General features: G+C 37.0%; 1 protein-coding gene and 2 long non-coding RNA genes across 3 annotated transcripts; 2 read left to right on the forward strand and 1 right to left on the reverse strand.

Annotated features, from left to right (window-relative positions):
- The first annotated feature begins 15,042 nt into the window (after nt 1–15,042).
- On the forward strand, nt 15,043–26,948 carry LOC120460749 (uncharacterized). Its single transcript, XR_016169799.1, has 5 exons — nt 15,043–15,384; nt 20,073–20,116; nt 24,061–24,172; nt 26,475–26,651; nt 26,813–26,948. It is a non-coding gene; the product is annotated as an uncharacterized LOC120460749 (long non-coding RNA).
- A 6,593-nt stretch (nt 26,949–33,541) lies between these two features.
- smu1a (SMU1 DNA replication regulator and spliceosomal factor a) lies at nt 33,542–41,900 on the forward strand. The gene is made up of 12 exons (XM_039649196.2): nt 33,542–33,698; nt 34,225–34,435; nt 34,554–34,706; nt 36,184–36,294; nt 36,390–36,518; nt 36,596–36,715; nt 36,810–36,926; nt 37,402–37,529; nt 37,605–37,731; nt 40,208–40,375; nt 40,498–40,650; nt 41,532–41,900. The coding sequence occupies exons 1-12, from the start codon at nt 33,673–33,675 to the stop codon at nt 41,628–41,630; spliced, it is 1,542 nt and encodes a 513-aa protein (XP_039505130.1). The 5' UTR covers nt 33,542–33,672; the 3' UTR covers nt 41,631–41,900.
- Nucleotides 41,901–42,406: 506 nt separating this feature from the next.
- LOC120461085 (uncharacterized) lies at nt 42,407–43,146 on the reverse strand. Its single transcript, XR_005618085.2, has 3 exons — nt 43,006–43,146; nt 42,612–42,687; nt 42,407–42,534 (listed from the first exon to the last, which is right to left on the reverse strand). It is a non-coding gene; the product is annotated as an uncharacterized LOC120461085 (long non-coding RNA).
- Nucleotides 43,147–58,879: the final 15,733 nt, after the last annotated feature.

The raw sequence follows: 58,879 nt of genomic DNA on the forward strand, positions 1-58,879 counted from the left end.
TTAAGTTCCATACACATAGAGGATATAGAATCAACATATGTGAAGCCATCTGTAAAAAAAAAATATTTTCATGATTTGTTATCACAACATTTTTTCTTTTGTCAAATCAAATTAATTAATTTATATAGTTCAAATAACATTTTGAGTTTCTGATGATTAAATCAATCTCCTTCATTGTATTAACTCAAATTTTCCATTTCAGTGAACTTAAAATTTTAAGGCAGCCAGGTTACTTAATTTTTTAAGTTAAACCAACAATATTTTTTAAAGTGGGAACAGATTCTGGATTCTGTTCTACCCATGTTTCTCATAGGAGGTTCTATTAGTATTTATCAAAGTTAAATATAAGTTTCACACCATTGAAATTCTCAAAAGGACATTATGCATATAAGATCCTGTCCTTGATTGATCTTAACTTTAATTGCATCACTCGTGTGTCACTTGACTTAAGAGATACATTTTTTTTTTCTGTTGAGCTCCACATCTAACAGCTCTCAGATCAAAGAGCCCAGCTTGTAAGCTCAGCTTGTATTTCATCTCAGCGCAGCATTGGCTACTCACCTTTTTACTCACGAGGTCCCCATAGGACTATCTCCTTTGCTGCTGGCTCTCAGAGTGTAACAAAAAAAAAAATGCCATGCAAGTCGGAAAACCAATTGACTTCCACTGATCATATGTTGGAAACTACTCCATGCTGCCAATGTTCCATATAACAAACCAGACTAATTCAGTATAGTTGTTTCTTGAATAATGATAAAGAATTTTAAAACAAAAAGAAAGAAAAACCAATGTAAAAAGAAATGCATGTTCATTGCCAAATGATGAGATAATTCCAATAAAAAAAGTGTTTAGCCTACATACTGTAGACTTACATGGACATTTCACAGTCTTACGGCAGCACAAATGCAATCCAATTGGCCTAACACATTAAACAAGAATAAAAGTTCATAGTATTGTTCAACAAGTCGTGATTCCCGAAAACATAGTTCTACCGAACATTCGCAAACAGCATCGCAAAGTTGTGTGGTTGGAACGACGGCTTTTAACCTGTGGTAAGAAGCATCGTTTCCTGTTTGCATGACGTGTGGACTTAATAAATTCTTGTCTTGAGCAAAATAAGCAAGCTAACATTCAGTACAATCTATGTCTTGTTTGGTATGTGGTTGAACAACCAATTTGTGACCATACGGTTTTGGGAAACAGTCGTGACTGGCTTGATTTCTTCAATCATACTATGGTAAACCAGCGAGTTACGTTATATAGGAAACGCACCCCACTATAGCTGGTTTCACTACTTGTTTTTGAACATAAGAGCTCATTCGTATGGGAATTAGACTATGCTGGAAGAGGCGACTGGAAAAATTATTTTGTTAGGGAATCGGACTACACTGATCACGATGTATGTTTTGATTCAATAAAAGAACCGATTCTTTAAAATCATTTGTTTGGGAAACAGTCATTGGTTATGCTAGTTTTGCGCTGTAGATTCCGTTGTTTTGCGTTGAATATAGTCATTGCAGAAAAGTATTTGTGGCAATTTGTTCCTAAATGCACGTGTAAGATTATTAGGTCTAAGCGAACATTATTTGGCTCTATTTTTTGTGGTTTTCGATTTCCAAACTCATCCTTGACTAATCTTTACAGTTTATTGTTACCCACCCGCAACAGCACAACCTCCTTAGTGCACTACAAATACTTCTGTTGAATCGGCAGAACTTGATTAAAACCTGTCATTAGGTTTTCCTCCAGTGCAACAGGTTAAGCATGACGTGGTTTCCTTAATTCTCTCAACAATGTTTAGTAGCTTATTCAGGCTTGCATAGTCTCTGTTTCATTGAAAATGAAACATTTTTATTGACACTATAAGTCTTTGTAGAAATCATTTGTAGGATACTGCTGCCTACTGTAATGTTGAAGAGGACGAAATGTTCCTCTAGGGGACTTTAAAAGAAACGAAACAAATTACAGCAATTTAAAATAAATTTAGGATGAATAAATTGTTGTTGGTGTAGAATTTCCTAGAGCGGTCGCTGTGTTCACTCTTATGAATACAAATCTATGCTTAGATGAAAAAACAATATGAGGATCATAAATGTAAAATGCAAGATCCTCTCAACCCATTTCAAACATTATAGGTCTGCTTAAAATTGCTTGTCTTGTAACTGCCAAAATCACATTCGTCACATTTAGCATGATGCCATCGATCAACACCACAGTCCTGAGATCAGGTTTGAACTGACTTTACAATCAACAGTTTGACTTTATCATGCTTGATTTGAAGAAGCCTTTCTTGAGATAAAATATCAGTAACAATAATATTCAGAATAGATAGCTTGGTATTGTACAATATCTCAGAGTGGTCATTCTACACATGAGCAGCCGCAGGGCATCAGACAGAAAATCTAATATACGGATCATGTCGAAGGAAAACAAGGCCTCCGATGAGAGGCGAGATAACGGAACAGAATAAAGAAAAACTCCAAAGCTCAGTTTATTTTTCTTCATAGTTGTGGCCCGTGGCGTCTGGTGAGCAGTGGCTTGTGTATCTGCATTGGCAGCATTAGAGTTTACAGTTCAGTTAATGGCAGCCAGAGGCAGTTCCAGGGTCAGTGCATATTCAGCTCAAACATCTGTGGGCCATCCTTTGAAATAATACTAGAATATGATACACTTTAAAATAAATGGTAAAGTGTTTTATCAACGAGGAATTGATTTTTATGAAGGAAATCTTTTGGTATTACTAAATCTACAACAACAACAAAAATCTCACTAAAGTTATGCACGTTTTTTTATTGTATATAGTCCTCTATTATTTAGAGGGCTCAAATAATTCTGTGAAATAGACTTGTGTTTTCCCTATGAGTTCTATGGGATATCTGAATAGACACCTGCATCCTTATTTAAATGAGCTTTCAACTTGCAGAATAAGCTACAATATGCAGAAGATTTCAGAAGAAACACAGGAGATACAATGAACACAACCACGTTTTGGAATACTAACAACGCTTTTTTCTTGATTTACCCTGAAAGAATGAAAGTGAAATGTGACAACATGCCCCTATGGGTACATTGTAACATCACCATATGACAGCTTAAAATGCTATCTGATCTAATCAAAAAAATATACAAGTCAAACCAAAATATGTTCTTAATAAAATAGTTTTCTCAATAGAATTCATAAAAGTAGCATATTTCTAATAGGGGCGCATTGTAACGCAGTGTTATGGCCCAACTGCACAACTGGGGTTTAAACCCTGCTAGTGTCTTCTGTTAGTTAGCGAAGCATTAAAGAACTATATCAACTGTTAAACAACACATTAGAGATTAAAATAATATCAGATTTGTCTAACTTTAAATAAACACAAAACATAGAGATGAAAAATTAACTTAAGTAAGAAATGTACTTTTGCTATGGTTAAATAAATGTTCAGTGATATCTTACAAAGATTTCAAAATTGTGGCACATTTTTTTCTCTATAAAGTGTTGAAATGGCAACTAGTAAAGACACAAAGTTTGGTCATGCTAGCCTGTAAAAAAAAATAAATCTGTTCAATTTACGGTAAAATATCGGCAGCTGTGGTTGCCAGAAATTTACTGTATAGCAAGACTTTACGGTAGCAAGGTTTTACAAACTTAACTTAAAATTTACAGAAGTAGACCGTATTTCATTATTCAAAGCCGTTATAACTTTTTAATGACAATGAGGTCACGAAAAATATTAATGACACAGTTATAATGGCCTCATGACAGCCAATGTCAAAGCCAACCACATGACAGTTTAACTTAATTTTATGTCAAGTTGTCATGACAAAGACACTGTTATGATGTATTGGTTTACGTCAAGATGTCATAACAAGAAATCTTAAACAATGTCATATTTGCATTCAAAATGTCTTAGACATTGTGAAAGACACTTCATATTCAAGACATATGTCATGTCATGATTATGAATGTGTCATGCCAGTCTTATGCACACCCCTTCAAGTAAAGTGTTACCAAAATAATATTGTAGGAGACCTCCAAATCAAAATTAGGAATCTTTAATTTAGCATGATAGGGGAACTTTAAAGAATAATTCAGCCAAAATGTAAAACATGCTATTGTTAAAGAACATACTCAGCTCTTCTGGATGTGATAACAATTTAACATTCACATTAACAACGTCAAAAGTTAAGATCTCTGTGAATATGAGGTCATTTTCTTCGGTTCTATTAGTGGGTTACATAAAAAGGTGAAACCTTTTATCCCTTTAACAATATGTGACATAAAGCTGTTCATAGCCATTACGCATAACATGATATTCCATACAAGCATGGAACCCATAATTACCTAAATGTGGTGTTCCATTCCAGATATTAATATAGTCTCTCAGCCACAAAATCCCATTGACAGCCTGTCATTATGCAAAGTCTTTTTTAGAGATCCTGACAAACCTTTAAGCAGAAGTTATACTATCTGGAGAGCATTTGAGGTCTCTGAGTTCTTGTATGACTTTCCATGCCAGACTTCCGTAGAATATTCTGATACCATTTTTAAAAATGAATAAGGTTGAACAGAGGACAAAATCTATACCTGATGCAACAGTATTAATCATTTTATTTTTCTGGTTCAGCTCTTGAGAAACCAACCATAAATGTTACATCATGGATTCATATCTTTCCTCAGCTTCCCTATGCAAGTGCTAGTGCTCGTTTGATGCTGTGCCTTTTCTTTATCAGTGTCAGTGTTCTGTGGTCAGTCAGACAACACCGCCTTCACATGCAGAGGTTTTCAGATGAAAACGAGCCTGGAACTGTTCATTCTGCTCTGCTGAAGATAAGGAGGAGGGATTGAATCTCATGGGGAGACCTCGGCTTTGTTTGAGAAACATCAACATTCAACTCCTACTCTCCCCTCACACACAAACACACACACAGTGCTGATGATGACTGAGATCCTTGTGTGGATGTGTTGGATAACTTGGATTTAGAAAGTTGCCTCTTCTATTTCCCACATACAATATTTATTCTGATCAGTCTGGTGAATCTGAATCATTCTACTGTAGTTGTTTCAGAGAACTGATTACTGCGTTCATGTTTCTTGAATCAGTTCGGAATCTCTTTCTTTCTCTCTAATACTATAATCTCAATTTAAAACCATTTTTCATGTCTATTTTATTGGGTAAGTAATATAATATGTCGAGAAATATAGTATAAAAAAAATCAGAATCTCTTTCTTTTTACATAATCTAATCTAAATTTAAAACCATATTTCATGTCCATTTTTTATTGGGTAATAATGTAATATGTTGGGAAATATATATATATATGAAGAGTTCAGATGCAAAAGCCTCTAAATGCCATTTGAAATTTTCTTCTTTAATGATGATTTTTATCAAACTTGTATATTTAAGTTCAGTAATTTCACTTAAATAACAATTAATAGGTAATTATCATTGCCATTTAAGTGAAATTACTGAACTTAAATATACAAGCTTGATAAAAATCATCATTAAAGAAGAAAATTTCAAATGGCATTTAGAGGCTTTTGCATCTGAACTCTTCATATATATATATATATATATATATATATATATATATATATATATATATATATATATATATATATATATATATATATATATATATATATATATATATATATATATATATATATATATATATATATATATATATATATATATATATATATATGAAGAGTTCAGATGCAAAAGCCTCTATGTGCCATTTGAAATTTTCTTCTAGAATGATCATTTTTATCAAACTTGTATATTTAAGTTCAGTGATTTCACTTAAATGGCAATGATAATTACTTATTAATTGTTATTTAAGTTTCATATAAGTCATGCCATTACGGAAATATTCATTTTGATTGGTTTACAGGTTCAAAAGTGTTGATTTATTTTCCATAATTGCATTGTCATGAAGTCTTTAGATATGTTGAGTGCATTTCCATATCATTTAATTATTCAAAATTAAGCTAATTAATGTCCTATTGCATGATCTACATGAAAGAGCAAAGAAAGGTCTTTGAAGACGACTACACGTCTACTCAGATGCTGGTAATTCTGATGTATGTCTATGTGAATGCATTAGGAAGAAAAACATCAATAAGCTCTGTTGAAATGACTCCAGGGAAAAGCAGTCAATGAATAGATGAATGCACAGTATATATTAAAGTGATAAAGGGTGCAGTTCTATTTCGAGCCAGGAGATATCTACCACGGTGAGCCTGAGAGGGAGTGCTTTTGTACTCTGGATAACTGAGTCTGACAGAGCAAGGGAAGACAGCCACCAGCAATCATTGACGCATTTGCATGCACAGATTTTCTCAGGTGCTTTCACAAGCTCCACAAAAGGGTGGACCTCTGTCCATTTGATGACAGACTTCAGTTTAGTATGGTTAACATTTTTTGATCAAACATCATTTATCATTACACCATCAAATCATTTATAATGAATGCTGCGATATTCCAATTAAACTAGTCAATTCATGTTGCCTTAAAGGGATACTCCACCATTTTTTTTTTTCAAATTAAACTATGTTATTCCCTTAACAAAGACGAGTTGATACATACCTCTCTCGTCTCAGTGCGTGCACTCAATCGCTCTGTCTTGCGGCAAAACTTTGATAGCACTTAGCTTAGCCCAGTTCATTCATTAGGATCCAAGCAGAGAAGCGACCACAAATACCTCCACGTTTTCCCAATTTAAATACAGTCACACAAGCAGAGTAACTCGACCAAGAATGGTGACACAAAATAAAACGTTGTACTTGTACTTCACAAGTTTAAAAATTGTAAAAATTTAATTTAATGACTAAAGTGTCAACTTTAATCGGGTACGTGTGACAAGCTGAAAGCTGTATATTGATATTGATAATGAAAAGCAACACAACTTAGTGGCACTGTGACAACCACAGTAGGTAGTCCACAGGCATAATGACAATATGATATTATTAAATACCATTCACCATTTATAACTTAAATGGACTTCGTCAACGACGATGCCTATCAGGTTGGTATTATACAACTGTGTGGCTAACATGTCTTGCCACTTTGCGCTCATCCAGGCCTCGGCCCCGAACAGACGTTGGTATCGACAATTCTTTATCACATTTTCTTTCTCAGGACACAGCTGAGCGTAGATATTCCAAGGTTGACCGCCTCCTGTGACGTTGGTCCTCCATTAGGGCGATTAACGGCGAGACAACAATAACGACTGGGGTCTCGCGAAGTTTAACGCCAAAAGCTGCTCTTTTTTCAAAGTAAACTTTCATTCTAAACTACTTAGAACACTATCTAAGGCTCCATCAAAAGGTAGCTTCGCGTCTGCTGCCATGTTGAAGATGCAAACAAACTGCTTCGGTGTGTTGCTTATGTCGTCATTGTCTTGCTGCTCCCTCCCCGTTCTGTGATTGGTTCCCTAAATGAGGTGAAAATCTGGACCAGGGTATCCAGACTGCCCTTCAGCGTGAATAAAATCCCACAGCGGGAAGGCAGCTTGGGGAAAACCAGACTAGCTTGTTATGTGAACACATCTAAGGGTCACAGATGGTTTGAATGCAATCGGTCATCAATTCGTGATGGTACAATGACAAAAAACAGTTAAAACCATAGATATCTATATAAAGGCTAGATGTCTCACGGCGGAGTATTTATCGTCATCACCGGCGGCCATCTTGTCACAGACAGGCTTTCTGGCGGGCTCTGTGGTATCTGATGTAAGAAATACTCTTGTCTCGTTGAAATCTTGACGGATTTACAAACGGCTTGGTTTCTTAAAAAAACGTTATTAACGTGGCTATAATTCTGGATGATAATTTATTTATACACTTATTATTCATAAGTATGCAGTATCATAACTACATCTCTGCCGTTAATAACAAACCAGACCGTTTGAAAATCGGTAGAAAATTGAGCAAGTTACAGTGATTTAAAAAGTACATGCACCATTAAAACAATGTTAGCAGTGAGCGAACTGCCTGTGACAAGATGGCCGCCAGGTGCTGATGTCGACCTCCATTGGCCAGCAGCGCAGACGAGATATCTAGCCTTTATATGAAGAGTTCAGATGCAAAAGCCTCTAAGTGCCATTTGAAATTTTCTTCTAGAATGATCATTTTTATCAAGCTTGTATATTTAAGTTCAGTAATTTCACTTAAATGGCAATAAGAATTACCTATTAATTGTTATTTAAGTGAAATTACTGAACTTAAATACACAAGTTTGATAAAAATCATAATTAAAGAAGAAAATTTCAAATGGCATTTAGAGGCTTTTGCATCTGAACTCTTCATATAGATATCTATGGTTAAAACCCTATAAGTAGGCTACGTTATGATACCAGCAGTGTAATTAAACTAAAATTCAGAGTCAGAAAAAGCAACAGAACTACAGATATGTAAAAGCGTAAATGAGGTAAAACTTTCTTCACCCCACTGCCACAGCTATAAACCCGAGGATTTGCTGTGTGTGTATGTGATGTGTTTAGAGGAGGTTGTGCCTGTTGTAGGTGTGTTTGTAAGAACTATATTGTGTTTAAAGTGGGCTCTGGTGGTTCATGTGTGGGTGGTGGCACTCCCTGCGGTGGTTGTGTGGCGAGGTGAACGGCGCCGTTAGGCTTTTGTGTCTCTGTTTCTGCAGGTTGAAGGAAAGAAAAGCTGAAAAGATTCTTGTTATATCAGTACCAGGCTGCTCTTATGGGATTCAATTGTTTTTTTACTACTTTGTGACTGACTTGATGTTTGAGCGCTGGAGATGTTTAGCTGTCAGGTTCGAAATAAGAGGTAGTTTTAGGACGACGTAGCCTACTATTTTTTTCATTGTGACGCTTCATGATAATGTTATCTCAACTCAAATCCATATTTCATGACAACATATTGAGTTATTTTGGTAACTGCCATGATACAAGCAAGGCGGTGTCGATGTGCATAATTTATGGCAGCAATTTTCAATATGGGAACTCATACAAATCAAGTTTCAGTATCTCCTGTAATTTTGCTGCAGCGTATTTTTATCCTTCCAGTGTATAGCAGGCCTAACCAATTTCCTTCACTTTTATTTTCCATCGTACATTTGATATTAATAATGTAAAGTCTGATCATGGTGCTTCATCCATTTGTGAGCGGAATCTGAAGTGGCATCTCAAGACACAGCTGAAAGAAAAGCAGCTTGGATCATGTATTGATTTCTACCCCGCTCCTGTAATGAAGATGGTGAGCGCATTGACAAACCTGCTAATGGCCGGGCAGATATTCCACAGCTGCTGCCACTCTCTGGCTTTTGTTTTATTCCATACATGGGAAGACGCACAGCCTGTATTGCAGCCATGAGAGCCAAAATCATTTAAAAGATCTGTTTTCAACTCTTTCCAGCAATGGTGGCCCATTATGTGCAGCCTGTAATTAGCCACTGATTGATGGAGATAGAGGTGCCATTTCCTTCCCAAATAAATGTAATACAGCCTCTGCAAACCATGTGATCTGCTCACAGACAGGACATTATCCAGAAGGCTGTGTGCATCGAAATGTATAGTTGGAGTCTTTAGAAACACATCAGGCTTCACGGAGAATGAATAATCCTTGTATTTTTGTAGTACTCTAAAGTATCACTCTTGATTTCATGGCTTTTTCATTCTCTTAACTGAGGATGTGCTGCTGTGCAATTAAGTCATTGGGGTGGATAATACATACAGGGTTACTTGACAATCTCTACAGTGTCAAGGGCCTTTTTTTCATGTCATCTCCATTACAGGAGAAGGTATGATGCATAATTGAATTTTGTGAATTGCTGACAGCTGCTGGTGGGAGCCCTGGCCCCCGGCCCCTGGGGTTAACAGTGTTTACTTTCTAGTAGACACATAGGATGAAAAATTATGCTGTTCAAATTGAAAGGCGATTTTTTCTGTCCTCAGTCAAGCAGCAGGGTTTGAAGGGCAGCCACTGAGAGGTTGTCATCGGTAATGACAGAATTATAATAGGACTTTTTTTATCATTTATTATTCATTTTTTTCTTTTCTTTCAGGAGGCTTGAAAGTTGGTGGAGTCTTTTAGGTGCCAAAACTTTTAATAGACATCTTATTTTGAGTATTTTTATTTAACTGTTCTGTCTTTTTTGAAAAGTCGGCGTGAAAAGGAAGTTGAGATTGTCATTTTTTCCTTGTCGTGACGTATATCAGAGTGAAACAGATTCTGAAATTATTCCACAATTAAGTTATTTATAATGGAAAAAGGTTCTTTAAAATAATAAAACGTTCTCAAGACTGAGGGGGAAAGAAAATTTTCTTTTTAAGCACTGATTACTTTAAAGGGATCCATTGGGGAAACGAAAAATGGTTCCCAAAACTCCCTTTTGAAACCTTTATTTTTAAGAGTGAATGTTTGATTCATTTCATTTTATTGTTTTCATCTTGCTTTCCCTATATGGTCTATGACCGTCCTAACACACTTGCTGTTTTTGTGTCGCAACACACCTTTTGAGATCTACAGCATGCACAGGGGATATTCTCACATGGTTCCTTGACTTTCAGATGTGCTTGAGAACTCCAGAGACTAAGGAATCAAGTTTCATGTCACCATTCAACACGTTCACTGATTCAAGCACATATCAGAGGAAACACTTATCTCTGCCCTGACTCCAGAAGTTCAGGTTGTCCCTTGGCAAGCTGTCGAGAGAGTTTCCGGTGTTGTCGGCTCACAGTAGAGAGGGGAAACATAGGGTTGCAGTGAATAATTTCAGGCTGACAGGCAACAATTAGGTGGGGTTTATTTGTTATTCTTGGAAGTGCCACAAAGGTGGTAACTTTCAGGAGATGAGAACTTGCAAAGAATAGTGAGTTTAAGAGAGTTGTGTGTTGGATGGATGGATGGATGGATGGATGGGTGGGTGGGTGGGTGGGTGGGTGGGTGGGTGGGTGGGTGGATGGATGGATGGATGGATGGATGGATGGATGGATGGATGGATGGATGGATGGATGGATGGATGGATGGATGGATGGATGGATGGATGGATGGATGGATGGATGGATGGATGGATGGATGGATGGATGGATGGATGGATGGATAGGTAGGTAGGTAGGTAGGTAGATAGATAGATAGATAGATAGATAGATAGATAGATAGATAGATAGATAGATAGATAGATAGATAGATAGATAGATAGATAGATAGATAGATAGATAGATAGATAGATAGATAGATAGATAGATAGATAGATAGATAGATAGATAGACTGTAAAAAAAATATTGTTGGTTTAACTTAAAAAAGTCAGTAACCTGGTTGCCTTAAAATTGTAAGTTCATTGAAATGGAAAAATTGAGTTAATACAATAAAGGAGAATGATTTAATCATCGGAAACTCAAAATATTATGTTATCTGAACTACATTTACACAATTATTTAAGTTGATTTGACAAAAGAAAAAATGTTGTGATTATAAATCATGAACATATTTTTTTTACAGTGAGTGAGATAGATAGATAGATAGATAGATAGATAGATAGATAGATAGATAGATAGATAGGTAGATAGGTAGATAGGTAGATAGATAGATATATTTTCACTTTAATTTCTTATTCAATTTTATAAGGCTCTAATTATTTTCCAACTTTAATATATGGGAATATTTGGTGCATCATACACTGTCAGCTTTAGTTAATTATTCATTGCTCTGTCATGCATCCTGCAGTGAAGCAGTTGTAACAAGCGTAGCAGTGTGTATCTAACTAAAATGCTTTTGGGTATCCCTCTGCCGATCCAACTAGTGGCTTCTTATCAGATGCTGCCAACTTGAATTACATCAATGTAACTGGAATTCACAAAAAGTGAAACTTCATGAGTGGTGAACCACAAACTTCCTCTTCAAAAGCTCTGCAACACGACTTTGCTAGAAAGATTAATAAGTCAAAGGCGAGGGCTGTTTTAAAACAGTGGGCAATATAAAATCTATATGATATTAACTTTCATCTCCGACTTGGGATTTTTATGAAGGGATGATTGCAGGAGATTATCAGCCTACAATTTACCTTCATTTCTGCAATAAAAAGACACTCACTGTTGGCTGCATGGCATGGCATGAAAATCGAAATATTCTAAAAAATATATGAATGATGCCTAGCAACAATGCCTGAGTGTCGTGGTTGGCTGAGCCTGGTTAGTACCTGGATGGGAGACCTCCTGAGAAAACTAGGTTGCTGCTGGAAGAGTTGTTACGCCTGGTTCAGATTACACGATTTTAGCCCGATTTTGGCATTTTAATCCGTTTGACGTAGGGTGTCGTGGGGATTCGTAAATGACAACGGGCGTCGGGACGCAAGATTAGATCGTATCATCTCTTATAGTGTGTCATAGTGGGCGACAACCTAAGTCGCGTCTGCAATGCTTCACGAGATCACGACAAAAAGACTAGCATGTTTAATTTTTTTTAACGGCCGTCCACGACGGCTCCGTCACATGTATGAGGTTGACCAATAGGAGCACAAAAGCTTTTCTGTACACAACTTTCAAAAATGGCGAAACGAAAGAGAGACGATGGTGCTAACGATAAAACTAAAAGTAAAAACATATAAGAAAACATTAATAATAATTGTTTAATTGTGTTGGGGAAAGTTCACAATAATATTGTTGAGTGTTGCTATACCCCTGTAATATTCTGGTCTGATTTGGCTCAGATCCCTCCTTCAGTTTAAGTCTATGGGAATTGTGTTGTTGCCGTAACATCATATGAGATTACATCGAGGGGTGTAGCATTTATGATACATGATAATGTAGAACAGATTACAAATTAAAGTTTGTGGGTTTGGGTTTAGATCAAATGTCTGTTTAACACAAACAAGACACACAAACAAGACGCTTTATAAGCGGGCCATTTTTGGTTAGAAAAAGCTGCAGTGATGACCTTTATTCATAAGTCAAATGTCCGGCCATGGGAGACTAAAGCTGAACTAATGGTGATGTTTGTGCTTAGCAAGCTCCAATAATGAATAGTTTCTTGTGAAAAAAAAGGCTTCTACCATCTGCACACTGTCATGCTTCAGTAAAATGCCATTTTCCGTTATAAACAATCGCTTATTTTCTTTCGAGATTTGACACTTTAGCAAAATGATGTGTCAACCGCAATACAAGAGTCATTTTTTGCCATTTTTCTAATGGCAGAACTATTAATTTTACGCATACAAGTTTCTAATGATTTGCTGGGTTTTAAAAGTCTGCTGGAGGGAATTAGAGATCATATGCTGGCCTTTATTCACACCCACAGGACATCAGCAGCAGAAGAACCACCTGTGGAGACCTGTCAAAATACACACGCTCGCTAATTACTGTACCAGCGGTCAGTTCACTCTGTCCAGGTGGCAGTAATTACATGAAAGAAGGACAATATGATAAAGACTAAAACACCTTGTGTGTATGATAAATGGCAAATAAATATTGTGGTCAGGGCAATTAAATGAGATCATATTTTGAATATTTGCCTAATGATGCAAACACATTTTTGATGCATTAATAAAACGGTATGCATCAAGCATCAAAGTGATCCCTACTCCTTTCTAAGATGTTTCTCGCCCGGGAATCGTTCCTCTAATATTGCTTCATCACCTCCTCAGATCTTCTATAAACAGTAATCTCTGCACCTAATACAGTTGTCTTTTTTCCTTAGCCTCTTTTAAGTTTGTTACTAGTGTCTGCAGACTTTCTAAAAACACACAAAATGAACACGGATAAGGCTAACAAGCATAGTGACCCCCAAAAAAGTATTTGAACACTAAAATTGCACTTAAAATTATATGAAAAAATGACTGCATTATACAACAACACAAAAACAATTCTTGGAACATACGTTTTTTTTTTTTGTTTGTTTGTTTGTTTGTTTTTTGTTTTTTTGCAATATGGCACATGCAATGCAAGTTTGACATCATTATCCACCATTATGATAAGTCAAATTCTTCACTGTGAACAGCATATCTGTCGTTTTATTGAAAACTTAAAACCACTTTTTAGGGAAAAGTTACTTGAAAAATACCTGTATGCTATCTTTCTTTTTAAAAAAAGCAAACTTCTGTGGTATGTTATTATCTGATACAATGACATTCATGCATTTGTTTATGTTCTTGTGCCACTTTGTCCTATCATACACTCTCAGAAAAAGATACGAAAGCTGTCACTTGGGCTGTACCTTTTCAACAGGTAAACTTTTGTCCATTTTAGGTGTTAATATGTAAATTTTAAGTGCTAATATGTACATTTAGGTACTAATATGTACATTTTAGGTGCTAATACATACATTTTAGGTGGTAATATTTACATTTCAGGTGCTAATTTCAGGTGATATGTACAATTAGGTTCTAATATGTACATTTTAGGTTCTAATATAGCTAATATGTGCATTTAGGTGCTTATTTTAGGTGCTAATATGTACATTTTAGGTGCTAATGTGTACATTTTAGGTGCTAAAATGTACAACTAAGGTACCAATATGCAACCTTTAGGTACAAAAGTGTACCTTTTTGAAAAGCTACAGCCCCAGTGACAGCTTTTGTACCTTTTTTTCTGAGAAGGTGGTTAAATTTATGAAATCCAAATTTACAAGTTTTGTTTGTTATGATGTATTTATCGAAAAATAATTTATCCATGCACATGATATATATTTTTTAAAATGTGTGTGCCCTCAAACTTTAATCAAAATAACTTTTCGTGGCTTAATTTTTTAAGTCGATTCAACTTATAGCTCATCCAATGGTACGGTAGAACAAATCATACTGTAAATACAACACAGTATAAAGGACAATTCTCTCTTGCAGTGACATCTCTCCTCTGACTGGTGTGAGGGCGGGACAACCTAACTATCCAATCAATTCCTGATTTTTTTTTTTCTTCTTCCAGAAGCCGTTTCACTTCTGTCACAAAGGGAAGAAAGGAGTATCTTAACTTCCGTTTGCTGACTTTTATGGACGTGCTTTCATTGCATGCAGGCACATTTTCATTTAATTAATTCACAGCATGAAAGTGTGAACAGCTGCTTTCTTTATTCCTTCAAATAATCCATATGTCTATATATTTCTTTTCCGCATTCTTAATTTACATCTTATATGAGTGTTTTTTATACAGTTTTCTTTTGACTCTCATGTGAAATCTAATTAGCTTACATTCTCTCATCATTTACTAATATTTCTGTTTCTTTGCTTCTTCACCTCAGTCGCATTATTTTTAGAAAGCATGTGGGCTGTAATTCAGTATTTTTTTCCCTTTGCAGTAGCGTTATGTTCCCGCTCCACATGGCCCACTTTCACTCTACTCTACTGTGACACTGTGTATGGAGGAGCTGCTCGATCCAGATCTCCACTTAGTCCACCAGCGCTGAATCCCTGGAAGAACTGACTGCCACTGAGGTCCGTTTATTGTTATAATAGAAAAGGAGAGACGTGTTCATAGTGTATGATATTTGTTCTTGCATTTCTCAGAAGGCCTGTGTTTAAATGGCTGTCAAAAACAATTTAAAGCTTAAAAAATCATTTGTTCAAAATGTCGTTTTTTTTTTACTTTTCATCAAAAAAATTAGCACTGTTTCCATAAAAATATTGCGAGACACTGAAGACTGGGGTAATACTGCGGAAAATTCACCATTGCCATCACAGGAATAAATAACAATTATTAGGAAAACATTAGGCTATATTGTAAAAATATTTCACAATTTTACTGTTTTTACTTTGTTTTTGAAAGGGTTATTATAGTTTAATAAACTAAAACTGAAAGTAAAACCATAAAAAAGTTTCACTTGAAATAAAATAAACATTATCTGAAATAAAATAAAAAATAAATATAAAAAAAAGGTATGCTTATTTCATTTCAGTTATTTGCCAAGACAACATTTCTCATTTTTAATTTAGTTTAACTTGGTGTCCTGAAATAACTAAAACTGAAAATAAAATAAAAATAAAAAACATTTTTTTTAAATAATGCAAAATGACAGAAACACATAACAAACTTTATCTAAAATTAAAATGAAAAATATAAAAAATAAAATCTGATTCAAAATATGAATAAAAACTACTGTATAATAGTACATCAATAATAAAAATCTGCTCGAAGAAATTTCACCATTGGTGAATATAAGAAACTTCATTCAAACACATTAAAAATCTTTGATCACTTGTGTAATTAAGCTATAAGTAATTTTCTAATTTTAGGAGAACACGATTGCAGATAGATAACCTCAAATCTAACGGAAATGAACTACAGGTCAGGCCACAAAAGTTACTTTTGTTTTATTTTCTCCATCAGTGACATTTAGTTTTTCTCATAGTGACAGTTTTGAAAGGAGTGGTACAGTCAGAAAATGTCACAGCAGAGCCTTTCAATGTGGGCAGAGGTTGTTGATGCTGATATGAAATCAGTTTTATGGTGTTGTTTCTATAGCAGTGGTGATATTTTAAGACGGGTGGAATGATGTCTGACGCTGGTCTAGGATCAGCGAAATGTCCACCCAGATGGACGCTGAGATGTTTGCTAAAGGGCAGGTCTCCTGGGATATCTGCCATCTCTCATCCTGCTGATGCCCTGATGCCCGAGACCACAGGAGAGGAAGAAAAATAGCACTGCTCTGTACAAAGATTTCTCTGATCATTTTCTGTGCACATTTGACGTCAATGTAGGTGTTGTTTAAAAACACTTTTATTATGAGAACAAAATGTAAAAGCTCTTAGACGATTTTTCCTGCTTATACTTTCCCACACTATATTCAGCACTACAATTTGTACTTTGCTTGTTAAAAAAAAACTACTCAAACTCAACATACGACATGAGAACAATATTTGTCCTCTTCAGGGTTATTGCTCGTATCCATGTAAGACTTCATGGATGGCTGGGGGTTCTTGCCCAGAATAGAACCATAAATACCGCCAATCCAAACATTATGATAATTGCCAATCATCTTTGACCATAGTTGTCCTGAGAGAAGAGTTTTATAAGAACATCTTGTCCAATGGATTCTTTGGCCCGTTTTATCGACCAACAAGCAGAAAATGTAAGTCAGATTGCATAGAAATGAAATAGCACATTTCTGCTCAACAGAAATTCTGACTCTGTCACACGTCCAAAGCCAAACCCATTTTTTGCCTTATGGGTTGTTCAAATAACTAATACCAAGAATCAGAAACATTATATAATAAAAAGCGTGCAAATAAGGTACTTGACAAGTTTGATCTTCATTTTAGGATGTTGCAGTCAGTCCCAGTGTAAAGAGAACAAGCAAATTACATATTCAAATTGCTAGAGCTTACTCATTTGATGTCTCATTGTCATAAAATATTGCATAAAAACAAATTGATTTCCTTTGTGTATGTGATTGAGGGTGAAGCCGGGAAGCCTGTCAGAATGACATTCTGTTTGCCTTTATATGCGTGTTAGGAGAGATCGTGCATCCGTACATTTGCTCTTAATTGTCCTTGTGAATAAATGTTTTCTTGAAGAGGAACCTCCACACATCATATTTAACTGAAGGTGACACATAATTCACAATTGGTTGGATGCTAGAAAATGTGATTTAAATTATGCAAAGACTTCTCTAGGTGCTGGGTGGTTTGGTATGCTGACATTTACTTGCTGACAGTATACAGCCAAAATGAGAAACCAGAGTAACTAACCAGGAACGTGCAATAAATATAAAGTGATGTCAAAGAGCAGAACTTCTCAATGCAGAATTCGGCCCACAAACCATTTATCCACGCTGGGTTATAAACACTTGTACTCAGCCAGAACCTCTCCTCCCACGCACCATATTTGCTATTGCATGCATGGGTAAGCATTCATCTGCCTCTACTTCAGCATATGCAGGGGATCAACCCAGCTTGCATTTAGGTCTTATTCTTTACTGGACAGCAAAGCAGTGTAAATGATTTTCTTTTTTTATGACCGCCAGCTTCCTGGTTTCTGCTCAGCAGATTTGTGCAATATTTCCCAGAATTATCCCAGTTTTTTTTTTATGTATATTTCATAGACATGCACATTTTTTACCTGATCCTCCTTCTGAAGACTTGTCAGAATTGGAATTGCATGGACTCTCCAAGACCCCTGAAGGTGTCCTTTGGTATCTGGCACTAAGACAATAGCAGATCCTTCAAGTCTTATAGGTTGCAGGGTGGAGCGGGCGAGGATCGAACTTGTTGGTCCTGCTCAATTGGATTGAGATCTGAGCATTTTGGAGGCCATGTCAACACCTTTAACTCTTTATCATGTTCCTCAATCCATTCCTGAACAATGTGTGCAGTGTGGCAGAGTGCATTACCCTGCTGAAAGAGGCAACTAGCTAGTCACGACTGTTTCCCGAAACCCACTGTCGCAAAGTATCGTTCAACCACATTGGTTTCGCACGTGGTGGAGTAATAACTACTTTTAATGAAACTGTTTGAGATCCAGTTAACGCTAGATTTGTTTTATATAAATTACAGACATGCCATCTGAGGACTATTTCTAATTGTTCTAGTTATTTTGGTTTATTACAATACCAGACTCAATATTTGGCTCGTTCTTACATAGTAGAGCCTGTTCGCACATGCGCACTCTTCAAACACGTTACTTCAAATCTTTTGAAAAACTAAAAGACGTAAATTGTATATATTCTAAATAAAAGGCACCGCTTGTACTGAATGTCAGCTCGCTTATTTTGCTCAAGATAAGGATTTATTACCTCCAAATGTCATGCAATATAGAAACGATGCCTCTAACCACAGGTCGAGAGCTGTCGTTCAAACCACACAACTTTGCGATGCTGTTTGCGAATGTTCGTTGGAACGATGGTTTCGGGAAACACCGTCTCGTTAAACTATGCAGATAACGACGAAACTTGCGACCATAGTTGGCTAACGATGCTTTTGGGTAACGCACCTCAGGTCTTTATTCCTTCCCATTTCTCCTGCATCCAACACGTTGGTTATGAGAACTGATCATTCTATTACCATAATCTACACAGACCTAAATATGTGGGTAACGCTTCCTTTTACAGTCCAGTTACCCATGTAAATACTATGTACTTATTTTAGTAACTACAAGTACTGGGTAATAACTAGTACTAACCCTGAACCTACCCCTAAACCTAACCCTGTTCCATGTTCTTACCTTATATTAGCCAGTACGTTTTAGGTAAGTACACTGTAAGTACACTGTAAGTATGCTGTAAGTACTGTACTGTAAAAGGAAGCGTTACCCACTAGAAGAGGATCAGCAATACTTCTCCTGTGGCTGGTCATAATGTTTTTATTATTATATTATATTATATTATATTATATTATATTATATTATATTATATTATATTATCTACCATTTCCCCTTTTTGACCCTTAATTAAATGGTCCCGAACAGCACAAATGAGTCCAGTATAGTTTTTAATGACCCATCCATCAATAACAGACTCAATGAAAAGTCTGCGTCACACTGGGATTCTGGTGTTTAGGAATGATTGTATTTATCCGAGTTCCTCACCACATGTTCTAGAACTTAACATACCAGAACATGTAATCGCGTTCATTAATCTTTAACATGTAACATTCTAAACAAAGCAGGTTTTCTTTTGTGTGTTCTTTGGGTGATGTAGCCTACTACTGTTCAAAGCATGGAGCATTTACAACCAACATCCAACAGTCAAAACTGATATGGTTTCAGCTGTCCACATGCTAGAGCAAATGTGTATGTGTGTGTGTGTGTGTGAGAGAGAGAGGGAGAATCTGATGTAGCACACTGCTAAAGGCTGATCCTGACATATCGATTTGTCTTGCATGTTGAGTGTGTGTGGTGTGTCTTGCATACTGAATGAATATGTGTGGGTTCATGCTGAGTGACTATTTATCCCAGCAGTGTCCACAGATATTGACCGGTGATCCTCCGACAAGCAAAACCCACCTCTGTTGTCCTCTATTTGTGTGCGTGTTAGTGTGGCGTTTGCTGGCCATTCTCCCTCAATATCATTGTGCCTTCTTCACATGAAAGCAAAGTAATTAGCAAGTTAATTGTATTCTAATTAAGTGAGCCCATTTCATTTTTCCCACAATGCTCTCTCTAATCATCCATTCTTTCTCCTTTTCAGTTAGAAATGGATGGACATTGTGCAACAACAATGTGATACATATGGTGAGTTATTTAATATTCTTCAGTAATACAAAAATCAATCAAAATCATTTTTTCATCATAAATTGTATTAAGGAAACTGATTATTGAAAGCTTTATAACTTTGCACCTAGAAGGATTTACTAAAAGGGTATAGAATTAACCCCATCTAGAAATGTCATAAGATTTTCTTCATAACTTCTGGCAGAGGAAACCCTCCATAACTTTACATGAAAGAACTTACAGTGCATAACTTAACACTAAGAAAATACTTTACACCAGATTACATAACCGTCCACATCCATTCTCACAGAATGATTCCCAGATCATTTGAATAAACTAATCTCACATGATATGTGTGATGAATTTAACCTCTGTGAGCAGGATTTATGCGACATAGCAACGCATTCTCACCCCAAGGCGTCACCTTTGACCATGCTTCAATATTTGACGTTTTAGGCGCCCTTTAGCGTCACTTACATGACGCGATCCTACGGCGTCATCTAACTGACGCTAAAGGAAAGCGTCAGTTAGAGGACGTGGTTAGGTTTAGGCGTGGGGTGGGGGTAGGGTACACGCGATCCTAGGGCGTCATCTAACTGACGCTAAAGGGCTCCTAAAGCGTCAGATATTGAAGCATGTCCAAATGCTTCCCAAGGCGTCAGATAAGTGACGCCTTGGGGGTGAGAATGGGCTGGACATAGATAATGCTATCATATAATGAGAAATCGAAGAGCCACTGAAAAGATTTTGTTTTGTTCAACATGTCCTTTCATTATAACCAACAAAGTGTAAACATGATGTAAACTAGAGATTGATTATTACAATTAAGACTTTATTATAACGAGAGTTTTCACAAGACTGCAAAAATCAGTGAGCTTGCCTTTTAGAGATGGTGATTATTAGCTTTCTGTTTATTAACCATTCACAATCTGAATTCAAGTTTAGTTTTTTTATGCTGCTAAGTACACTGTAAAGTTTTGGGATTGACAGATGCGTGATTGAGTCGGAAACTGCGATGACTGACAGTGATAACCAATGGACAGTACAGTTCGGCTCGCTTCGCTTTTCCATGGTACGACTCGGCTCGACACGGCATGGCTCGGTTCGCTTTAGCTCGGTTGCTTTTCCACTGCAGTCAGTACCGCTTTAAAGTGGGTGGGATTATAGACTGATCGATAACAGTGGTGGCTGTTACTGGCTATTTAAATCTAGCGGGTTTTGATTCTCGTGTCGATGTCTATTGGTTCAAATACAATGACGCTGGTACTGACGATTCTGTCTGACCAATCAGTGATCTGCAATGTTTCACGTCACATTTAGTACCGGTACGCTACTCTTGGAACCTTAACAGACCAGGTACTATTTAAAGCGAGCCGAAGAGAGCCGTACCGCACCGTACCATGCAGTGGAAAAGCGCCATAAAGTACTTACTTCAACGGTTTTAGCTCTGTGACTGAAATTGGTATTGAAAACCGCCATTAATTGTGATTTGTTAAATTACAGCGCTTGTCTGAAGTATAAAATCATTGGTTACCCGTAAGCCAATCGGATAACGTTTAGTTATGATGCGTGTTATTCACCAGTTTAGCCACATCGAACTTCCACCGTAAACACATGTATGATGCGAAAACGAAGCCATCGAGCGAAATACCGGCTGCCTCCTTAACCTGATCCTCCATGAGTGCAACCAAGGGAGACACAATCACAACTATCGCCTTGCTGGCCTTTGGCCTGCCCAGTTTCTCGCTGACAATCGGTAATAGTTGATAAATTAAACTTGATAAATTAAACCAAAACCTGTCAGGAGTAGGGCCACAACCACTAGCGGTGCCAGGATTTTGATTCACAGACATTCATAATCAAATCAATATCAGACTAGATTCTGGATGAATGAAGACTAAGAATCGATTCAAATCAAATTTTGATATATCAATGCCTACTAACAAATACTCTTCTAGTCAAGAGTTTAAATGTTTAAATTCTTGAAAATAGTTTTGAAGATAACTATAAATTGTGCCTATTTTCCAGTCTAAATTAGCTGTTGTTTTTTTCATTGTAAAGAAAATGTTTTCTGACAGTTTTAATGTATGAACTTATTAATTCTGACACGCTTGTCATGTTATATAAAGAGCTCTTTAATCTCTGCACGTAGTTTTTTTTTATTTAATTCTTCACGTATGCTTTCCGTCAACTCTGCTGTCATAGGAATATGTAGCCCTGACAACTGATACACAACAGATACAGATACATGGCCCGACTGTCATCGCAGACATCACATGTGTGACTGCAGGACCCAGTACATGTTATCAGACACCTCATCAGACAGCAAAGGCATCATAGCAGGGTGACAGACTGATCTGGAGGTTAGGACAAGATGAAAGTGATGGACAATGTGGAGAAGAGACTTTACACAGCATTATACCTTCAGCATGGCATCTCTGATCAAAGCCTGAAGCAGTGCAGAAACTACCAACGGAGACAGCAAGTGAGGCATAAAAGACCTTCCCAAGCCGACCAGTGTGTTTGTTACAATGCCATTTTCCCTTTCACTGCAGATCTGGCACACAGAGCTTTTGTATTATTCTACCTCTTCCTCCAGGACGTGAATGAGCACTGCTGGCTCTGGCTCCGGTGATATACGGGACCAACTGCTTTATGGCCAATGTTTTCATTGTTAATATTGTCTATTGTGACATCCATCCAAAATATTTCAGTCAAAGGTCTGTGGTGTGTTATAAAGTTCCAATGCCAGCAGTTCTGTGGCACAGATTGGACCAAAGTCTGTGATTAAGTGTTCTTTAACTCAGATTCTGCCCTGGAGTATCAGAACTCGTTTGTACCCAAGAAGATCCATTATTAATACATATTAAATTATGCAAATAGAATTTCTCACATTCTAGAACATTCTTTTTAGGAAATGTGTCCAACTGTGTCTGTAATTTCCGCCAGGATTTCAATCATTTTGACTGATGAAAGTTTTATTTTTAGAGATCAGGCAGGATCATTGGTCTGTGGTAGCACATATCCTCATTTTGTTAAAGGGATACTCACTTTTTTTTTTTTTTTTTTGGAAATAGGCTCATTTTACAACTCCCCCAGAGTTAAACAGTTCGGTTTTACCGTTTTCAAATCCATTCAGCCGATTTTTTGATATTTAGAAGTATATCAGTAACCAGACAGTTTCTGGTCTTATTGACTTCAATATTATATTTTTTGTCCTATGGAAGTCAATGAGACCAGAATCGATCTGGTTACTGATATACTTCTAAATATCAAAAAATCGGCTGAATGGATTTGAAAACGGTAAAACTCAACTGTTTAACTCTGGGGGAGTTGTAAAATGAGCCTATTTCCAAAAAAAGTGGAGTATCCCTTTAACGATTAATAGGCTTGTTTTTGCCATGATTATGCTCTTGTGTTTAAGGACTTTTATGTTAAAGTGTTTCTCTATGTCCACTTCCTGTGTTTAGTTCCGGTTTGCTTTGTGCATTATTTGTTCCCATAGTTACCCTTGTTTGTTTCCATGACGATTAATCACCTACACCTGTCTCATGTTAGCCCCTTGTTGTCTTGTTAGCTCCTCTGTGTGTATATAGCTTTTGTGTTTCCCTTGTTCCTTGTCAATCATTATTTTTGTTGCATAGGGCATTCTTAATGCATTTGCTTAAATTAAATTTATTTTTGTATATATTCATATTTTTTATCACGTATTTATTTGAGGCATAATTTAATGAGCAATCTACATTTTCTGCTTTGCTTATTAGTCTAAGTGATTTTTATTTGTATTTTTCCTTTTAAAAAATGTCACTTCGATTGTCAGATATCCCCTTTAAAAGGGAATGTAGTCTTTCTGGCATCTTATTTTCCAGAAACAATTTATGCCAAGGAAGCAAAACTATTTTTGAAAGATGACTTTGACTTCTGCTGACCTTAACCATTCATTTAGACCCTTGTTTTGTCTTCAGGGAAATGGTACTGTGTCTCTGTTTATATTAGAGCTGTCAATCAAACGGGCTCATCTGAACTGACATGGATAGGATTCCTGCGGAATTACCCAGGGCGATCCATCTTCCACATGTATGTTACAAAACACACACGGAGACAACAACATGATCAATAGATTCAAATGTGTTCTGTTCTCTGGGCTGTTTGGATTATTGGAATAAGTACACAACAATCCAGATAAGATTTGTCTTTCTTCTAGGATTTCTTTTTTGCTGTAGTAAGTGAACAAAAGAATTGACTCAAAACTCTGAAATGGGTTTCAAGGACATCATGGCGTCCACTGTTGTTAGTGAATGCTGTTTCATCCTCGAGTAGTTTGAAAAGATGCGCATGAAACATAAAAGAGCTCTCAGAAGCTCAGCTAATGCACAGCACTGGAACACTGAGCACAAACAGATTTACAGACCTGCTGTGAAAAGAAGCATCTTCCAAAGAATGAACCAATGATTTGACATCAGATCTCTTTGTGATTTTAGGTTAGCATTCACTGACGGGGTGAAATAGCCTACTGCTGCCTAATTTTGGTAACACTTTACAATAAAGTTCCATTAATCTACGGTGTTTTGGGGGTTCTTGAGATGTTTTGACATGCCCTGAAATTTGTGGGTTTTTTTTTTTTCCATTTGCTTATAAACATTAATGGCATAGGTGTCATTACACTCTATTTAGCACAAACATGGCTTCCATAATATGTGAGCAACATGTGAGTACATGTTTGTGATTTTAAGAGAATATTGTTTGTGCATGTTCATTGAGAAAAATTTAACTTAAAGTTTCTGAAATAAGGCCACAAAAGTGCTGTCTGTGCTCTGGTGTGCCCCGGCCCAATTTAACCTCTCATCCCAAGTATCATGTAAATATTCTGTGTCGCGACTGCCCCACAAAAAAATCTAACCTAGCTTATTATCTCACGATCTAAACTTGAAAAAAAGAAACAACAACTTCCGCTCATGCCATCTAATGAATGAACAGCGAATTGTAACAGAAATTAATGTTGACGAAAATCATATATATATATACACTAGATGTCGCCTTGGCTACAGCAGTTCATTAGAACGAATGCGTAAATAGGGCCGCCATCTTGGAACAGGGGAGCCCCTCCACTTTAATGCATCAACGTCAATAAAATCACCATAAATCATCATGAATGTGATTTTCTCTGTTTTTTTTTTTTTTGGTTCGTTCCAACGGTCAGACATGCTTTTATTATTGATTCCAGATTTTTTTTTTTAACAAAAACATTCTTCCTAGTTCAGATTTCATTTTTGTGAACATCATACACAGCACGAAAGTCCGCCACCATCAATTAATTCGAAGTAAAGGCAGAGATAGCAGCTACTTATAGCGACTTCCTATGACAACACCCCTGTTCCAAGATGGCGGCGGTTTTGACGCATGCTTACGAACCCCAAGGTGACGTCTAGTGCATGTGTCTATGGACGAAAATAAAGAGATTTTTGGTTAGTTTTTATTTATGTTTCCACTATATTTTAGTCTCGTTTTTTCGTCAGCGATATTGCATGTTGATTAAACCACAGATTTATTGTTGCGTCGTCTTTGTCTTGGTTATCAGCGAATATTTTTCGTCATATGTTTTGTTAACAAAATTTACAAGATGGATGTAAAGAAGTTTTTATGCCTGAATGAAAAGTGGCATAGAATCAATCTAACATCAGTCTAGTGCAAATGCTGCTGCAAAACACGTAAGCGCATGAGGGCTTGTGTAACCTGAAACATATGTCTGCTCCGTATTCAATTAAATTAAATTCAGCTTTATTTGTCCCCTAGGGGCGATCAGTTTTGCTGCAGTAGCAAAGAAATTATGAAATACATGACAACAAAGATGACAACATCAACATCCATTAAAAATCCAGGATAATGGAAATGAAAACTACAACATTTAAAATGTGCAGATGTTACCTATTACCTATTATTAGAAAAATCGCAAAGAAGAATTTAAATATTTGTTTTAACTGGTGGCTGACTGACTGAAGCGAGAACCAGAAGGCAGTCTTAAATTCTGCATGCAACGGGTGAGAAATAATGTTAACAAATGTAAACCTTTTTTAAATAGCGTTACTCGAATTTTTAAAGCATGAGCTATTTTTTTCCTTCAGACACACTGAATAATTACTTTTTCCTTAAAAACTCCAGGCCAATCCATTTTAGCGTCTTTAGCATCCTCTTTTTTTTCTCTCCTGAAACAGATAAACTCAGCAGTCAAAGCAATGAAAACTCAGTCTGCTCTCATAAACTGAGGCGTCTTGAAATAGCTATTGATTGTTTCCTGTGAAGCTGTGAGGAATTTAATCCAGTAAATGTACGATGTGCTGCAGTCGACGTTCAAGAAATAAACATTTCTGTTCCTCCACAGAGGGATCCAGTCCACATCACACGGATAGATCAGAAGACATCGTAGGCTGGCAAAAGAAGTGAATATAATCAGCATCTTCCCTCAAAATATCTCACAACTTGGAAGTTCACTTCAAAGAACAACGCATGAATTAAATACACACGAAGATCAAAGCAATGAGGAGACAGAAGTCTGCAGGTATATAGTCCAGGGCAGCATCTCCGAATCCCTCTTTTTATTATTGCTCCCAGTGCGAGAGAGAGATCATCTGAGATAGATTTTGTGCCCTTTAATATCAGCAGCCATGTATCCCCAAATTCCCTCCAGTCGCTTTAATTCTGTTTGTCATCTTTTGGTAGGTTCGTGGGAAATAGGCCCATTTCTCGGAAAGCAAAGCAAAGGGAATGGGCAGAGGTGATGGATGAGACAGAGACTGAAGGACTCAAAACATTTCAGGTAATGTGGTGTATGTTTTAGGAGGACAGGTGAAAAACTCTCACAGCTTTATAAGCACAGAGGGTAACACTTTATGTTATGGTGACGAAATTAAACATTACTATACTTAGTACTTTATTTTACAGTCCTGTTTCTCATGTGCATACTATCGTCACGGTATTCAAAATGATTGTTTCCTTCTCGTCTCGTGTTTATGTTGTGGTTTGAGTGCGTGCGCAACAGAATTTTGTGAGATATAAATTCGAAATTATGAAAAAAAGGTCAGAATTGTGAGATTAATCAGTTACATTTTTTCTATTCCATGCTGTAAAAGTTTATATAGACCATTTCACAAGATGTAAACAACACTGGTCCAGAAACACTTCCTGTTTCAGTTTGTAACTGTTTTCTTTATTTCACAAGTAAAGAAAACATCTTAAAGATGTTTGTTTAACTTTTGGTTCAGTTTTAAATGTTCTGTTGGTTGTATTTTATCCCAGCTTTTATGTAGTGTTAAAAAACTGAAACAGGAAGTGCTTCTGGACCAGTGTTGTTTACATCTTGTGAAATGGTCTATAGATTATTTTATCATTATTATTATTAAATGATGAAAGCACATAACAAAATTACTATTCAGTCTGTTCCTTTATCTGACTTTCTCACACGACGTCCTTTTCTGCTGGTCATGAATTTATCATCATTGGCTCTGAAAAATGTCTCTTACACTGAAGCCATTACCATCATCTAATTCAATTACTGAGCTTCTATCAATCTGTGATTTACATCCCGGTATAGACGTCACATTGAAGTTAGCGGCTTGCTTTACCCTTTATCACAAAGTAAAGCTGAGATGCTAAGCATGGAGCATTGCCCTCTCAGGCGGAGATGTTCTTTATGTCCCATACACCATGAACTAATCTGTTTGAGCGAAGGACTGTTATTTTCTTTGTCAGGTAGAATCTATTCTGAGGAGTCGGGATGAATGTGTGCTATGTGCTGCGGAAACTGAGCTCCCGTCTATGAAGGTTCAACAGAGCAGCAACAAATTATCTCCACACTGTGATTTCATGAACATGCTAATTAAAGTGTTGCTGGGTTTAGTTGAGCCAGTGGTTAGTGCAGCACCACCAAACTTAAAATACTAAATTAATGAACATGAAAGGCCATGATTTGTCTTTGGTGGCTCTTCAGAGAGTTATGAACAAACAAAAAAAGCCATCAAAAGTGGAAACCACAATTTTTAACTTTCTGTTTAAGTTTCTGTCAACCCCCTGGGGTCCACGGTATCGCCGGTGATACCAGCTCACAATTTTTTGTTTTTCGCAAACCACGCATAAAAGTTATTATCTCAAAACTACAAAATTGTACATACATGCTGCTGACATATTATAGTAGCAGAGTTTGTGCTGAATACAGTGTAATAATACTTTAGCCATGAAAATGTCACAAATAACAGAAAAAAGCACGAGTCAGAACACCTCCAGGACCCAGAGAACACCTCAGACCCCTAAGGGTTAAGGAAAATCCTTAAAATCTGGCTTGTCCAAGAAAAAAGATGCAGTTAACTGAATAAAGAATAAACTAAAGGCAATAACAATTTGTTGTCAAATTCATGGCATAAAATTGCCAGTTATATAAAAATACTTGTCCATACATTTATTTTATTCACTTGTTATTCAGCAGATATAGCAAAAATATGATAATATTGGAATTTTAGTTTGGATTTTAAAAATGATATTGAAAAAAATATTGTTATTAAAGACCATTTTGCACTAGGTGTTCGAAACCAACATCAAAACCATTGCATCTTTGCATTTTGAGACACAGAGATACCAACCATGTGACAAATAGCCTCAGTCACACTGTATGTCTCATGGGACTGAACAATAAAATGTAAGTAAACCCCCAGAGTAAAGCAGAAAAGTATATTGGTTTCAATTGACTGGATCAATGGTTCTAGACTACGCCCGTGTGGAACAACCCTGTAAGTCAGATTTGTTGTGTCTGGAACATGGAAACATAATCTACGAAATCGTAAGTGCATGTTAGTGAGAAGGCACCAGAAAGCCATAGACTGATCGATATTGCTGCTTACTGCACTGTAGCACAATGACAGCATGCCAATGTTTTGCTCATACGCAAGAACCAGCAGATGTTTTGAGGGATGGGTGTAAATTCAATCCTCTTTTTACTGGAATCAACAGCAGAGAATATTGGGACCTGCACAGATTCGATTGGATGGCCTAATTTTGAGCAGACGCTACGCACGAACAAAGATACGGCAACTCAGATGAAGAGGAAATTAAATCTTAAAGTTTTGGAGGAAGATTGATTTTCAAGTTCTTCGTGTACTTTTATTGAGAGCTGTATAATATCAAAGCAATAAAAAAGGCAAATTCCTTTTCATGCAGAATAAGTCATATAACATCCAAATTGCACAATTACCATAATTGCTCAAAGAATTGCAAAAAGAGAAAGATTAAATTCATATTTAAACCCAGGAAACCCATTTACTGTTCTCATCAGGATATCACACTTTAAAATGTATTAATGTAGATAGAGTTTATCAATGATTATTCTCAAAACATAAATCAGATAATTAGGCCTATTATCTGACAAAAGCAAATAGTGCCCAATATAATGATAGACAGGGTGTCAGTAAATCAGGATGGATTATGACCAATTAAGATGTAATGTCCAAATAATGGGAAATTACAACGCTAATGACACAAATGCGAAGAATTAAGTATTACATCGTCTGGTGTCGTTTTTGAAGCTGCAGAACCCTTTGGTTCCCAATGAAGTCCATTATATGGAGAAAATCCTGGAATGTTTTCATCAAAAACCTTAATTTCTTTTCGACTGAAGAAAGAAAGACGTGGACATCTTTAACGTGGACATCAGAAAGTTGCGGCGAGCAAATTGGGGCAAGAAAAGATCTTACAGGGATCGCGATCTCTTCATGAAGCACCGCAAATGATGTAACCAATTTGGTTTCACTACGCTGTCAAAATAAATACATTCTGTGTAAACGGCCACTAACAAGACATAAGGATGAGTAAATAACAGAACTGTCATTTTCGTGTGAGCTATTCCTTTAAATAATAACCGCTGGTCTTTGATTAGTCTGAAATTTGAACATCCCCGCTGAATGACTCTCAGCAGTGTTGTGATGTGTCAGCCTTTCCACTCCAGATTGGCTGCTGTGCTTTGTTTAGTGCCCCATTAGAAGGAGGCGTCTGCTCCCACCGAGGCCCGATGAAGATGGATTTAGTTATTATCGCCTTTCTGCCGGTGCAATGTGAAAAGACTCAGGGAAATCAATGGGCTCTTTGGAGAAAGGAAAAGGCAACACATCTGATGTATAATCAAACCAAGACATCAGCTAATTTATGGACCTTCAAGTTGTGTTTCTTCTTGTTCTGAAGTAGCACATTTCAAAGCTTAACCTTCAAATGGTCTTCGTTTCCTGTTTACACTTCTGGGCTTCGGGGTCTATACGACCCCAACAATTGATTGAGTAATTGTATAAAAAATATACATTTTTAATCATACAAATAATATATCATTTTTTTTGTTTACTTCTCATCTATTCATTAATGCGGTGTTTTTGGAGATATAAAGTACTTTTGTATCTATATACCACACAATACCTCAACTACACCATTAGCTTGCATATTAAATATATTTTTTATGATACATTGCATTTATGCTCTAGTACTAGGCCTTCATTTCTGTGAAGGAATGAAGGCCTAGTACTTTTCCTTCATTTCTACATGAAGAATATATATATGTATATATATATATATATATATATTTTTTTTTTTCTCACATTTCCCATTCATTTCAATGTGGGGTCAAATTGACCCCGAAGACCAGAAGTGTAAAAAAAAAAATTTACACACCTTCAGAACAACCTAATTTTTTTTTTTTTTTTTTTTTTTTGTGTGTGTGTGTGTAATGTATGAAAAGTCACAAAATATTATTCCACTGAGATGAAGGGAACCTTTTTTTTTATTAAGTAAAAGTCGATTGAGGTCGTTTAGACCCCATGACCCGATTGAGGGCTACACGCACACTTATTCTTTCTATATTTTGTCCAGTTATTTTCCAAATTCTGACTTTCACTAAGTGAAAGCCGAGTTCACTAAGTGCTTGATGAGTTTATGCTGGATATTACATTTCCTATAATAATAATAATATTAATGGAATAAACAGTGCCTCAAAGATGCTGACAAACACTATCCATGAAAGAGGTGTAAAGGCGGCATACATAATTGGTGGACAAACTTAGTTACCTGTAATTACTGTGCTGGTGGTCATTATAACCGCTCATGTATGGAATAACTGACTCTGGACTGTGTTGTTAGTATTTAAATATTTCTAAAAAAAATATATATATATATTATATTTAAATATATCTTTAATTATTAAATGAGCTCTTAATTTTCAGCAATTCAATGCTCCAGCGTCAATTATGTCTTATTTAATAGCTCTGGCAGCAAGAATCAGAATTCAACAGTGCTGGTATAAATCAATCAAGATCATCAAGAGCATTTTAATCTTGAACAAGTTGTCCTCAAGTAAACCACCTGATACAGTCTTGTTATGTTCACAAACTCTTGAGTCTCACACCTGACGTACTTTAAAAGAATAACAGCACTCAAGACAATGATCCTGATATGAGCAAAGCATTTGCTTGTTTCAGCATTTTAGTGTTTAAATGAAGAAATAGTGCTTGTAGTTGAAGATCAACACTTTCTGTTGTTCTCTTTTCTGCAATGCGACAGCTTCTTTATCACACGCTTACAACAAAAAAGTCTTTGAAAATGGATGCTGGCAAGATTTTGTAGTTTATTTATACATTTAGCTGCCGCTTTTATCCAAAGCGACTTACAATTGCTATGTCAGAGGTCGCACGCCTGGAGCAACTAGAGGTTAAGTGTCTTGCTCAGGGACACATTGGTGTCCTTTTGCCTGAACGCAAATTTCAAAAGTGTCACAAACTATCCTTTTAAAGTCTCTTTTTCCTTCTGATGAACCATGGAAATAATACACCTGCCATGTGCCCTCAATAACGTCTGTGTTCCCACACATAATCTTTCAGGATGTGAGTGGATATCAACGATGAACAAGCTCCAGAAAAACATATTAGCTAGAAACAATACCTCTGTTGTTGGCTCATAATAAAAAACTGCCCGCTTGTGGGCCTCAATCTATTTGACCTCATATATTGACTATAAAATGGTATTGAGGTATTGTTGCTATTTGCAAAATGGCAGATCCCTGTTACTTTTAGTTAGCCTCTGTGTTTAATGGCAAGCATTGAAATTGTAATCGGCTAAAAGAATGTATAGCCTTAGGTGCAAATCACGCAGGTCTGTTTTCTGAGGTAGCCCCAAATTATGCACATTTATAAAAATGAACAAGTGCTGTTTCGTGGTGGACAATTAGATTTGCTGCAGTGAGCTGCTTTATCTGGGCAGTTAAATGCCCATGGCGTTGTTCCCTCATAAGAGACCACCAGTATATGAGGCTGATGCAGCAATAAACACTTTAACCTTGGGAGACCTTCACTCGCAGAGCGATCTGGAATAAATTAAGGCGTCTCTCTGACGCCCTCCACAGGCGAACACGGAACTGCAGCTAGTTGCATGAACACTCAGAAGGGATGCGTGGAGAGGATGGTAATGGCACACCGGCCCTAGACAGAGCCTGGAATACAAAACATGCAATCACAGCAGGATTTTTCAAGTGCTTATGATCATTAGAGCCTGTGTTGAGAGAGAGGACTCTTACTCCAGACTAATTAAGCTTGAAAGAAAGATTAAATGGCATGGATTGGATTGTGAGACATCATCATAATGACCAATAACCATTTAACCTTAATGCAACATACAAGACCGGTCAAAAGTTTTCTTCATTGTTTTAAAATGTAATATTATTGCACAATACAATTTTGTTTTCTGTATTTGTGATCAAATAAATGCAGGCTTGATGCACTCTAAACAATGCTGGGTTGTTTTAACCCAGAATTGGGTAAAATATGGACAAACCCAAATGTTGGGTTAAAAATGTAATTAAAAATTTTAACCCAACTTCAACTTTCACTTTCAACTGTACATTTTTTAATGTCCATATTTGACATATGGACATTAAATTTGGGTTGAAATAACCCAGCATTTTTTAGAGTGTGTGCATTTTAGAGATTTTTTTTCAAAAACATTAAAAATAGTTATGTTTCAATTTTTTTTTGACCGCCACTAGAGTTTAAAGGACAAACTGAGATACGTCAAATATTGTAGTGATGATACTGAAGTAAAAGTCATTTGAAATGAAATAAAAACACTAAGAATAATAATAATAACATTTTAGCCTGTATTGTTTATTGCATATACATAATAAATAATTATTGTAAAGAGAGTTATTTATTTAATAATTAATGAAAAAATAAAATCAACAAAATAATTTGATAAATTTACATGAAACAACGGTTTGCCCCACATCAAATTACAGGCAAGGATTGATTGTTGTTAAAAAATAGTTGGTTATTTGGAAAATTGAGATTGTCTGGTTTCACTGAATCGCTCTATATTATCAATATAACAAGCAAAATAGTTTGTCATTGTCTGTAGAATATCTGGTGCCGGATGTTTGCAGCCGCTGGGTGTCGCTGTTTGTGTTTAGTTCAGTTGAACTCAGAGCCGTAGAAGAAGACGAGTGTGTCGTTCCTGTGTCTTCATCCTCATTCCGCGCATCAATAGTAGCATTTTTATTTGCAATCATGTCTATTGAAATAGAGTCAGCTGAGTAAGTAAATAAAATTGTGTGTTTCAAAACATTACGTGATTGCATAATTGTGTAATTTAAACGAGCACCATTTTTGCACTGTTCAGGTGTTGGGTTGTTTCTCTAACGTTAGCTAACTGTGTTAGCATTATGAGGAGATTAGGTTTTGCCCAAAGTGTAACAGTTTTTCTCTTTTATTTTTTGGTATTTAAAGCATTTCTGCTCAGCCTGCTTGGTCTTTTGTCCGGTTTTAGTTGCAAATAGCTCTAGAGCTCTCTGTTTTTATTTAATTAGAAACAAACAAACCATATCATGAAATACCGTTTGATTTATGCGATTTTAGAGGAAAAGTTGAGTGTTGTATTGTAAACATCATGGGTGTCTGTTTTATTTATTTATATTTTGGTGAAAAATTCCCCATTCACATATGAGTGTGAGCATTGCTTTTGACTTTCCAGACAAAACTAATTCAGCTCTCTGCAGAAATGTATACACTCATTATTGTAAGTAATTCTTACTGAAATGCCCTTTTGTCATGTTTCTCCAGTGTGATCCGTCTGATCATGCAGTACCTGAAGGAAAACAACTTGCATAAGACTTTAGTAACACTCCAGGAGGAAACGACGGTGTCCCTCAACACGGTGGACAGTATTGAGAGTTTTGTGGCTGATATCAATAGCGGTCACTGGGACACTGTACTTCAGGCTATACAGTCCCTCAAACTCCCTGACAAGACCCTCGTTGACCTTTACGAACAGGTGAGAGGCAGAGAAAATCTGGACTTTTATAAGTCAGTTTTATAAGTTTGGAACCTTGATTGATCACTGAATAATTATTGGAAACATCATAAGTGTTTTTTTTTTTTTTTTTTTACAGGTCGTTCTTGAGCTGATTGAGCTCCGAGAGTTGGGAGCTGCCAGATCTTTGTTGAGGCAGACAGACCCCATGATCATGCTTAAACAAACCCAACCTGAGCGATACATCCACCTGGAGAACCTTCTGGCTCGCTCATACTTTGACCCCAGAGAGGTGATGGATCTGAATCAATGCACTGAAAACAATGTGTGATGACTTGTTCGTGTGAATGCACTTTGCTCTGAAACACCCAACACTTATTTAATTAAATCAGAACCTTTTGCAATTTGTTAAATCAGTGTCATATCAAAATTTTGATTTCAGTCGCCAGATACTGTCGAGAGCTTTTGTATTATGCAGTGTTGTGCCTGAATGCGTTCAATGAACGAGTTCATATTTTGAGCGAACGTGAACTGAACGTACTGTATTACTGCCTGAAGAACGTTACTGTGAACGCGTTCATTCTGGTTTCTGTGAACGCACTCTCTCTCAGTTTAACTTGGTACAATAGGGTGCCATATTTCTATAGCCTTCCAGGCGAAAACCTGGCTAAAACACACTTAAACAGGCCTTAATATGTAACGACAAAACACCCAATCTGGCAACAACAGCCACCAGTGTCGCGGCCGCCGTCGACAAAGCAGCGTGTGGGGAGGCGTCAAATGATCATTTAAACGGATTTTATGACGAGGTCGGTGAAGATGGGAAAAATCGTACATTTCTGTGCAGACTGCCCGTCGATAAATAATTGTTATCTGTGGTTGTATATGGGCTGTGGCAATAATAATAATAAAAAGAGCTTGCAACATATGGAAAAAAGAGCGATAAATGAACTAGTTAATTTTTTGAAGAATGAACTGGACTAGTTTATTTTAAAATGTGTGAACTGAACTTTGAACTAGTTCATGTAGACAAAAAATATTTTTGGTTCATTGTCAAACTGTGATGGGACTCACTTGGGCAGAAACCTTGTATCTCCATATTTCTATTTTTATCATGAATCATTACTATTGATCACTCTTTATGTTTTTCTGTGGGTTTTTGCAAATATCTAACCAATGAAATGTATTAAAAAGAGCTTTTGACCCATTGGATCCTCAAACTGTCTGTAAAACCTTATAATTCCACCCCGCCTCTATTCTGAATGAAATGTCGCGCACATTTTGGATCGTTCGCGCACATTTTGGACTGTTGCTGCTTGCAGTGTTAGACTAAATAAATTCAGCAATTTTTTTTACTCAAGAAGCTGTATATATAAGCTAATGTTTTATGTATTTGAGGTGCTTAGAAGAGTGACTCCCATTTATTGTCGAATCATACTCAGTAATGTCTTAAATAGCCTGTGCATTTAACTTCATGAGATTTTGGCAAAAAACTGAGCAGCCACTGAGCTACTATGAACTTTATAAGCTGTAAGTTGATGAAAACGTAATAGCCTCAAATACAGCCATTCTTATGACAGAAAAAAAAATAGGTCTGATATTCGTTGGTTAAAAAATAACTTTGACGACACAGTATTTAATTATTCAAAAAAGTTTTTATTTTTCATTTCCTGAAAAGTAGCAGTTTTGAACAGGCAAGGTTTCCACCTGACAGCAACAATAGTCTCCTCCGTTCTGGATGATTTGTGACTTGCTATGTTTATTTGTAGGCCTATCCTGATGGCAGCAGTAAGGAGAAGCGTAGAGCAGCCATAGCTCAGGCTCTCGCTGGAGAGGTCAGTGTGGTACCGCCGTCACGTCTGATGGCTCTGCTTGGACAGGTGAGCAAAACTCTTAAATTCTCTCTGAGAATTACTCTTAAAAGAATCGTTTATTTTACTAGACCATCAATACTTGTCTGTTTCTCTCTCTGAAGTCTCTGAAGTGGCAGCAGCATCAGGGTCTTCTGCCTCCTGGTATGACCATTGATTTGTTCCGAGGTAAAGCAGCTGTGAAGGACGTCGAGGAGGAGCGATTCCCCACACAGCTGGCCAGACACATCAAGGTACAATGACCAGCTTCTGACCTCAACAGTTACAAGAGATGAATTTGTCACTCACCTTTTTGTTTTGTGTTTTGTAGTTTGGTCAGAAGTCTCATGTTGAGTGCTCACGCTTCTCTCCTGATGGTCAGTACCTGGTCACTGGATCTGTGGATGGATTTATTGAAGTGTGGAACTTCACTACTGGAAAAATCAGAAAGGTCTGTGAATCTACCCTGAGACCTATTCATCTGCATTTGTAATAACGGTTTATGTACATGTTTTTATAATGGATCATGTGTCTCTGTTGGACAGGATCTGAAGTATCAGGCTCAGGATAACTTCATGATGATGGATGACGCAGTGCTGTGCATGTCTTTCAGTCGGGACACTGAGATGTTGGCCACGGGAGCCCAAGACGGCAAGATTAAGGTCTCATACACACTTTATTGAAATCGGACAAAAAATAAAACCATCATTATAGGGTTAGTTCACCCACAAAATTCTGTCATCAATTACTCACCTTCATGTCAAACCCACAAGACTTTCATTTGTCTTCAGAACACAAATGAAGATATTTTTTAATGAAATCTGACTTGTAAAAGATTGTAAAATAAATCCATATGAATCTAATGGTTATCTAAGTTGTCTTAAGAGACATGACGTGTGACATTCTTGTGTCTACGTAACACGTTTGAGCTTTCTCAAGAACCAATGAGGTTCATTCTCGTGTTACGCAACACGTTTGATCTTCTGCAAAAACCAATGAGGTTCATTCTTGTTACACAACATGTTTGATCTTCTGCAAAAACCAATTCTGAGCATGATAAAAATGTAAAAGTAGTTTTTACAGTAGGAAGGCTGATGTATTGATTATTTTGAAGGACTGATTGTGGCGTTTGTCCAGGTATGGAAGATTCAGAGCGGTCAGTGTCTGCGGCGGTTTGAGCGCGCTCACAGTAAAGGCGTCACCTGTCTCAGCTTCAGTAAAGACAGCACTCAGATTCTCTCCGCGTCCTTTGACCAGACTATCAGGTGCGCATCAGTTATCATTGTCCTCAGCTTTCACAAAAAGCACAGCGAAATTAACTTGTGTTTGTTTCTGTATAGGATTCATGGGTTAAAATCAGGCAAGTCTTTGAAGGAGTTCAGAGGTCATTCTTCATTTGTAAATGAAGCCACACTTACTCCCGATGGACATCACGTCATTAGCGCCTCATCTGATGGAACTGTGAAGGTAATGTTGTTGAAGTTATTACCGAGTCAAGTCTTTTCTCAAATCTCTTAAAGAGCCCCTATCATGGATTTTTGAAAATGACTGTTCACATGGTGTGGAATATAGCTCTAAGGTAATGAAAACTTCCTGCAAAGAAAGTCCACCGTATATAAAGTTATTGTCTTTCAAAAGTGAGAGTCGACTCTGAGTCTATGAAATGAATTGTTTTTGAAACGAGTAATTAGCTGTAGGGCTGGGCAAAAAAAATAGATTTTTCGATTAATCGTTTTTTAAAATGTGTTCGATTCAAAATCGATTCTCAACGGCCGGAATCGATTTTTCCATATAAAGGGCTCGCGGACGCGGTGCTGCATCTTCTCGTCTCTCTGCACTAGGCAAGCGCCAAGCGCTGCAGCTGTCGATACACACACGCGTTTAGGAGTCGGGACATGACGGAATATTCACTTAACAATCGGGCCAGCATTGCATCGTTACCTATGATCGTAACTAACGTTTATCATTTTCACGTCTTTTTGAGTTTTACAAGCAATGTTAAACCATCCCGTGCTCGCGCACTCTTAGAGATGTCTTTCACTGCGTGCACAGTAACGTTACAGCCTAAATCTGCCTCACAAACAGCTCGCCAGAAACAAAAGTTTTATCCCTGGATTATATCACTTTAACAGTTAAAACACGCGACATTATGTCAAAACTCTGGTCTTGGTGAATAACCTCCTAAAGACAGTCGGTAATGTCTTAAATTAGCATTAAACGTGTGTGACAGAAAGTTAATTAGACACTAGTTCTTAAAGTGAACGCAGCCATTTGTGTCAGTCATTAATTCTGTTGTCATAACAACAGAATATAGTATTAATTGTAAGCAATCAGAATTAATAGCCTTTGTATTTAATTCAGTCTGGACTAAAAAGACTATCCAGTGTTATTTTACATTGGATTACTTTATTCAGTTTCTGTAGTATTTCTGACATACGCAAAAAACTACCCCAAAATGTCTCTTAATTTGTGTCTTTATTCTATTGTATTTATTTGTGCTACTTTTTTCAATTTAATTCAAAGATTGAAATCAAGCTTCCATACATAAACTCTTAAAACAAAAATATCAAAAAAGTACATTACCATTTAGGTAAGATCAATGTAAAAAAAAAAAAGTCTAAATATTTATATATTTATTTATCTATATCTATCTTAAACATAAAATAACATGATACTGTTTGATCAAGCTGTGCGACTGTTCTGACTTTTTTTGCATATTGCATCAAAATCCTGTTTATTCTCTGTATGCATTTAGTGTACCTAAAATAAAAAGAGTTTTATATACAGGTTTATGGCTCTTAATTTCCTTGTATTAATTAACCACTAGTAAACTTATGTCCACTGTTCTTTTTTATAAATATAGGATTTGTATTACATCTTCATTATAGTCAAATCGAGAACCAAATCAGGAATCGAAATCAAAAATTGAATCGAGAATCGAAATCAAATCGAACTGAGAGCTTGTGAATCGAAATTGAATCGAAATTGAAATGTGAATCGATACCTAGCCCTAATTAGCTGGTTTGTCATGACGTAGATACATATTGGCCGCGCCTAGTTACTGCGCGCGCAGACGGAAGTGTAAACTTGAAGTCTACACATTCAAATACTTCATCATAGCATCATGTCGAGAAGACGCTGTGTTCTACAATGCAAAGATAGTTCAGCCACTTTGTTTTTTTATTTACCAGGGACGAGCATGTGAAGAATCGGTGGTTAGAGTTCATATTTGCAACGATACCACAACAGTATAGCCCGATTGTGTTTTCATCATTTTATTGACGAATAACGTTAGTTCAAAAACATAAATGAATTCAAATGTGGATTCGCAAGCGGTTGTTCCTGAAGGAGGGCTCAGTAACTTACTTACCCAGTGTATTTTGATCAGCTTCCTCCTCCGAATCAAAACCTGTAAGTATTATTAATAATTGTTGCTTTTATGGGTTTTGAACGGTTTTGTTGCGTTAGGGCGCGAGGCAGTATGTGCGTGCGCGTGTATCTGTGTGTGTGTAAGTTACGCTCAGCGCAGCTTCTAGGTCTCCAATGTAAATTTTTTTTAAATATGTGAAATGTTTGTTGCTGTTATTGGAGTTAGTACTGCAGTGCTTTATCAATATGTTTATGCGTTATGCCAACAAACAATAACTGACTGGGTCTGTAATCTGACCAATCACCGCCGATTAGCGTCACGCAAAGGAGTGGTTTGGAAAAATGAGTCGTTGTACGAATCATTTGGGAGTCGGTGAGCAAATCAGTTAAAAATAAATGCATATTCTAAGACAAATGAAGTGTATTTTTATCCTTGCATGCATGTTAAACTGTTTTTGGAAACTCCTAAAACAAAAATAGGAACATTTCAAATGCTATGATAGGGGCTCTTTAAGATCTCATAAAATGGAAAGGTGAATATCTAACTTCTGGCTTTATATTTTCTTTCTGCCAGATCTGGAACGTGAAGACCTCGGAATGCACCAGCACATTTAAGTCTCTAGGCACCTCCGCTGGAACAGACATCACTGTTAACAATGTCATCCTGCTCCCCAAAAACCCAGAGCATTTTGTTGTGTGTAACCGATCCAACACTGTTGTCATCATGAACATGCAAGGCCAGGTGAGGATGTCAAGACTCATGAATGCTAATGAAAGAGATGACTGAATTGAAATTTGTGTCCATGTGTGCATTATGAATCTCTTAGAACTCTTTGTGTTTGTTTGTTTTTTTTCCTGTTGCAGATTGTGAGGAGTTTCAGCTCTGGTAAGAGAGAGGGAGGTGATTTTGTGTGCTGTACTCTGTCTCCACGTGGAGAGTGGATCTACTGTGTCGGAGAGGACTTTGTGCTTTACTGTTTCAGCACAGTCACAGGCAAACTAGAGAGAACCTTGACAGTAAGTCCTCTTTCAGTCCATCTTTCTCTTCATTGAAAACAGGGTTCCCGCGGGGTCTTAAAAAGCCTTAAAAGCACTGAATTTATGAATTTGGAAATAATACATTAAATAGTCTTTAAAAAGTCTTGAATTTTGATGTCTGGGTCTTAAAAATTGTGCTGTATGTCAGTGTTGATTTCATTGACGAAAATAATGACAAACTTTTCTTACTGTAGATTTAGAAAATCAAAAAAAAAAAAAACTAAAATCACTAAAATCTTATTGTATTTCGTCAACTAAACCATGACTAAAATATGACTACAAAATCGTTTAGAGACAATAGAGACAAAAACTAAAAATTTGCTTTCAAAATTTGCCGTCAAAATGAACACTGCTGTATGTAACTTTTCCGTATTGTAATTTTCCTCAAGTTTCATTTGTCAACCATGATTATTATAATTTTCAATGTTTATTGTTCAGGGGTCTCTCAGTTCCCCATATTCCCAGCATGGAATAAGTAGCTAGTTAATGTTGAAACACAACATTGTTTGGTTAACTTTCTTGTGGCCTACTGAAATGTTTTTATTTTTCATACCTGCTCGGCTTATCTTTTACCCATTCCACATTTGAAATCTGGTAGGGACGTGAAATAGGTATTATTTTTTTATATAAATAGTCTTAAAAAGACTTGAATTTAACTTGAAGAAACCTGTAGGATCCCTGTGAAAAAAAAATATATATAGTGTATTAGTGTACAAAAGTATTGACTTAAAATATTTATTTAAAAATATATATTTTGTATAACTTCGTATAAAACTTTTTTTTTTCCAAAATATTTGTTTAAAAAAAAATCACATTGAACATGCACACAATGATGCTGATTTCTTGATCTGTCTTGACAGGTTCATGAGAAGGATGTTATTGGTATTGCCCACCACCCACACCAGAATTTAATTTCCACATACAGTGAAGATGGGCTCCTCAAACTCTGGAAGCCATAACAGATGTGGCGTCGATATGAGGATCTTGATTAGATAGAGCAGGAGAATACAATTACAATATGTTGCCTATTTTTAACCCTTTTTGTGTATATACCTGTTTTTTTAAGTGCAGTGGATAACTTTTTCATTTTTTTCTACAGTGTCAAATTTGGTTAATGGAAGCATCTGTAATTTATAGCAACAAGATTTTTTTTTTGATCCAACAATAATTATTTTCAATAGTTTTTTCTTGTCATTTATTTTTTTGTCCATTAAAACATTTAACTGAAAGTAGTTGTAGCTGTTGAATGTTGAAACGCTAGAGATGTAGATTGTTTGAAAAAATAGCCAAAGCAATATTTGTGATTAATCTTAAGTGACAAAAATATTTTCATGTTGAAATACACAAAGACAGCAATTTAAATATATAATATTTTCATCACATTTGTTTTTCCTTGAATGAAGGTCAGTATCATTGATTGCAATACTGAGATATAAGATAAGCAATTATAGCCATTCAACATTAAAGGAAAAGTATAAACCAGGCCTAGATTAAAGCAAATATTAATTGCAGGAATTAAAACTTGACTTTTCAGATTAATGCAAACCGTTCAAATTTATTTTAACTTGACATTGGTTATTTTAGAATAGATTATGAGGCTTAATGACAATACCTTAAAATAATAGATTTGTATTAATGATAAAAAAAAACTCTTTATACCAAAAATGAGATTGTAAACAATGAATAATTATATTAAATGATAATTACAGCTATCCAATCGAGCTGACAAGACAAAAACATTTTATAATCTTTAATTCATCCATAATGTACCATAAAAAATTTATCTTAATAAAATACAATTATTAAAACAAAACAAAAAAAGGCCTAAGTTTCTCATCTTGGGAGCAGTCAGGGCTTCTGTGTCTGAGGGGTGAAAAGGATGATTGTAGATTTAAAACAGAATGAAACATCCTCACTGAAAGTACAGAGTTACTCTTTACCTTGCTGAGGCACAGCGGGTCTCTGCTGCTGAAATGATGCCGTAATGCTATTGGCTGTTGAGTTAGGACCCGTGAGCTGGAGAAAGATGAAACATGATTCACAAGTGAAAAAAATGTCCTTTTGTAAATAAATAAAAGTACATTTTAGAACACAATTGTAAGGGTGGGAGAGAAATGAGACACGAAACTGAACAACATGATAAATAGATTTTATATATATATATTTAAATGTAACATTCTTTGAGAAAAATCTGAATATTCCAAAAACCTCAAGGTCCAAATAAAATAAAAGTTCTAATAACCTTAAAAATATTTTGTATTTAAACAATACACAAAAAAGTTCTGAGCTAAGCTGTTAAAACTGTTAGGGAGAGCCCGTGTGTGAGTGACTCACTGGAGTTTGGCCGTGCTGCAGGTTCTCACTCCAGATCTCTGGAAGGGCTGCCTCCATGAGCTGCAGCAGGACACTGAAGTCTCTCTGCAGGCTGCTGGCCGGACCGTCAAACTGGAAGAGCACCAGAGCTCTCAGCAAGCTGTGAACTTCCTCTGCAGGGTCAGACGATAACAATCATCAGTGTGAATCACATGTTCAACACAAACACAGAATACAGCTTAATAATTAATATGATCTCATTCATGTCAATTCTGTACAGTTTTAAAGATACATTGAGTCAAACTATGCCAAACGTAGCATTAAACTGTTACCCATGATGCCGGATTTTACTAGCCCGGCATGCCAGACCTGCATCAAGATGTTAGGTCTGGGAACTCATAATTGACAGGGCTCAATCTGAGGGGCGGGATAAACGGTTGTCTTTCAAATTCTCTCTGAATGCAATTGTATAGCGCTACAACCAATCAGAGCAACGAAGAAGGTGACGACTGAGTCCCATGCAATTTCCCACCAGGCGTTTTGAATCCAGAGTTTTGAGAAGATTAGAGAAACGTAATTTTTCGCACCGAAAAAAACGACAGTGGTACCCCTTTCGTTTTTTTTTTTTTTGGATCGAAATTTTGAGTTTCTCCAATCTTCTCAAAACTCTGAATTCTGATAGAGGACCATGAGACTTAGACGTGAGTGCAAAAATGGTCTCTAGACCCTTCCTGAGCTGAGATATTGAGATCCCATGTAGCATTTATGCCATTTTAAAAATAGTGAAAAAAAAAAACGAAAGGGGTACCACTGTCGTTTTTTTTTTCGGGTCGAAATTTTGAGTTTCGATATCTCAGCTCTGGAAGGGTCTAGAGCCTCCATTTTTGCACTCAGGACTAAGTCTCATTGCCCTCTATCAGAATCCAGAGTTTTGAGAAGATTGGAGAAACTTTATTTTTCGCCCAAAAATGAAAAAAAACGTAAGGGGTACCACTGTCGTTTTTTTTTCGGGTCGAAATTTTGAGTTTCGATATCTCAGCTCTGGAAGGGTCTAGAGCCTCGCTTTTTGCACTCAGGTCTAAGTCTCATGGCCCTCTATCAGAATCCAGAGTTTTGAGAAGATTGGGGATACTTAATTTTTCGCCCGAAAAAAAAAACGAAAGGGGTACCACTGTCGTTTTTTTTTCGGGTCGAAATTTTGAGTTTCGATATCTCAGCTCTGGAAGGGTCTAGAGCCTCCATTTTTGCACTCAGGTCTAAGTCTCATGGCCCTCTATCAGAATCCAGAGTTTTTAAAGGATTGGGGAAATTTAATTTTTGGCCCCCCCAAAAAAACGTAAGAGGTACCACTGTCGTTTTTTTTTTTCGGGTCGAAATTTTGAGTTTCGATATCTCAGCTCTGGAAGGGTCTAGAGCCTCCATTTTTGCACTCAGGACTAAGTCTCTTTGCCCTCTATCAGAATCCAGAGTTTTGAGAAGATTGGGGAAACTTAATTTTTCGCCCAAAAATGAAAAAAAACGTAAGGGGTACCACTGTCGTTTTTTTTTCGGGTCGAAATTTTGAGTTTCGATATCTCAGCTCTGGAAGGGTCTAGAGCCTCGCTTTTTGCACTCAGGTCTAAGTCTCATGGCCCTCTATCAGAATCCAGAGTTTTGAGAAGATTGGGGATACTTAATTTTTCGCCCGAAAAAAAAAACGAAAGGGGTACCACTGTCGTTTTTTTTTCGGGTCGAAATTTTGAGTTTCGATATCTCAGCTCTGGAAGGGTCTAGAGCCTCGCTTTTTGCACTCAGGTCTAAGTCTCATGGCCCTCTATCAGAATCCAGAGTTTTGAGAAGATTGGGGATACTTAATTTTTCGCCCGAAAAAAAAAACGAAAGGGGTACCACTGTCGTTTTTTTTTTCGGGTCGAAATTTTGAGTTTCGATATCTCAGCTCTGGAAGGGTCTAGAGCCTCCATTTTTGCACTCAGGTCTAAGTCTCATGGCCCTCTATCAGAATCCAGAGTTTTTAAAGGATTGGGGAAATTTAATTTTTGGCCCCCCCAAAAAAACGTAAGAGGTACCACTGTCGTTTTTTTTTTTCGGGTCGAAATTTTGAGTTTCGATATCTCAGCTCTGGAAGGGTCTAGAGCCTCCATTTTTGCACTCAGGACTAAGTCTCTTTGCCCTCTATCAGAATCCAGAGTTTTCAGAAGATTGGGGAAACTTAATTTTTCGCCCAAAAATGAAAAAAAACGAAAGGGGTAAGTAACACTGTCGTTTTTTTTTTCGGGTCGAAATTTTGAATTTCGATATCTCAGCTCTGGAAGGGTCTAGAGCCTCCATTTTTGCACTCAGGTCAAAGTCTCACAGCCCTCTATCATAATCCAGAGTTTTGAGAAGATTGGAGAAACGTAATTTTTTGCCCAAAAATGAAAAAAAAACGAAAGGGTTAACACTGTCGTTTTTTTTTCGGGTCGAAATTTTTAATTTCGATATCTCAGCTCTGGAAGGGTCTAGAGCCTCCATTTTTGCACTCAGGTCAAAGTCTCACAGCCCTCTATCATAATCCAGAGTTTTGAGAAGATTGGAGAAACTTAATTTTTCGCCCAAAAATGAAAAAAAAAACGAAAGGGGTAACACTGTCGTTTTTTTTTTCGGGTCGAAATTTTGAATTACGATATCTCAGCTCTGGAAGGGTCTAGATCATCAATTTTTGCACTCAGGTCAAAGTCTCATGGCCCTCTATCAGAATCCAGAGTTTTTAAAGGATTGGGGAAATTTAATTTTTGGCCCCCCCAAAAAAACGTAAGAGGTACCACTGTCGTTTTTTTTTTTTCGGGTCGAAATTTTGAGTTTCGATATCTCAGCTCTGGAAGGGTCTAGAGCCTCCATTTTTGCACTCAGGACTAAGTCTCTTTGCCCTCTATCAGAATCCAGAGTTTTGAGAAGATTGGAGAAACTTAATTTTTCGCCCAAAAATGAAAAAAAACGTAAGGGGTACCACTGTCGTTTTTTTTTCGGGTCGAAATTTTGAGTTTCGATATCTCAGCTCTGGAAGGGTCTAGAGCCTCGCTTTTTGCACTCAGGTCTAAGTCTCATGGCCCTCTATCAGAATCCAGAGTTTTGAGAAGATTGGGGATACTTAATTTTTCGCCCGAAAAAAAAAACGAAAGGGGTACCACTGTCGTTTTTTTTTCGGGTCGAAATTTTGAGTTTCGATATCTCAGCTCTGGAAGGGTCTAGAGCCTCGCTTTTTGCACTCAGGTCTAAGTCTCATGGCCCTCTATCAGAATCCAGAGTTTTGAGAAGATTGGGGATACTTAATTTTTCGCCCGAAAAAAAAAACGAAAGGGGTACCACTGTCGTTTTTTTTTTCGGGTCGAAATTTTGAGTTTCGATATCTCAGCTCTGGAAGGGTCTAGAGCCTCCATTTTTGCACTCAGGTCTAAGTCTCATGGCCCTCTATCAGAATCCAGAGTTTTTAAAGGATTGGGGAAATTTAATTTTTGGCCCCCCCAAAAAAACGTAAGAGGTACCACTGTCGTTTTTTTTTTTTCGGGTCGAAATTTTGAGTTTCGATATCTCAGCTCTGGAAGGGTCTAGAGCCTCCATTTTTGCACTCAGGACTAAGTCTCTTTGCCCTCTATCAGAATCCAGAGTTTTCAGAAGATTGGGGAAACTTAATTTTTCGCCCAAAAATGAAAAAAAACGAAAGGGGTAAGTAACACTGTCGTTTTTTTTTTTCGGGTCGAAATTTTGAATTTCGATATCTCAGCTCTGGAAGGGTCTAGAGCCTCCATTTTTGCACTCAGGTCAAAGTCTCACAGCCCTCTATCATAATCCAGAGTTTTGAGAAGATTGGAGAAACGTAATTTTTTGCCCAAAAATGAAAAAAAACGAAAGGGTTAACACTGTCGTTTTTTTTTCGGGTCGAAATTTTGAATTTCGATATCTCAGCTCTGGAAGGGTCTAGAGCCTCCATTTTTGCACTCAGGTCAAAGTCTCACAGCCCTCTATCATAATCCAGAGTTTTGAGAAGATTGGAGAAACTTAATTTTTCGCCCAAAAATGAAAAAAAAAACGAAAGGGGTAACACTGTCGTTTTTTTTTTCGGGTCGAAATTTTGAATTACGATATCTCAGCTCTGGAAGGGTCTAGATCATCAATTTTTGCACTCAGGTCAAAGTCTCACAGCCCTCTATCATAATCCAGAGTTTTGGGAAGATTGGAGAAACTTAATTTTTCACCCAAAAATGAAAAAAAAAAAACGAAAGGGGTAACACTGTCTTTTTTTTTTAGGGTCGAAATTTTGAATTTCGATATCTCAGCTCTGGAAGGGTCTAGAGCCTCCATTTTTGCACTCAGGTCAAAGTCTCACAGCCCTCTATCACAATCCAGAGTTTTGAGAAGATTGGAGAAACTTAATTTTTCGCCCAAAAATGAAAAAAAAACGAAAGGGGTAACACTGTCGTTTTTTTTTTCGGGTCGAAATTTTGAATTTCGATATCTCAGCTCTGGAAGGGTCTAGAGCCTCCATTTTTGCACTCAGGTCAAAGTCTCACAGCCCTCTATCATAATCCAGAGTTTTGAGAAGATTGGAGAAACTTAATTTTTCGCCCAAAAATGAAAAAAAAAACAAAAGGGGTAACACTGTCGTTTTTTTTTTTCGGGTCGAAATTTTTAATTTCGATATCTCAGCTCTGGAAGGGTCTAGAGCCTCCATTTTTGCACTCAGGTCAAAGTCTCACAGCCCTCTATCATAATCCAGAGTTTTGAGAAGATTGGAGAAACTTAATTTTTCGCCCAAAAATGAAAAAAAACGAAAGGGGTAACACTGTCGTTTTTTTTTCGGGTCGAAATTTTGAATTTCGATATCTCAGCTCTGGAAGGGTCTAGAGCCTCCATTTTTGCACTCAGGTCAAAGTCTAACAGCCCTCTATCATAATCCAGAGTTTTGAGAAGATTGGAGAAACTTAATTTTTCGCCCCAAAAATGAAAAAAAACGAAAGGGGTAACACTGTCGTTTTTTTTCGGGTCGAAATTTTGAATTTCAATATCTCAGCTCTGGAAGGGTCTAGATCATCCATTTTTGCACTCAGGTCAAAGTCTAACAGCCCTCTATCATAATCCAGAGTTTTGAGAAGATTGGAGAAACTTAATTTTTCGCCCAAAAATGAAAAAAAAACGAAAGGGGTAACACTGTCGTTTTTTTTTTTCGGGTCGAAATTTTGAATTTCGATATCTCAGCTCTGGAAGGGTCTAGAGCCTCCATTTTTGCACTCCGGTCAAAGTCTCACAGCCCTCTATCATAATCCAGAGTTTTGAGAAGATTGGAGAAACTTCATTTTTCGCCCAAAAATGAAAAAAAACGAAAGGGGTAACACTGTCGGTTTTTTTTTCGGGTCGAAATTTTGAATTTCGATATCTCAGCTCTGGAAGGGTCTAGAGCCTCCATTTTTGCACTCAGGTCAAAGTCTCACAGCCCTCTATCATAATCCAGAGTTTTGAGAAGATTGGAGAAACTTAATTTTTCGCCCAAAAATGAAAAAAAACGAAAGGGGTAACACTGTCGTTTTTTTTTTCGGGTCGAAATTTTGAATTTCGATATCTCAGCTCTGGAAGGGTCTAGAGCCTCCATTTTTGCACTCAGGTCAAAGTCTCACAGCCCTCTATCATAATCCAGAGTTTTGAGAAGATTGGAGAAACTTAATTTTTCGCCCAAAAATGAAAAAAAACGAAAGGGGTAACACTGTCGTTTTTTTTCGGGTCGAAATTTTGAATTTCGATATCTCAGCTCTGGAAGGGTCTAGAGCCTCCATTTTTGCACTCAGGTCAAAGTCTCACAGCCCTCTATCATAATCCAGAGTTTTGAGAAGATTGGAGAAACTTAATTTTTCGCCCAAAAATAATAAAAAAACGAAAGGGGTAACACTGTCGTTTTTTTTTCGGGTCGAAATTTTGAATTTCGATATCTCAGCTCTGGAAGGGTCTAGAGCCTCCATTTTTACACACAGGTCAAAGTCTCACAGCCCTCTATCATAATCCAGAGTTTTGAGAAGATTGGAGAAACTTAATTTTTCGCCCAAAAATGAAAAAAAACGAAAGGGGTAACACTGTCGTTTTTTTTTTCGGGTCGAAATTTTGAATTTCGATATCTCAGCTCTGGAAGGGTCTAGATCATCCATTTTTGCACTCAGGTCAAAGTCTCACAGCCCTCTATCATAATCCAGAGTTTTGAGAAGATTGCAGAAACTTAATTTTTCGCCCCAAAAATTAAAAAAAAAACGAAAGGGGTAACACTGTCGTTTTTTTTTTTTTCGGGTCGAAATTTTGAATTTTGATATCTCAGCTCTGGAAGGGTCTAGATCATCCATTTTTGCACTCAGGTCAAAGTCTCACAACCCTCTTTCATAATCCAGAGTTTTGAGAAGATTGGAGAAACTTCATTTTTCACCCAAAAATGAAAAAAAACGAAAGGGGTAACACTGTCGTTTTTTTTTTTCCGGTCGAAATTTTGAATTTCGATATCTCAGCTCTGGAAGGGTCTAGAGCCTCCATTTCTGCACTCAGGTCAAAGTCTCACAGCCCTCTATCATAATCCAGAGTTTTGAGAAGATTGGAGAAACTTAATTTTTCGCCCAAAAATGAAAAAAAACAAAAGGGGTAACACTGTCGTTTTTTTTTTCGGGTCGAAATTTTGAATTTCGATATCTCAGCTCTGGAAGGGTCTAGATCATCCATTTTTGCACTCAGGTCAAAGTCTCACAGCCCTCTATCATAATCCAGAGTTTTGAGAAGATTGGAGAAACTTAATTTTTTGCCCAAAAATGAAAAAAAACGAAAGGGGTAACACTGTCGTTTTTTTTTCGGGTTGAAATTTTGAATTTCGATATCTCAGCTCTGGAAGGGTCTAGAGCCTCCATTTTTGCACTCAGGTCAAAGTCTCACAGCCCTCTATCATAATCCAGAGTTTTGAGAAGATTGGAGAAACTTAATTTTTCGCCCAAAAATGAAAAAAAACGAAAGGGGTAACACTGTCGTTTTTTTTCGGGTCGAAATTTTGAATTTCGATATCTCAGCTCTGGAAGGGTCTAGAGCCTCCATTTTTGCACTCAGGTCAAAGTCTCACAGCCCTCTATCATAATCCAGAGTTTTGAGAAGATTGGAGAAACTTAATTTTTTGCCCAAAAATGAAAAAAAACGAAAGGGGTAACACTGTCGTTTTTTTTTCGGGTCGAAATTTTGAATTTCGATATCTCAGCTCTGGAAGGGTCTAGAGCCTCCATTTTTGCACTCAGGTCAAAGTCTAACAGCCCTCTATCATAATCCAGAGTTTTGAGAAGATTGGAGAAACTTAATTTTTCGCCCCAAAAATGAAAAAAAAAACGAAAGGGGTAACACTGTCGTTTTTTTTCGGGTCGAAATTTTGAATTTCAATATCTCAGCTCTGGAAGGGTCTAGATCATCCATTTTTGCACTCAGGTCAAAGTCTCACAGCCCTCTATCATAATCCAGAGTTTTGAGAAGATTGGAGAAACTTCATTTTTCGCCCAAAAATGAAAAAAAACGAAAGGGGTAACACTGTCGTTTTTTTTTTCGGGTCGAAATTTTGAATTTCTATATCTCAGCTCTGGAAGGGTCTAGAGCCTCCATTTTTGCACTCAGGTCAAAGTCTAACAGCCCTCTATCATAATCCAGAGTTTTGAGAAGATTGGAGAAACTTAATTTTTCGCCCAAAAATGAAAAAAAACGAAAGGGGTAACACTGTCGTTTTTTTTTCGGGTCGAAATTTTGAATTTCGATATCTCAGCTCTGGAAGGGTCTAGAGCCTCCATTTTTGCACTCAGGTCAAAGTCTCACAGCCCTCTATCATAATCCAGAGTTTTGAGAAGATTGGAGAAACTTAATTTTTCGCCCAAAAATGAAAAAAAACGAAAGGGGTAACACTGTCGTTTTTTTTTCGGGTCGAAATTTTGAATTTCGATATCTCAGCTCTGGAAGGGTCTAGAGCCTCCATTTTTGCACTCAGGTCAAAGTGTAACAGCCCTCTATCATAATCCAGAGTTTTGAGAAGATTGGAGAAACTTAATTTTTCGCCCAAAAATAAAAAAAAACGAAAGGGGTAACACTGTCGTTTTTTTTGGGTCGAAATTTTGAATTTCGATATCTCAGCTCTGGAAGGGTCTAGATCATCCATTTTTGCACTCAGGTCAAAGTCTCACAGCCCTCTATCATAATCCAGAGTTTTGAGAAGATTGGAGAAACTTAATTTTTCGCCCAAAAATGAAAAAAAACGAAAGGGGTAACACTGTCGTTTTTTTTTTTCGGGTCGAAATTTTGAATTTCGATATCTCAGCTCTGGAAGGGTCTAGAGCCTCCATTTTTGCACTCAGGTCAAAGTCTCACAGCCCTCTATCATAATCCAGAGTTTTGAGAAGATTGGAGAAACTTAATTTTTCGCCCAAAAATGAAAAAAAACGAAAGGGGTAACACTGTCGTTTTTTTTTCGGGTTGAAATTTTGAATTTCGATATCTCAGCTCTGGAAGGGTCTAGAGCCTCCATTTTTGCACTCAGGTCAAAGTCTCACAGCCCTCTATCATAATCCAGAGTTTTGAGAAGATTGGAGAAAATTAATTTTTCGCCCAAAAATGAAAAAAAAAAACGAAAGGGGTAACACTGTCGTTTTTTTTCGGGTCGAAATTTTGAATTTCGATATCTCAGCTCTGGAAGGGTCTAGAGCCTCCATTTTTGCACTCAGGTCAAAGTCTCACAGCCCTCTATCATAATCCAGAGTTTTGAGAAGATTGGAGAAACTTAATTTTTTGCCCAAAAATGAAAAAAAACGAAAGGGGTAACACTGTCGTTTTTTTTTCGGGTCGAAATTTTGAATTTCGATATCTCAGCTCTGGAAGGGTCTAGAGCCTCCATTTTTGCACTCAAGTCAAAGTCTAACAGCCCTCTATCATAATCCAGAGTTTTGAGAAGATTGGAGAAACTTAATTTTTCGCCCCAAAAATGAAAAAAAACGAAAGGGGTAACACTGTCGTTTTTTTTCGGGTCGAAATTTTGAATTTCAATATCTCAGCTCTGGAAGGGTCTAGATCATCCATTTTTGCACTCAGGTCAAAGTCTCACAGCCCTCTATCATAATCCAGAGTTTTGAGAAGATTGGAGAAACTTCATTTTTCGCCCAAAAATGAAAAAAAAACGAAAGGGGTAACACTGTCGTTTTTTTTTTCGGGTCGAAATTTTGAATTTCGATATCTCAGCTCTGGAAGGGTCTAGAGCCTCCATTTTTGCACTCAGGTCAAAGTCTCACAGCCCTCTATCATAATCCAGAGTTTTGAGAAGATTGGAGAAACTTCATTTTTCGCCCAAAAATGAAAAAAAAAAACGAAAGGGGTAACACTGTCGTTTTTTTTTTCGGGTCGAAATTTTGAATTTCGATATCTCAGCTCTGGAAGGGTCTAGAGCCTCCATTTTTGCACTCAGGTCAAAGTCTCACAGCCCTCTATCATAATCCAGAGTTTTGAGAAGATTGGAGAAACTTAATTTTTCGCCCAAAAATGAAAAAAAACGAAAGGGGTAACACTGTCGTTTTTTTTTTCGGGTCGAAATTTTGAATTTCGATATCTCAGCTCTGGAAGGGTCTAGAGCCTCCATTTTTGCACTCAGGTCAAAGTCTAACAGCCCTCTATCATAATCCAGAGTTTTGAGAAGATTGGAGAAACTTAATTTTTCGCCCAAAAATGAAAAAAAACGAAAGGGGTAACACTGTCGTTTTTTTTTTCGGGTCGAAATTTTGAATTTCGATATCTCAGCTCTGGAAGGGTCTAGAGCCTCCATTTTTGCACTCAGGTCAAAGTCTCACAGCCCTCTATCATAATCCAGAGTTTTGAGAAGATTGGAGAAACTTCATTTTTCGCCCAAAAATGAAAAAAAAAAACGAAAGGGGTAACACTGTCGTTTTTTTTTCGGGTCGAAATTTTGAATTTCTATATCTCAGCTCTGGAAGGGTCTAGAGCCTCCATTTTTGCACTCAGGTCAAAGTCTAACAGCCCTCTATCATAATCCAGAGTTTTGAGAAGATTGGAGAAACTTAATTTTTCGCCCAAAAATGAAAAAAAAACGAAAGGGGTAACACTGTCGTTTTTTTTCGGGTCGAAATTTTGAATTTCGATATCTCAGCTCTGGAAGGGTCTAGAGCCTCCATTTTTGCACTCAGGTCAAAGTCTCACAGCCCTCTATCATAATCCAGAGTTTTGAGAAGATTGGAGAAACTTAATTTTTCGCCCAAAAATAATAAAAAAACGAAAGGGGTAACACTGTCGTTTTTTTTTCGGGTCGAAATTTTGAATTTCGATATCTCAGCTCTGGAAGGGTCTAGAGCCTCCATTTTTGCACTCAGGTCAAAGTCTCACAGCCCTCTATCATAATCCAGAGTTTTGAGAAGATTGGAGAAACTTAATTTTTCGCCCAAAAATGAAAAAAAAAACGAAAGGGGTAACACTGTCGTTTTTTTTTTCGGGTCGAAATTTTGAATTACGATATCTCAGCTCTGGAAGGGTCTAGATCATCCATTTTTGCACTCAGGTCAAAGTCTCACAGCCCTCTATCATAATCCAGAGTTTTGGGAAGATTGGAGAAACTTAATTTTTCACCCAAAAATGAAAAAAAAAACGAAAGGGGTAACACTGTCTTTTTTTTTTAGGGTCGAAATTTTGAATTTCGATATCTCAGCTCTGGAAGGGTCTAGAGCCTCCATTTTTGCACTCAGGTCAAAGTCTCACAGCCCTCTATCACAATCCAGAGTTTTGAGAAGATTGGAGAAACTTAATTTTTCGCCCAAAAATGAAAAAAAACGAAAGGGGTAACACTGTCTTTTTTTTTTTCGGGTCGAAATTTTGAATTTCGATATCTCAGCTCTGGAAGGGTCTAGAGCCTCCATTTTTGCACTCAGGTCAAAGTCTCACAGCCCTCTATCATAATCCAGAGTTTTGAGAAGATTGGAGAAACTTAATTTTTCGCCCAAAAATGAAAAAAAACGAAAGGGGTAACACTGTCGTTTTTTTTTCGGGTCGAAATTTTGAATTTCGATATCTCAGCTCTGGAAGGGTCTAGAGCCTCCATTTTTGCACTCAGGTCAAAGTCTAACAGCCCTCTATCATAATCCAGAGTTTTGAGAAGATTGGAGAAACTTAATTTTTCGCCCCAAAAATGAAAAAAAAACGAAAGGGGTAACACTGTCGTTTTTTTTCGGGTCGAAATTTTGAATTTCAATATCTCAGCTCTGGAAGGGTCTAGATCATCCATTTTTGCACTCAGGTCAAAGTCTCACAGCCCTCTATCATAATCCAGAGTTTTGAGAAGATTGGAGAAACTTCATTTTTCGCCCAAAAATGAAAAAAAACGAAAGGGGTAACACTGTCGTTTTTTTTTCGGGTCGAAATTTTGAATTTCTATATCTCAGCTCTGGAAGGGTCTAGAGCCTCCATTTTTGCACTCAGGTCAAAGTCTAACAGCCCTCTATCATAATCCAGAGTTTTGAGAAGATTGGAGAAACTTAATTTTTCGCCCAAAAATGAAAAAAAACGAAAGGGGTAACACTGTCGTTTTTTTTTTCGGGGCGAAATTTTGAATTTCGATATCTCAGCTCTGGAAGGGTCTAGAGCCTCCATTTTTGCACTCAGGTCAAAGTCTCACAGCCCTCTATCATAATCCAGAGTTTTGAGAAGATTGCAGAAACTTCATTTTTCGCCCAAAAATGAAAAAAAAACGAAAGGGGTAACACTGTCGTTTTTTTTTTCGGGTCGAAATTTTGAATTTCTATATCTCAGCTCTGGAAGGGTCTAGAGCCTCCATTTTTGCACTCAGGTCAAAGTCTAACAGCCCTCTATCATAATCCAGAGTTTTGAGAAGATTGGAGAAACTTAATTTTTAGCCCAAAAATGAAAAAAAACGAAAGGGGTAACACTGTCGTTTTTTTTTTCGGGTCGAAATTTTGAATTTCGATATCTCAGCTCTGGAAGGGTCTAGAGCCTCCATTTTTGCACTCAGGTCAAAGTCTCACAGCCCTCTATCATAATCCAGAGTTTTGAGAAGATTGGAGAAACTTAATTTTTCGCCCAAAAATGAAAAAAAACGAAAGGGGTAACACTGTCGTTTTTTTTCGGGTCGAAATTTTGAATTTCGATATCTCAGCTCTGGAAGGGTCTAGAGCCTCCATTTTTGCACTCAGGTCAAAGTCTCACAGCCCTCTATCATAATCCAGAGTTTTGAGAAGATTGGAGAAACTTAATTTTTCGCCCAAAAATAATAAAAAAACGAAAGGGGTAACACTGTCGTTTTTTTTTCGGGTCGAAATTTTGAATTTCGATATCTCAGCTCTGGAAGGGTCTAGAGCCTCCATTTTTACACACAGGTCAAAGTCTCACAGCCCTCTATCATAATCCAGAGTTTTGAGAAGATTGGATAAACTTAATTTTTCGCCCAAAAATGAAAAAAAACGAAAGGGGTAACACTGTCGTTTTTTTTTTCGGGTCGAAATTTTGAATTTCGATATCTCAGCTCTGGAAGGGTCTAGATCATCCATTTTTGCACTCAGGTCAAAGTCTCACAGCCCTCTATCATAATCCAGAGTTTTGAGAAGATTGCAGAAACTTAATTTTTCGCCCCAAAAATTAAAAAAAAAACGAAAGGGGTAACACTGTCGTTTTTTTTTTTTCGGGTCGAAATTTTGAATTTTGATATCTCAGCTCTGGAAGGGTCTAGATCATCCATTTTTGCACTCAGGTCAAAGTCTCACAGCCCTCTTTCATAATCCAGAGTTTTGAGAAGATTGGAGAAACTTCATTTTTCACCCAAAAATGAAAAAAAACGAAAGGGGTAACACTGTCGTTTTTTTTTTTTCCGGTCGAAATTTTGAATTTCGATATCTCAGCTCTGGAAGGGTCTAGAGCCTCCATTTCTGCACTCAGGTCAAAGTCTCACAGCCCTCTATCATAATCCAGAGTTTTGAGAAGATTGGAGAAACTTAATTTTTCGCCCAAAAATGAAAAAAAACAAAAGGGGTAACACTGTCGTTTTTTTTTTCGGGTCGAAATTTTGAATTTCGATATCTCAGCTCTGGAAGGGTCTAGATCATCCATTTTTGCACTCAGGTCAAAGTCTCACAGCCCTCTATCATAATCCAGAGTTTTGAGAAGATTGGAGAAACTTAATTTTTCGCCCAAAAATGAAAAAAAAACGAAAGGGGTAACACTGTCGTTTTTTTTTCGGGTCGAAATTTTGAATTTCGATATCTCAGCTCTGGAAGGGTCTAGAGCCTCCATTTTTGCACTCAGGTCAAAGTCTAACAGCCCTCTATCATAATCCAGAGTTTTGAGAAGATTGGAGAAACTTAATTTTTCGCCCAAAAATAAAAAAAAACGAAAGGGGTAACACTGTCGTTTTTTTTGGGTCGAAATTTTGAATTTCGATATCTCAGCTCTGGAAGGGTCTAGAGCCTCCATTTTTGCACTCAGGTCAAAGTCTCACAGCCCTCTATCATAATCCAGAGTTTTGAGAAGATTGGAGAAACTTAATTTTTCGCCCAAAAATGAAAAAAAACGAAAGGGGTAACACTGTCGTTTTTTTTCGGGTCGAAATTTTGAATTTCGATATCTCAGCTCTGGAAGGGTCTAGAGCCTCCATTTTTGCACTCAGGTCAAAGTCTCACAGCCCTCTATCATAATCCAGAGTTTTGAGAAGATTGGAGAAACTTAATTTTTTGCCCAAAAATGAAAAAAAACGAAAGGGGTAACACTGTCGTTTTTTTTTCGGGTCGAAATTTTGAATTTCGATATCTCAGCTCTGGAAGGGTCTAGAGCCTCCATTTTTGCACTCAGGTCAAAGTCTAACAGCCCTCTATCATAATCCAGAGTTTTGAGAAGATTGGAGAAACTTCATTTTTCGCCCCAAAAATGAAAAAAAAACCGAAAGGGGTAACACTGTCGTTTTTTTTCGGGTCGAAATTTTGAATTTCAATATCTCAGCTCTGGAAGGGTCTAGATCATCCATTTTTGCACTCAGGTCAAAGTCTCACAGCCCTCTATCATAATCCAGAGTTTTGAGAAGATTGGAGAAACTTCATTTTTCGCCCAAAAATGAAAAAAAAACGAAAGGGGTAACACTGTCGTTTTTTTTTTCGGGTCGAAATTTTGAATTTCTATATCTCAGCTCTGGAAGGGTCTAGAGCCTCCATTTTTGCACTCAGGTCAAAGTCTAACAGCCCTCTATCATAATCCAGAGTTTTGAGAAGATTGGAGAAACTTAATTTTTCGCCCAAAAATGAAAAAAAAACGAAAGGGGTAACACTGTCGTTTTTTTTTTTCGGGTCGAAATTTTGAATTTCGATATCTCAGCTCTGGAAGGGTCTAGAGCCTCCATTTTTGCACTCAGGTCAAAGTCTCACAGCCCTCTATCATAATCCAGAGTTTTGAGAAGATTGGAGAAACTTAATTTTTCGCCCAAAAATGAAAAAAAACGAAAGGGGTAACACTGTCGTTTTTTTTTCGGGTCGAAATTTTGAATTTCGATATCTCAGCTCTGGAAGGGTCTAGAGCCTCCATTTTTGCACTCAGGTCAAAGTCTAACAGCCCTCTATCATAATCCAGAGTTTTGAGAAGATTGGAGAAACTTAATTTTTCGCCCAAAAATAAAAAAAAACGAAAGGGGTAACACTGTCGTTTTTTTTGGGTCGAAATTTTGAATTTCGATATCTCAGCTCTGGAAGGGTCTAGATCATCCATTTTTGCACTCAGGTCAAAGTCTCACAGCCCTCTATCATAATCCAGAGTTTTGAGAAGATTGGAGAAACTTAATTTTTCGCCCAAAAATGAAAAAAAACGAAAGGGGTAACACTGTCGTTTTTTTTTTTCGGGTCGAAATTTTGAATTTCGATATCTCAGCTCTGGAAGGGTCTAGAGCCTCAATTTTTGCACTCAGGTCAAAGTCTCACAGCCCTCTATCATAATCCAGAGTTTTGAGAAGATTGGAGAAACTTAATTTTTCGCCCAAAAATGAAAAAAAACGAAAGGGGTAACACTGTCGTTTTTTTTTCGGGTTGAAATTTTGAATTTCGATATCTCAGCTCTGGAAGGGTCTAGAGCCTCCATTTTTGCACTCAGGTCAAAGTCTCACAGCCCTCTATCATAATCCAGAGTTTTGAGAAGATTGGAGAAAATTAATTTTTCGCCCAAAAATGAAAAAAAAACGAAAGGGGTAACACTGTCGTTTTTTTTCGGGTCGAAATTTTGAATTTCGATATCTCAGCTCTGGAAGGGTCTAGAGCCTCCATTTTTGCACTCAGGTCAAAGTCTCACAGCCCTCTATCATAATCCAGAGTTTTGAGAAGATTGGAGAAACTTAATTTTTTGCCCAAAAATGAAAAAAAACGAAAGGGGTAACACTGTCGTTTTTTTTTCGGGTCGAAATTTTGAATTTCGATATCTCAGCTCTGGAAGGGTCTAGAGCCTCCATTTTTGCACTCAAGTCAAAGTCTAACAGCCCTCTATCATAATCCAGAGTTTTGAGAAGATTGGAGAAACTTAATTTTTCGCCCCAAAAATGAAAAAAAAACGAAAGGGGTAACACTGTCGTTTTTTTTCGGGTCGAAATTTTGAATTTCAATATCTCAGCTCTGGAAGGGTCTAGATCATCCATTTTTGCACTCAGGTCAAAGTCTCACAGCCCTCTATCATAATCCAGAGTTTTGAGAAGATTGGAGAAACTTCATTTTTCGCCCAAAAATGAAAAAAAAACGAAAGGGGTAACACTGTCGTTTTTTTTTTCGGGTAGAAATTTTGAATTTCGATATCTCAGCTCTGGAAGGGTCTAGAGCCTCCATTTTTGCACTCAGGTCAAAGTCTC

The sequence above is a fragment of the Pimephales promelas genome, chromosome 9 (assembly GCF_988280905.1).
Source record: "Pimephales promelas chromosome 9, fPimPro1.hap1.1, whole genome shotgun sequence".
In the NCBI taxonomy this organism is placed as follows: domain Eukaryota; kingdom Metazoa; phylum Chordata; class Actinopteri; order Cypriniformes; family Leuciscidae; genus Pimephales; species Pimephales promelas.

What these genes read in the sequence shown, in the direction of transcription:
- smu1a (XM_039649196.2), top strand. Translation starts at nt 33,673, where the DNA reads ATGTCTATTGAAATAGAGTCAGCTGA. An exon ending in ATTGAAATAGAGTCAGCTGA is followed by an intron (nt 33,699 to 34,224) that starts GTAAGTAAATAA and finishes ATGTTTCTCCAG; the next exon opens with TGTGATCCGTCTGATCATGC. An exon ending in TCATGAACATGCAAGGCCAG is followed by an intron (nt 40,376 to 40,497) that starts GTGAGGATGTCA and finishes TTCCTGTTGCAG; the next exon opens with ATTGTGAGGAGTTTCAGCTC.